Genomic DNA, 72,089 nt, shown 5'->3' with positions numbered 1-72,089 from the left:
AAAGGGCTCTGAAAATGGGTCATTTAGCTCCCCTTAGACTCTAATGGAACTGGATGGAATTCAGCTTTAAAAAAAAATCTTTTGTTCCCAAGATATAAAACAATAACAAGCAAGACATGCAAAAGACATTTATGACTCTCAAATGCTCAAATGGCTCCATCTACCTATTCCTTCCAAAGAAATTGACTCATGGAAGGAAATTAAGAAAACATACTAGAGCATTGGAAGGGATTTTCTAAAGAATCAAATTTGCTTCCAGTTGGAGACGCCTGGTCTGCCATAGTTACAAGCTTTAGTTCTTATTCTCACCTTATCTGAAATATTTTTGCAGTGTTTCTCACTGTTAGAATGATTTGAAGTCTAATTTCAAGCAGTGAATAGAAATGACATTTAGCAAATTAAAAGCAAGCAAAGTCTCTGTGGCAATATTCACACAAATACCTTTTTATCTTTGCATGAGCAAAGCCCTTCTGACTGCCAACAGAATTTAAATCACAACACCTATGCCTGGCTGGCTGGCTTTGCCTTCCCTGAGTGAGTCCAGTCTTGGTAAAGAGTCTCAATCTCTCACTCTTATTTGCATATTGTGTTGTGTTTCTTCAGGTAGAATGCCAGGAGCTCTTTCCTTCTTGAGACCCAGCCTGACAGGTGCACACTAGCTCTTGTGTCGCGCAGATGCATGAGAACTTTAACAATGAAGAGTCCCCACCCTCAACATATTCCTCAGCGAAGAGGAGGGATGATCATTTTTTTAATAGGTTGGGGTGCTCTTTGTTGTAAAAATCATATTGGAGTTCCAAAGATGCTGACTTATAGTAACATTTAGCAGAATATTCCAGGCTAAAAACTATACTTGCTTTTATCTTTTGATCAAAATTAAAGATTCAAAGGTTGAAAGTACAGAAGTAACACAGAAAAGACAAATGGAGTAGTGTTACTTCACTGAGTTTTAACCCTTCAATGCTTATCATTTAACTCTGACACTGCCATTTCGAAGGTGCCAGAGTGGGTAAAGACAATGTCTAAGAGGGGTTGGTGGGGCTTGGAGGGCAATGGGTGTTTTGTCTTTTGAGAGGTGGAAAGCAAGAGCACTCCCAGTTTTGCTGGTTCATATTCCAAATATCTGCAGTGGCTGACTGGGGCAAGGTGAATCCAAGCCAAAACCATGAACTAGGAACTCAATACAGGTCTCCCACATGGGTGGCAGAAACCCAATTACCAAAGCCATCACCACTGCCTTCCAGGATATGAATTAGCAGCAAGCTGGAGCCAGGAGCCAGAAGTAGGTCTCAAACCCACCACTCTGACATGAGCTACAGGTGTTTTACCACTAGGCCAAAGGCCACCACGAGAGGCTGGTGGTTCTAATGACAGGGCAAAGGTTAGGTCATCAGAATCTATTGCCTGATCGGAAACCAATCAGCACCAGATATTAAACTGAATATAAGTAGTCATTTGGTGACAAACTCATCCTAAAGTGGACCAGAGCCACTATAAACCCAGGAGGTCTATTTATTCATTCTTCACTCAAGCTATACCTTAGTCCAAGAAAAATTTCAGGATTACTTAGAAATACACAAACAGACCATAAAACAAAGTAAGTCATGAGCATAGAACAAATAAAAATAAGAAAGTAAAGTCAGTCCACAGGCTATATCAGGAGGAAAATGAAACTATTTAAAAATTTTGTGGAAAGTAAAATTAAAAGATGAGTTTATTGGAGCCAGTGTTGTAGTGCACTGAGTTAAGCTACCACCTATGACACTGGCATCCCATATGGGTGTCACGTCATGTGCTAGTTGCTCCACTCCTGATCCAGTTCCCTGATAATATGCCTGGAAAGCAAAAAAAAAAAAGCAAATGTGTGGGCCCCTGTACCCACATTGGATGAAGCTCTAGGCTCCAGCCAAGCCTGGCCCAACTCTGATCATTATGGCCATTTGGGGAGTAAACCAATGAATGGTATGTGTGTATCCTAAAAAAAAAATTAGTTTATTTGGGTGCCAAAAACTTTCTAAATTCACACATTATTCTCTAATAATGTGCCTCCTCATGATAGTTTTGATGCCCTGCTTGAATAGCCTCTTGAAGATAAAATGAGGGTGCAGGGAAGTGCACATGCACTGCCACCATCCTGGGGTTAAGATGCCAGAGAAGCCAATAGCAGTTAGAGGATTACTCAGAACAAAGGAGGTCCAGTGGATCTGAAATGATGCTCCCCTAAATTCTAGAGAAAGCAAACATCTTGCTCCTCAAACAAAACCCCAAGCCCTAGACTTTCGGCTCCTGAACATGTCCTCCCGTCAGTACCACAGAGCTTCTTTCTCGTATTACTTCCCTGGGTTCACCCCCATCCTCACTGACCCTTGAAGGATCCTTAGACACTACAGTGAACTCTATCTGCATCCTAGACACACTTTGCCTGATCCTAATGCAGTTTGTGAGACCAGTCTTCCAACTATGTTGAGAAAATGTGCTAGCTTTGGATTGGAGGAATGGTTTCCCATAAACACAATGTCACTGCTTCCAAACCACCAGGGAATCTTGGCATAAACTAATCCAAGACAGGCGCAAAATACAAATTCTGTAAGAGCCACAAGGCTGGCATAGCAGCCTAAGCCTCTGCCTGCAATGCTGGGGGTACAAGTTCAAGTGTCCACTGATCCACCTCCTAGCCAGTTCTCTGCTCTTGTGCCTGGGAAAGCAGTGGAAGAAGATCTAAGTACTTGGGTCCTGCAATCACATGGGAGACCAAGAAGTTCCAGGCTCTTGGAGATGGAGCACTTGACAATCCAGCCATAGGCATCTCCAAAAGAAACTTCCATAAGGTTGGATGCTTTTCCCTGCCAAAGAACAAGTGTCAAACATACTCTGATGAAGTATCTTTTCCCAAATCTTACTGCCTTATCTTTCAAAACATCAGCACTTTGTTTGGACTGTATGAACAGATGACTGCCTATTAATAGATGACTATCAGATTTAAAGCAAATATTTAAAATGCAGATTCAAACAAAAGATGGTTGCCTGAAATATACCCACCATCAAAAGATGTTCAAATGTATCATTCTATGAAAAGGGTTGGCAGTAGATATCTCTGAGCAACTTCTTTCCTTCCTTCCAATCTATTACCACATCTCCCTTCCCACTCCCCAACGCAACAGTTTCCAGAAATAAATCTACATGTAAATCAAAGTGTACCTGGAGTGTGGAACTTTAATCAATAACGCAATAAGCATTTGTTAAGGCTTCCTAGGCGCCTACCTATGTTTTCAGTATTTGGAGGTACAAAAGAACCACATGGCGCCTCCCTGGATCCACTTAAAACTTATTTTGCTACATTGAAAATACATCAAAAGTGCCAAAGGAAAAAAAAAAAGTAGAGAGACGGGGCCTCTTCAGGAAACTTTTCCTTTGTGAACCTTTGAAGTTCATGTTAAATATTACAGAAGAGTTCCTGAAACTTAGATCCTTAAAAGGAAGGGAAAAAAAGTGGGTTGGCCTGAGGTTTAAGAGGTTGCAGCAACCACTATGAGGCGTTCTTCAGTGTTTGTGAGTTATTCACTAAAAAATCAGGCTCTGCCTGGCTGACTCCAGGCGCAGAAAGGCTAAACTTTTACCCTGGCTGGGAGGTAAGAGCTTTAGAGACAGGTGCGTGCTTCTGGAGGGCAATTCTGAACCACAGGAACCAGGAGGGAGTGAGGAGAGAGGGTATTAGATACCAGGGATAGGCAAGGCTTGGCTTGGCTTGGCTTGGCTTGGCTTGGCTTGGCTTGGCTTGGCTTGGCTTGGCTTGGCTTGGCTTGGCTTGGCTTGCCTGCTCTGTGCATGAAAGGGGATAGTGCATCTCAGAGAAAGAGCTGCCCAAAGACTCATCAGAGAGGCGACAAAGACTTGGCAGGGAAGCAACAAGAACATTACTTTGAGAAGACAATCACAGCGATCAGAGGCACTAACATAATTTTTAAAGACCAGAATAGTACAATTTCAGCATTCTGATGCAAATAAAATATTCAGAGTTGAAGACCCAGGATGTTTACAGAGTGTACTTAAATATTTTAGTTTTTTCTAAGATTTGTTTTTATTATGAAGTTAGATACACAGAGAAGAAGAGAGCCAGAGAGGAAGATCTTCCATCTGATGATTTACTCCACAAGTGACCACAACAGCCAGAGCTGAGCTGATCCTAAGCCAGGAGCCCAGAGCCTACTATGTGCCTGCCATGTGAGTGTAGGATCGCTAGGTTTTGGGCTGTCCTCAATTGCTTTCCCAGGTCACAAGCAGGGAGCTGGATGGGAAGTGGAAATGCCAGGATTAGAACCAGTGCCCATATGGGATCCCAGCACATGCAAGGCAAGGAATTTAGCTGCTAGGCTATCCTGCCAGGCCCAAATATTTTAGTTTTATTTACTACTAAGTGATTCATTTCAACAGATTACAGGCACCCCTTCCTTTGCACAATTCCAGTATGTACAAATTTCAGTTATCACTATTGGGTTAAATAATATGTCACTCAGCAAAAGGATTCAGATGGCAGCTGCCGCTGCAGGCTAACTAAATAGTCACAAACCACAAACTGCCTCTAACCTTCAGTCCACAAAGCACTATGTAAGAAACAGATGAACATCAAGATCAGAAACCAAGCCGATGAGTCCTTTCAAAATCCACCCATCACTGATCACTGTACACCTGTTACTCACTTCAGGTGCAACAAAAAGGCACCTAACTAGGTTGCCTCCTTGTCCCCAGTGATAGACACATAACATCCTATTGCAAACAGTGAAAGACAGCATTCATGAAAAATGGAAATGAACTTGCAAGTGATTAGAATATTTGAAAGTGACAACACAAAAATAAAAACAAGAACAAGGATTTCATGTAGCCACAGTACAAGCCATATTGACAAAATTCAACAACTACTAAGAATAAAGTAGGGAGCTGGCATTTAACCTAGCAGTTAAGACACCTGCATTCTATATTGAACCACCTAGGTTCAATTCTTTTGACTCCACTTTCTTCTAACACAGATCCTAGAAGGCAGCCATGCTGCATCCTATAATAATTTGGTTCTTTTTTTTTTTAAGATTTTTATTTTTATTATTTTTTTATTGGAAAGGCAGATATACAGAGAGGAGAGACAGAGAGGAAGATCTTCCGTCCAATGATTCACTCCCCAAGTGAGTGCAAAGGGCCGATACTATGCCGATCCGAAGCCAGGAGCCTCTTCCGGGTCTCCCACACGGGTGCAGGGGACCAAAGCTTTGGGCCGTCCTCAACTGCTTTCCCGGGCCACAGGCAGGGAGCTGGAAGGGAAGCGGGGCTGCCGGGATTAGAACCGGCGCCCATATGGGATCCCGGGCGTGCAAGGCGAGGACCTTTAACCACTTGCGCCACGGTGCCGGGCCCAATAATTTGGTTCTTGTTACTCATGTGGGACCCAGACTCCAGCTCAGCCCTGGCCATTGTGGGCAGGGAACCAGCAAGTGAGAATATACACGCTGGCTCACTCATGCACTCTCACTTGTTCTCTCTGTCAAATAAATTAATTAAATAACAAGATAAGTTGCTTCAACATTTTTAGCTTCAATTGCAGAACATAAAACACAGTTGAAATGTTTATTTCTTCTTTGGATTGAAGGCTTCAATATAAAATAATATCACTAAGAGTTGTGTCTGGTTTGGGAACCTCTGACCTGCCCAACTGGCAGCTGCAGCGAGTTAGGCCACCCAGCAATGAGCTTTGAGAACTTTGGGGTGTGGGCTTATAGGGGGTTCTGAGGAATAGCAAAGGTGGGGCAAGCAGAGACCTAAGGGTTAATATTCAGGTGAGGAATTTTCATGGACAAGACCACTGTACTTGCTGGTAAGCAAGGGGCTGAGACTGAGAGGTTTGGAGAGGAAAAATGGGAAGAAATTTAAGAGTCAGAACGAAGTACCAGCACAGGTGGGAGACCTGAGCTGGGGTAGTTAGCATCAACCATCACCAAACGCCACAGCCATGCTAAGGGAGATTACAGCCATGTGCAACCCAGCCCACTGTCCCCCTTCAGGCTCTCATTCTTACCAGAAGAAACCCAACCCCAGCCAGGTCATCCCGTTAGCTCCCCAACCATTGGAGTCACAGCAGAAGACCTATAATTGAACAACTGGACTCCTGTTTAACCCAATAAGTATAAGTATTAAAGTGTTTTCCTTTTAGATGAGTCTTCAGAACAATTCTGGCCCTCAGCGACAAGAAGCCCCACAGCCCAAGTGCCTCTGTGCTTCCAGAATGCCCACTCAAGTTCTGAAGGAGTCAGAGTGAAGCTTGATCATCCAGCACCTCCAACCCACAAGCTCCTCCTCTAGCTTGTTTCCAGCTGCAAATGGTATTTAAACTACCATATGGTTTTCTTTCTTTATGGTTTCTTTGTTTTTCTGGGAAAATCAGATTTACAGAGAGAAGGAGAGGCAGAGAAAAAGATCTTCCATCCACTGGCTCACTCCCCAAGGGGCCACAACGGCCAGAGTTGAGCCAATCCAAAGCCAGGAGCTTCCTCTGGGTCCCCCATGCGTTAAAGGGTTCCAACGCTTTGGGGCATCCTCCACTGCCCTCCCAGGCCACAAGCAAGAAGCTGGATGGGAAGTGGAGCAGCCCATATTGGACCCCAGTGCATGCAAGACATTGGCCACTAGATTATTGCGCCTGGTTGTACCATATGGTTTTCTAACATGTTTTTCCTGTAAAGAAAATTTCCTTGAACTCAGCTGGAGAAACTTCCAGAATTTTAGATAAAGTACTCTCAAAAGCCAAGAACTCTGACTGGGGAACCTCAAGGGCCCAGAATTTGTTGTACAATCCAGTCTAAAGACTGCTCACAGAGCTCATGTTCTAGCACATTAGGCTATACCACCTCTTGTAAAACTGCTCTCCTGTATCCAGCACCAGTTTGAGTCTGGTTATTCTACACTTCAATCCAGCTTCCAACTAATATTCACCTGAGAAAGCGGCAAAAAAAAAAAAAAAAAGAAAAAGAAGAAGAAAAAGTGGCCTGAATACTTTGAGCCCCTACAGCCATGTGGGAGACCAGAATGGAGCTCCTAGCTCCTGGCTTCAGCCTGCCACAGCCCAGGCTGATTAGCTGTTTCAGGCAGTTGAGGAATGAATTAGCATAAGGAAGATTGGTTTCTCTCTCTCTTCTCCCCCCTCCCCCGCCATCATCCCATCAGCTTCCTCCCTCTGCCTTTCAAATAAATATTTCAAAAAGGAAAAAAAAAAGCTGTTCACACCTCCACTGCATCATGATGGGTTACAAAAATGATTACAATAAGCACAGATTAACAATCCTGGACAGAATTTGATACATAACCATGTGAAAAGTGGAGTACAAATCAAGTTGATTTTGTTTTTGACAAACATATGAGCAGAGACTTCTTAATGGGAATATGATTATGTTCCCAAAACACAGTGACATGGGCACCCTTGAATCTAATGGGAGTATATTAATACATCTTCAAAATCTGTAGACGCTTAACAGATAACAAAGAGATCCTGCCAGACTGATTCTAACCTAAATGCTACAAAGAAACAAATATTGCAGGTGCAAGTGTCAGTATGTCCTAACCCACATCAAATTTAAAGCCAAAATGCCTTTTATTTTAGCCAAGTACTGCTCTCCAGTTATAGCAAAAAGGAAGACCTTCTTTATGCTCTTGATGTGCTGTTGCTATCCTGATTCAGGAATGACATCTGAGACCTAAACCGATTAGGAAACAGTACTGGAAGAAAAGGTTTGAGTAGAATAAGTGTCAGCATTCAGACTGACCACACACTCGAACGCACATACATACACGCGCGTCAAAACCTTTTTTCTTAAAACTGTTCAAAGAATACTCCTCATAACATTTGGTTTTGTTCCCAATCATGACTTTATTCTATTTCACACTTACTTACTCTTGATTTGCACAAGAGCAATGTGTCTTGGGTGTCGTCATGGTGACCCAGGGGGTTAAGCTGCCACTTGCAATGGCAGAATCCCATATAAAAGCATAGATTTGAGTCTTAGCTGCTCAGCTTCCCTTTCAACTCCCCTCTAATGCACTTGGGAAAGCCATGGAAGAGGCCCAAATGCTTGGCCCACGTGACATCGTGTAGGAGACTCAAATGGAGTTCAGACTCCTGGTTTTGGCAGCCTGGTCCGGGCCTGGCTGTTGGGCCCATTTGGGGAGTGAACCATCAGACAGAATCACTCACTCACTTGCTCTCCCTCCCTCTTTCTATTTCTGCCTCCCTAAGCTGTCATTTTTAAATAAATAAATCATTTTAAAAGAAAGAGGTCCTCAGTTTATGCTATTGTTATAAGAATTCTGTCTTCTGACTACTTCTACATCTGTGTCCAAATCTGTGAACTTTCCTCACAAACTGTAAATATTTCTTTCATTAACTTCAAATGTGCACATCTAAAATGGAATTTTCCTTTTTCATCCCATCCCATATATTTGTCATCCCACATTTACTCAATTGTTTATTCTTTTGTTCAACAAACAGCAGGAATAAATCTTTAATAGTTTCAGTCCCCCCTTCTTCCTTCCAACTTACATCACCTGGTTTTTATCATTTTGAGAAGCAGAGACCCCCTGATTCCTTCCACACATGCCTCCAACGGCCCCCATCTGAACCAGGAGGAAATCAGTCCATCCAGATCTTCCATGTGAGTGGCAGGAACCCAACTATTCAAGCCATCATGACTGCCTCCCAGGGTCCACATTCATAAGCATCTGGAGTCTAGATTCAAACCAAGCACTCCAATGTGAGATGCAGGTATGCTACTCAGAAATTCAATTGCTTGCCCAAATGCACATCCCAGGCATTCTAACTCAGGTCTACTAAATTCAGCCCTTTTCTTCATTTCCATGAACATTTTAGCCTCCATTCTCATCATCTCTCACCTGCAGCAAACTCCCGTATATTTTCCCTGCCAGTAGTCACTCCCTCTTCTACACAGTTGGTAGAACTGTCTTCCTTAAAAAAGAAAGAAAGTGGGTCATGTCACTCCTTGTTCTTAAAAGCCCTCCTAGTCCACAGCAATGGGCAGGTCTGTGGGCCAGCCACACTGGAATCAGCTGGGGAGCTCATTAAGCTGTGGCTTCCCAAACCCCAGACTACCAGCATGCATTTCCTCCAAGAGAAGACCTCGGAATCCCCGCTGCTAATGAGCTCCCTAGGTGATTCTCATTTCTTCTAAAGTTCAAGAACCAATGGCCTGCAGGAGAGAATTCAAGCTCCTACGGCAAAATATAAGGTCCTTTACCCTCTGGACCCAACCACCCCAAGTCCCTCCTCTCTACCATGTAGCCTAAACACCAGCCATACCTCATTTTTCACACTCACACAGCCAAGCTTTTATGCACTGCTCTGCTGCCTCCTTCTCCATCTAGGAAAATCCTCATCATCCTCTGTGAATCCCTCCCTGACTGCCACACCAGCCCCATCAGAGTTGTCGCCCTTACCTCACCCCTTTGCTGTGGCTCGGCAGCAGCCTCAGAAAAATCATAATTTCTCTTTATGTAGCAGTCTACTATACTACTTAGATAGTCATACAGCCAGCCAGGCCAAAGTCGGGCACTCCTGCTGTTCTCCCATGTGGGTAGCAAAGGTCTAAGCACTTGGGACCACCTTCCATTACTTTCCTAAACAGAGGATCAGAATTGGAGTAGCCAGACTCAAACCAACACCCACATGGGATGCCAGTGACACAAGCAATGGCTTAACCCATTAACCCATAAGGATGTCAGGAGACAGCTCTCATCTGCTGGATCATCTCCCTAAATGTCTGCAATGCTGGGGATGAGCCAAGTCAAAGTCAAGATCATGGAATTCAATCCACGTCTCTCACATGGATAGCACAAACTCAGTAACTTGAGCCATCACTGTTGTCTCCCAGGGTCTGCATTAGCAGGAAGTTGGAATCTGAAGTCAGTGACAGGAATTAGATTCAGGGCCTGGCGTCATAGCATGGCGGTTAAAGTCCTTGCTTTGAACGTACTGAGATCCCATATGGGTGCTGGTTCTAATACCAGTGGCACTGCTTCCTATCCAGCTCCCTGCTTGTAGCCTGGGAAAGCAATTGAGAACAGCCCAAAATCTTGGGACCCTGCACCTGCATGGGAGACCTGGAAGAGGCTCTGGGTTCCTGGCTTCAAATCAGCTCAGCTCTAGCTGTTGCAGCCACTTAGGGAGTGAACCATCGGACAGAAGATCTTCCTCTCTGTCACTCCTCCTCCCTGTTTATCTGCCTTTCCAATAAAAATTTTTAAATCTAAAAAAAAAAAAATTAGATTCACATTCTCCCATGTAGAATGTATATAGCTGAACCACCAGGGCAGTGACTTCCCCCAGAATCTAACAGGCACTTTGCTCAAAGGTAACCAGGACAAAATGTGAAGTCTCTTCTGAAATCTGCGCCAGGCAACTGCATAGCCAGAGTGACCTTTATAACATGCAAGGGCTATACCACTGGCTGTTGTTTTGAACACTCTGAGTGCCTTTCTGCCTTGCTGTGACACTTTCCTATTCCAGCACAGGAAACAGGTGGCAGGGCCAGTTTCAGCATGTGAAAGCAAGCAGTTTTGTTGCAACAATAGGTCAGACCTAAGCCCATTCACATATTCAAAGTCTCTTATGAGTATTCACTACATGATCCATTATTTATCCCGCCAAGAGGGCAGGACACAGCATTGCAAGTGTGAAGGGGTCATGCATGAATCTAATCAGCTTCAGCACATCAGGCAAAATACAGTTGTCCCCCTATACCCTCAGGGGATTAGTTCCAGGATCCTTGTCAGACACCAAAATTCACAGACGAGTCAAAGGGCTTACAACATGCACACATCCTCCTGTACACTTTGCATCATCTGGCATGACTTATCTAACCCAATGTAAATGCTGATTCAGTAGTTGTCAAGAAAAATGTGCATATGAGCTTCAGGTGCAATTTTTTGTCAAATATTTCTAATCTGTGCTAGGTTGAATGCATGGATGTTGAACCCATGGATAAAAAGGGCCACGGTGAATTCACAATTCACACTAAATGGTGGAAAAAAACAGTTCACTGAATGGTGTCTACTGGTCTCTTCCCTACACCTGTAGAGGCCCAGCCATAACAAGAGCCTTCCAGCACCAAATGTGTGTACAGTGAACAAGTTTGTTACAAGCACTCCGCATCATCTCCTAAAAACCCTCCTGCACTAACAGCTCTGCAAGAACTACATCATGACCCCATTTTACAGATAAGGAAAATCATCCCAGTTAAGCCCTTGCCTAGTTGAGAGAGCCAGGGTTTAGATCCAGGAAGTGTGATTTGAGCTCCCATTCTTAGCCTCAAAATAACACTGTCTCCCACGAGGTGGCCCAGGGCCAGCAGAAAGAGATGACAAAATGAGGCACATCCTCCCACACAACAACCTCTGAAGAGCAAGAAATGCTTGTAAATGACCAAGGGGAATAGATCGGCACATCAGAGACAGGAAAGAGACCCCGTGGAAGCTCTGATCATAACTCTGAAGCTCCCACGTGGCTGTTGCTAAACGACATCAGGTGAAATTACAGGATGGTGGAAAACCACCTTCATTTTAATCTAATTTATAATCTGACATTTCTTCCAGAAAACCAAACATTTGGCTTTAAGAATGTACCTATCCACAAGATAGGGGCAACTGCCTATGTCGCCTTAAATCTAAGTAAATGTTCCAATGCTGGGAGAAAAACAGCCAGTAGCTGGTGGGCGCTCTGGGACTGGTTAATGCCAAATTTGTATTAACTATACCAGTATGCCAGAATAGCTTCTTATTTTTTTTTTTAAGGTAAGTGTGAAAGGCAGGAAACGCCCAGTCAGGACATGCTACTCCAGCACCCAGGTTGAGGGGATGCAAATTGCCAGGGAAGGGGTTCTGGGGATGCATTGGAGTGGGAGCCAACTAAAGGCATGTTTGATGGGGAAGGAATCACTTCTGGGATCTTCCATGGACCAGGTCACTGCACCCACAGGTAGGCAAGAGAGCTGAGATGGGGTTGTTTAGAGGAGAGAAGCCCAAGAGCAGGGTCAAGCTAAGGCACCTGCCCACAGGAGACCTGGGCTGAGTTAAATAGCATCACCTGCTACAAAAGCTGGGCCTAGAAGGCCTGCCTGGCTGGACTAGGCCACCGTACCTGTGCACAAATGACAGAGCAGGGAATGAGCCAGGTCAGGCTGGGCTGCAGCACCCAACAAAAATGCAAGAGAACCAGATCTGCGGGCAGATTCTATAGGGGAATTGTGGGTTCACCTCTATGGGACTGCAGCATTTGCTGGTTTAAACAGAGAGCTAAGGGTGGTAACAGGCCGAGCCAAGACAGGGTGTGGGTTATGCCTAGCTGAGTTAGGTTTTAATACTCGCCAAGAGACCTGGTAGGGAAATTCTGGGGACTTCCCTGCTAAGCTGCAGGAGCTGAGGCTGTGGGTGGGCCAGGCTGGGCAAGGCTACAGCACCCACTGGCATTAACAAAAGCCAGAATGGATGTGGCACAAGCTGGGTTAGCTCACAGCACCTGCCAGGTCATATGAAAGCCAGGTCTGGCAGTGGACCAGGTTGGGCAAGGATGTAGTGAAAGCAAGAAAGGAACAACCTTCACCCCTTCCTCCCCTGTGACATTAGGAGAAAAAAAAAACTGAAACATATATAACCTTCCTCATTACCTGAATCTCCCCACCCTAATTAGAGGTCCACATAGGCATGTATCCCTATCAATTATGTAAACAATATTAAAAAGAAAATAAACCAATTTTTTAAATATAAAAAAGAATGTACCTGTCAGTTTCTGAGATGAAACATTCGAAGACTTTCCTGATTTATCTAAACAGATACTCTTAAATACTCTAAGCCCTGAGTGTCAACTCTCTGCACATGACCACACAACACACACACACAGCATGACACACCCACCACACCAACATATGCAGCACATAGTATTACACACAAATAGACCATAACTACACATAGTGTCATCCCTCACATATACCCCAAATCACACCCACCAACTATACACACACAAGATAGCTATGCCACAAAAATGACAGACATACACACAGACTCTGAATAGCAGGCTGGCGTGAAATGCCTTCTCCTGTGGTCTCCCTACACTATGTACAGTGTAATATGCCTTTCATCTTTAATTTGAAGAGCACAGCTCTGAATGGGCAACTGTTTCAAACTTGAGAATAGCTTAATTAAATCAGGATTTTAGCCAATTTTTATCATCAAAAATGCAGTTTATATTAGCCAAAAAAAAAAAAGGCAACAAGCTCCAAAATCCATGCTGTTAAGTTACCTCAATTTTAAAATCTTGACTATGCCATTAGGGGGAAAATGATGTGTATTTTGCAACCTGGCATATTCTTATGTTGAGTTTCTTACTGTGACTCATACTAAAGATGCCTTGTGCAAATGGAAAAGAGAAATAACAGATTGAAAAGTGAGGAGAATTTTAATAATGAGAGGAGCTATTTGAGTTAATCAGGTCCTTCCCAGCTTTCCCTGACTTGGGGCTCCTGTGACTGCCCACTTTGTGCCAAAAAAGCATTCTCACAAGGCTGGGGAAAAGTGCATAGGATACCAGAATGTAAAAAGAGAATATTTTTGCACTTGTCCTAGTCAGAATTTACCTTCTTTATTAGTATTCATTCTGTTTGAAAGGCAAGAAAAGGAAAAAGAGATCTTCTGTCTCCTAGTTCACTCCTCAAATGCCCCTAATAGCCCAGGGCTGGATCAGCCCAAAACCAGAATCTCCCATGTGTATGCCTGGAGCCCAAGAGCCTGAGCCATCATCCCCTGCCTCCCAAGGCATCAAACAGCAAGAAGCTAGATCAGAAATGGAACTGGACTTGAATCCAGGCACTCCAAAATGGGACAAAGGCATCAGAAGTAGTGTCCCAGCTGCTGTGCTAAATGTTCACCTCATCCTTTAAAAACACATGTTTTTTTATTTGAAAGGCCTATTTTACAGAGAGAGAAGGAGAGGCAGAGAGTGGTCTTCAATCTACTGGTTCACTCCCCAAATGGCCGCAACAGCCAGAGCTGAACTGATCCAAAGCCAGGAGCCGGGAACTTCCTCTGGGTCTCCCATGTGGTACACGAGCCCAGATCTTCAAGTCATCCTCCATTGCTTTCCAAGGCCATAAACAGGAAGCTGGATGGGAAATGGAGCATCCAGGGCACAATCTGGTGCCCATTTGGGATGCCAATGCCTCAGGGTACAGGATTAGCTTAATGTGCCACCAAGATGGCCTCATCACATCCTTTTTAAGGTGAAATAATATCCTATTGGGTGAATATACTATGTTCTGCCTATCCATTCTTCTGTTAGTGAACAGAGTAATCTTCCATCTACTGATTCACTCCTCATATGCCTGCAATAGCTGGTGCTGGGCCAGGCTGAAGCTGAAAGACCAAACTTAGATGGGATCTTCTCCATGGGTAACAGGACCTATGTTGTACTTAATCCATCAAATGATGCCTTCCAGAGTACATATTAGCAGGAAGCTAAAACTGGAAGCAAAACAAAGCCCTAGGATCAGGCTCTCTGGTATGGCATTTGAGCAACCCAAGCAGCGGCTTAACTGCTAAGCCGAACACATATCTGTATTTTATCTTTTGTCACTCATCAAAAAGTTAAATGCAGGTTATTAGCCCACAATATAAAATCACAACTTTTTCAAACATCCAACATTTCTTAATTACAGAAATATTTATTGGAGAAAACTAAAAAAACAAGTCAAAAAAGAAACACAACCTTTTTTAAAATGATCATCACTCCACAACTCAGAAATAACCTTGGGGGCATTCTGTTGAGTGCACACAGACTTATTTTTGCAAGCCTAAAGTTTGCTTTTAACAGCAATTTTAAAGACACCATGGTGGGGCCTGGTGCGGTGGCACAGTGGTTAAGGTCCTCACCTTATACGCCTAGGATCCCATATGGGCGCCGGTTCTATCCCTGGCAGCCCTGCTTCCCTTCCAGCTCCCTGCCTGTGGCCCGGGAAAGCAGTCGAGGACAGCCCAAAGCTTTGGGACCCTGCACCCCTGTGGGAGACCCGGAAGAGGCTCCTGGCTTCGGATCGGCATAGCACTGGCCGTTGCACTCACTTGGGGAGTGAATCATCGGATGGATGATCTTCCTCTCTGTGTCTCCTCTCTGTATATGTGCCTTTCCAATAAAAAAAATAATAAAAATAAATCTTAAAAAAAGACACCATGGTGTCAGAAATTATAGGGCTGCTGCACTTCAGCCTTAAAAGGGGATGCAGGTTAGTAATGAGAACGTGAGGCCCTGAGCGGAAGTATTAGACAAATCAAAGGCAACACCACTAAAAGCCAAATCAAACAGAATAACATTGTGTTCACCTATGCCCCAGTACGCTTGGGCAGTTAAGAGACAGGCTCGGAGCCAGGCTACCTGGGCTGTGCTCTTAATGGCTACTTGATTTGGATCCAGTTGTCCAGATTCTTACGTTTCATCTGTAAAAATGAGTTTCATTGACACCATCTATGTATAGATGATCAGGATTAAAGGAAATAATTAATACAATACACAGGGTGTAAGCACTTTCAAATGTTGATCACAATCACCAGCCCTAAGAAAGCAGCTTCACAGCCAGAGATAACAAAGAACAGGTCCTGTTCACATATCCTGTGCTTGCCCTGTACAGCAAAGGGCTCACCCAAGACTCTCCGAACACTCTAAAGCTATTTAACCACATGGAGGGCATCTAACTGGCACAAACCTTCACCCTGGCACGGTAAACATGACAATACTTAGAGAAGTGCTGGCCAGCCCATCTCTGCAAGGGAAGGCTCCTTGCAGTCCTGACAGCATAATTGTGGCAAGTCATGTGACGCCAACACAGCCTAGGTCCCACTAAAGAGGGAACAGCATGATTAGATTTCCAATAGCGAATTATTAACCAGGTACTATATAAAAAACCACTGACTATTGGGTGTTAGCCCAAATATCAGAGCCATTTTCATTTCATATATGCAGGGGTACCTTTAATTTACTCTCAAAATAATGTGTATTTTGGTGTGGGGAAAAGACCAAACAAGACTACTTCTCTTGTTAACTAATATTTTCCCTCCAGTCCCACTAAAGTTACCTTTATTATTAGAAAATTAGTCTAATCGGGAGCCAGCATTGTGGTGCAGCATGTTAAGCCACCTACTGGCTCAAACTGTTGTCTGGGAAAGCAGCAAAGAATAACCCAAGTCCTTGGGCCCCTGCACCCATAAGGGAGACTAGGATGGAATTCCCAGCTTCAACCTGGCCTAGCCCAGATACTTATATCTCTGTCTCTCTCCTTCAAATACATTTTTAAAAAATAAGTAGAGGGCCCAATGAGATCACCTAGTGGCTAAAGTCCTTGTCTTGCACACACCAGGATCCCATATGGGCACCAGTTCACGCCCTGGCTGTTCCACTTCCCATCCATCTCCCTGCTTGTGGCCTGAGAAAACAGTAGAGGACAGCCCAAAGACTTGGGACCCTGAACCTGAATGGGAGACCCAGAAGAAGCTCCTGGGTTCCTGGCTATGGATCGGCTCAGCTCTGGCTGTTGTGGCCACTTGGGGAGTGAACCAGTGGACAAAATATTTTTCTCTCTGTATCTCCTCCTCTCTGCATATCTGCCTTTCCAATAAAAACAAATAAATTTTTAAAATAAATACGTAAATAGAAATATTCTCAGGGGAAAGTTGGACAAATTAGAGCCAAGTGGGCAATGTAATTACCCACAGACAAACATTAGGTTCCTGATTTTAATAAGTATATTATGTAAGATATAAACAGGAGAAGCTAGGTAATGGGTATAAGGAAAAGCTATTATTTTTGCAACACTGTCTAGAATTACTTAAAATAAAAAGTCAAGTAATGGTTGCAATAAGAGTGTTCAGCTTTCAGGAAACATGTTGCCATGCCACCTCTGGCAGGCCACCATGGCCAGGCTTGGAGGCAACATGGAGCCCCATGCTCCTGGCTCCTCTACTCTGGGTGAGCCCAGAGTCCTTGTGCACAGGGTTGGCTGGTCGCTGTTTCCAAGAGACAGCGGAAAGGCATGCAAACGGACCCGAGTTCTCAAGCTACACCTCTCAGGATCACTGGTATTTCAGTGGCCATGAAGTAACATATAAGAGCTAAATCACAAGAACATCAGGAAAAGAGAACTATCCCTCAGCACAGATGATTCTGACATAAGAAGAAACCAAATGGGTGTTTGAGCTGTGGATGTCTACCAAGACCCAGGTGGCCCAGGTTCTGGCTTTCGTAGATGCTACTGCTTAAAATCCTTAAAATTACAATATGGAAATGTCTGTGAACAAAGTAGACACAGTTTGACAAGGGAACAGAGGCCTAGGAAAGAGTCAGGCTCTTAAAATTCTGAAAGTCTCCTGGTTTATGCCCTAGAGTTGCATACTACATGCCCTGCACAAATACAGCAGAGCCCAAGATCCAAAGGCACAATACAGGCTACTCAGTGAGAACTAGTGCAGGCCAAAGACTAACAGCTACAACATCCATTCCAAGGCGTCAAGATCTGTGAGATGCACGCCCCACCTGTCACCAACCTGGAGTGGAAAACACATAAAAAGCAATTAAGGGAATCTTTCTAATGGCATGGGATCCAGAGTAAAAGTGAAAGCAAAGCCTAAGAAGTCAATGGAAAATACTGTTGGGGCTCTTGCCAACCCACAGGAGAGAAATGGATGGAGTTCCAGTTTCTTGGCTTCCACAGCTATTGCTGCCATTCAGTGAACTAGCAGATAGAAGACCTCTCTTCTTCTAACTCTGCCTTTCAAATACATAAATAAATCATCATTTTAAAACTTGGGAGACAGGACCAAATTAACACCCATTCATATTAACCCAGTATGTAAATGGATTAAACTCATCAATCTAACGTCATACATAAGTAGACTGGATTGAAATACAAAACCCATCTATTTGGTGCCTACAGGAGACATATCTCATCAACAAAGATCAGCTGAAACTATCTCATGGATTTTGATTTTTTTTAATTTAGTTTCATCTCTTCAAAACACTTTCTCATTAAATTCTTCACTGACTCATAGACCATACAGTAGCATAATTTTCTTCAACAAGGTTCTTGATTTTCTTTTTCATTTCTTCAGTGTCACATTAGCATGTTTCAATAGCATGTTATTTAGTTTCATGGTGTTTTTAATTTCTTGTTTCCTTCCTGTTGTTGATTGTTTTGTGGCTTTTCATTTAAGGGGATGTGCAGTAGTAACTGTGTCCTGGAGATTATCATATCTAGATGAGAGAATACAAAGCACAATGTATTTCTGCTTCCAGATCAAAGATGGACGCTCAATGAAACTGTTAATTATATGTTGACAATAGGATGCTGAACTTTTTGCCATTGTCCAGGCCCACAATGATGGACATATGACTGTTTATGAAGACCTATACTATAATAATAATTTAGGGGAACTCAATGGGGGGTAAGGAGGTAGGTAAGGGAAATCCCAGGGCGTATGAGACTATATCCTAAAATGATAATAATTTTTTAATGTAAAAAATTTCAGTTAAATAAAAAGAACTTGACAATGAAAAAAAAACCCTTGGGGGGAAAAATTAAGGCAGAGAACAGATTTCTTGTATACCTAAGCAATATCTACTACAAACCTGCCTTGTGTTCCCATTAAAGTCTCCAAAATTAATTCTATGAAATAAGAGTGGCTAAACAACCTACCCAGTGTTCTATTTATTTGCATAAATTCTTGATGAAATATCCATCTCTGGGGTCCGCTCAAAGCCAAGGAAGGAAAAAGGTACCCTTGGCATATTGGCTTTGTCACTCCACAGTCTGGGAGAAGGGAGCTGTGAGGAAGGCTGACCCAGTTGGGCTTGTCTGGGACAAAGTGTTTAGAAAGTGACTAAGTCAGCACTAAGTCAGAAAAGCATCTGGCTGAGAGCCAGGCAGACTGAAGGAGATAGGAGGAGGGAAGGTAGAGGATACCAGACACCCAGCAGGGAGAGAAGCTACAGAGAACCACAAGGAACACAGGGTGGAATCATTCTAGGAGGGGAAAAATTCCAAGAACATTAAAGAAAGAGAACAAAGATGAAGTTGTGGGAAAGAAAATAAAGATACTGAGAACAGAGACCAGCAAGTCAACTTAAAACAGCTATATGTCTCAAGAAAGAATCAGAACAAACAGAAAAGAAGCAACAATCATAGAAAAAGAAAGGGGGTGGGGGAACTAGCCTAAACTGGGAAAGAATTACTTCTTCAGATGGGTATCATGCTTTCGGAATCAGGTAGAATTAATGGCAAAAGACTGGCTCTGAGACCTGCCAGCACGCACATCCTGAACCTGTGTGTAGAAATCACTGCTGAAGAAGCAAAGCAGCAAAAACAAAGATGCTTGCAGAGGATGAACAGCCAGCTAGCCTTTGCTATAAAGCAAAAAGGAAAACTTTTAAGTAGGAAATTGTAACCTGGAATTCTCCACCAACCAAGCTGCATTTACCATAAAAAATGACAGTAACATGCTCAGGTGCGCAAGACTCAGAGCTCACCACCCACACAACCTTCAGAAGAAGAAATCTCCCTCCAGCTGCTGGATAGAAGCCAGAACAGGAAAAGTCAAAACACAGGGCCAGCATTGGAGTGCAGTGGGTTAAGCCACCACCTGCAATGTCAGGATTCCATACTGGCAAGCCAGTTCAGTCCCAGTCACTCCACTTTCAAACAGGCTCCTTGTTATTGTTCCCGGCAAAGTGCTTGAAAATGGCCTGAGCATTTGGGGCCCAAAACTCCTGGACTTGGCCTGGACCACTCCTAACTATTGCAGCAACCTGGAGAGGGAACCAGAAGAAAGAAGAACTCTATTCCTCCCTCACTCTGTATTTCAAATAAATAAGTCTTTTTAAAAATTTCTCTGGAGCCAGTACTGTTGCTTAATAGATTAAGCTACTCCCTGTGATGCCAGCTTACCAAATGGGTGCTGGTTCTTGTTCCAGCTGCTCCACTTCCAATCCAGCCCCCTGCTAATGTGCCTGGGAAAGCAGCAGTGAACAGCCCAGAGCCTTGGGACCTTGTGCCCACGTGGGAGATCTAGATGAAGCTTCTGACTTCAGGCTAGCCCAACCCCAGTCATTGTAACCATTTGAGCCACAATGCACATGGAAGATATTCTCTCTCTCTCTCTCTGCTCTCCAACTCTGATTTTCAAGTAAATAATGAATCTTTTCTTTTAATTTTATCTTTAAAGATGAATTTATTCTTAATTGGAAAGGCATATCTCCTTTTGATAGTGACTCGTATTTCTTTTGCTTGCCTTAATCCTAATCCCTCATCTGCCAAAGCACTGAAAGGAATTCAAATAGTAGTTGTAACATTGCATATCCCTGTTTTTGATCCTAAAGCCTACATTTGTAAGGGGTTTGATTTCTCATTTTCTATTTTTCTATTCAGGGGTACGTGAATTTTGTTAAATGGAGGAAAATGTTCTCTGAGTTTAATGCTCTGGAATGGGCACACGCTGTACCACAATGCCTGCTCCAAGCACTGTTTTTATGTAAGCATTACAAAAGAAGAAGAAATTTAGAAAGAAAGTTCACACTGTCTTCTCAGAGTCTATGGTCTGGAGGGCTTGCCTGACAAACATGATTGTTAACTGTCTGCTACCACAACAAACACGAGACCTTAATAAACACTGACTTTTTTCAGACTAAAAAATAAACAAGAGTGTTGGACTCAAAGTCAACCTTACAGATAGGAAAAGTTACAGGCAAGTGTTGATGGCTTCCCCATGGAAGGATTCTGCCTAGAAACCTGATGGATATCATATTAAGCCAAGTCTTAAGAACTATTAAAGCCCAGGCCAGCTTGTAATATCTAGAGGTACATCCTAACCTATACTAAAATTCCAATTGAAAATACACCCAGCTAGAAAGTAATGCTGTAGAACTACACTGTGCTATGAAACCTTTTTAGCAACTGCTTGATTTTCTAAGTTATGTTGATAGTTTAGGGTGTGAAGTCAACAAGTACTCACTTGGATTAAGGCATGAACTCCAAAATAACCCCAGTTTTAATGAAAATATGTTCAGTGACATAAACAATGGACCAGTTCAGCAGTGACACCAAAATGTTCTTTAACAGATTCTTCCAAAACTGAGAATTATACCACAAAATGGATCTGTTCTCCTGCCCGTAAGTCCATGGGTCTGCTGCAACAGCTCAGTCTCAGTATACAGATTGGTTGGCACAGCTCTGCTCCACATGTCACTCACTCTTGTGAGAACAGCACAATACAGGGAGCAAGAGAGCAAGGCAATGGGGACATACACCTGTTTGAAGTCTCTACACAAATCACATCTGCTAGTATGCCATTGACCAAAGTGCATCTCACGGCCAATCCCCACAGCAGACAGGGGAATGTACCCAACCTCTTGTGATAAAAACCAGGATCACCTGGCAAAGGGAGAAGGACCTAAAAATGTGTAGCATTTTGGACACTGCCTAGGAAAAGGAGGGAAGCCAAGGTTAGGCACCACTGAGCATGTCCCTAGAAGAGAACAAGATGAGGTATAACATTCTGATGAATGAACTTCACTGGTGAAATTTAGGAATGAAAAAAATAAGGTGAATCTACAGGAAGATTCAGAAATGTGAAACTCAAAAGAAAATCTCAAAGACAGGTTTTAATAAAACAGTGCCTGAACCTAGAACCACATATGGGACTGGACTTCCCCCATTGCTGATTCTATGTAAGGAAAGATAACATACCAGGACACACATGAAAGACAGATCAGAAAGAGGAGGAAAAAGAAGGTTGAACAATGTTACAGGCCAAATTCTCCATTAGGCATCTAAGGCTAAGGACATACCAAAACAGATATAGACAACCAGCAAGCATGAAGTAATACCTCATACCTGGTGCAAAGAAGCCAACACTATCTCAGAACAATTGAGACCCCTCAAGTAACACCCTCAGGACATTTTCCCTCCAACCAGGGACCCTTGGAAGAAATCAGAGAGCCATCTCTGTCCCTGGTGCAAGGAGCAGCACAACCTCTCCCACGCCTCCACCCTCCTAACCCCTCCCCCACATCACAGGAGGGCAGGGTCTTTTCCCTTATCCATCTTCCCCTCCCCCCATCCCACCTAGAGACCCTTATGGGTCTGCAATCCCAACTATGTAATAAACATTTTAAAACAACTTAAAAAAAAAAAGAAAGAAAAACACTGCCAGAAACGAAAACTATTCAGACATATTTTTCAAAACTATTCAGACTATATTTTCTCCATTTGAAATGGCACTGCCTTCATGGTCACCCTTAGTCTATTTTCTATAATTCATGACTGATAATCTAAAAGAGCTTGTAAACTCCTTTAGAATCTCAGCAAGAATCTCTTTAGGACAAAGTGGGAATGAGTGGGTTTTGTTGTTATTGTTGTTGTTTTAAAACAAAGGCAGATCACAGACTCCCTGGGATGTGAACCCTCTATACAGGAAGATAAAACTAAAAACAGAAAGAGCTCATCCTCCTGGCTGCTCCCCACATTCCCAAGATGCTCCGTATTCCTGACAACTCTGAAGAGCCTCCCTAAAGACCCCCTCCCACATTTCCTGCAGCCCTGTGAACCACTTCATGCTGCCAGTAAAAATTATATATACATATATGTATACACACACATTTCCACTTAAATGACCCACTGATTTCTGTTCATTTCAACTAAAGAATTCTGTTTGATACAGACCCCTTTCTCACTTTTTGTACCCCAAGACAGAGAAAGAGAATTGAAGCTGCCTTAAAGCAAATCACTGGAAAAGCCACTTCTTAAAAATCTAATATCCAAAATAATTTCACAAAAATGACCGTTGCTATGGCAACATTTCAATGTGAATTCGGTGACTTTATATTAACATTTTATTGTAAACCAAACTGTATTGACTTACTTAGCCTTGATTCCATTTTTATAAAAGATTTATTTGTTTATATTTCTTTTATTTGAAAGGGAGAGCAAGAGAAACAGAGAGCTACCATCTGCCGGTTTGCTCCAAAATGCCCACAACAGCTAGGGCTGTTCCATGAAGCCCGGAACTACATCTGAGTTTTTGCCATGGATATCAGGGCTCCAGTTACTTAAACCATCATTTGCTGTTTCCCAAATACATTAGCAGGAAGTTGGTTGGGAAGCAGTGGAACCAGGACTTCACCCAGCACACCAGTATGGAATATGTCCCAAGCAGTGACTCAACCCACCATGCCGCCAATGCCCCATCCTTGCTCTTGATTCTTTCTGACATAAAGAATGCTTCATCTCAAAAAAAAAAGTTATCAGGTCTCCTTGGACAGGATGGCAGAATAAGCCAGCAAATTTACTTTTCCTTCTAAGATTCTTATAGCAATGACAATCAAAAAATGCTTATCCACCACCAAAGCACCAGAGCCTTTTCCTGCCATCAGATGTCATCCTGGTGCCTCAACATGGCTAATGTGGTTAATATCTGTCCTGTTCACAGATAAATTAAAACAACTAGAACCAAACTCCTCATGAGTTTTTTAAGAGAACTGACAAATTGAATAGAAAGTTCATCAAATAAAAAGGGTATTGAAACCAATGAAGTGCTGAAGACAAAAGCACAGTCAGACAAACCTATATCCTAGAAAATCAAGGCTGGGTCAGGGGAGCTAGAAACAGAACAGTCCAAGGTGCCCATAGAGGGAACACTCTAGGAAAAGCAGTGCCACTTCTCATCATACAGGGTCAGACACCAGAACTTTATCATCTACATCCAAGACAAGCCCAGCCAGAATATGGGACAACACAGGGACCACTGAACCACCTGAAATTCACTCCTATGATTCTGAAATCTACCCACTCATTCATTCAGAGAACGTCATCCCTCCTGGGGGGGGAAAGTAAGAAGGCAAAGAATTTTAAAAAATAGATAACAAATTAGTGAACCTGCATATCCTAGTGTTTTTGATATTTTCACATCCTAACAGAATTTTTATCAGGGACTACAATCCCCAGCAGTGAAGTAATGGAAAAGGAAAGTGATGAAAGAACTGGAAGCAAATGCAGCTAGGCAGTCACAGTTGTAGAACAAGCCACAAACGTACACAGCTAACCACCTGAAATGCAAAATGCATGCTTGTTTATCCACACAGCATGACCCTGTATAAGCGCTGTGGAACCACAAGGGACAAGGAGGAAGTCTTTGGGTGACTCTCTGCAACCTCCACTCTCCTGGTGGTCAAAGTAACCCAGGGCAGTTATCTCCCAGATACCTGTGGGTTGTTACACCGGAGCTCTCCATCCAGATGTAAAGCTTTAAGAGTGTGCCTGCTCTTCCTCAGGTAGGACTGCCCAGTTCTGCATAGAGCTGTCTTGGAAACAAAAGCACAGAAGATGTGCCTAAGCATGCATGGTTAGATCAGCATGTTTTTAAAATATTGGGATACACATTTGTCACAGGGGTTAAGACACTACTTGAGATGCCTGCAACCCACGTTGAAGTGCTTGGGTTCAAATCCCAGATCACTTCTAAGCCCAGATTCCTGCTAATACTCATCCTTGGAGGTGGCAGCAGATGATGGTTCAAATTCTTGAGCTCCTACCACCCATGTGGCAGACCCAGATGAAGTTAGCCTCTGGCTTCAGCCTGGCTCAGCCCCAGCTGTCAAGAACATTTGGGAAACAAACCAGCACATGGAATGCCTCCTACTTCCTTCTCTCTCCCCTTATCTATGCTTTCAAATAGAGAAAAACAAAAAGGTTGTTGTGAGGATTAAAAGAAGGAACTGAAAGAGCTTTATGCAGTACCCGACACATAGTAAGTCCTCAATAATTGATCGTTTTTTGAAAGACAGAAAATGTGGCAGCGAGTCATGATGTCCTGTTACTGTCCCTAGTATTAATTAACATTCACAGTATATTACTAGAGGGAAAAATGCACTGCTCTGAAAATTGATGCTAATTTTTGCTTATGGGCAGCAAATGTTTCCAAATTGCAAATGCCCAAAGGAAACAAATGGAAAACCTAACCCAATTATAAGCTCTTCATTTTCCTGATGGAAAATGTCTTAGAAAATAAATGCACATTACGGTTAGCATTTCTTAAGTAGAATGTGTCTGTTACGATTAATTAAGGCAGCAATTACAGCAGAACAGCTCTTCCATCTTTTCAAATTCCAAAAATTTGAAAGGAAGAAATACTTAAATACAGAAAGAATCTTTTTTTCTAGACAAGAAGTAAACAAGTGTTTTTATGTAAATAGACATATGGAAATGGAAGAACTGCTTTTTGATAAGCAGGAAAGGTTGTTAGAATTGCCTCGTGCAGTCCATGTCAGAAAACTTCTCCTAGGTCAGGCATTTAGCAGAGCAGTTTAGCCAAGGCTTGGAATGCCCATATCCCATGTCAGTACTAGAGTCCTGCTCTCCCGTTTCCCATCAGCCTCCCATTCACGTGTACCTTGGCAGCACCAAAATCCTATGCGGGCACCAATTTGTGCTCCAACGGCTATACTTCCAATCCAGCTCATTGTTAGTGTGCCTGGGAGAGCAGCAGAGGCTATCTGAACTGCATGGGTCCCTGCTCCCATGTAGGAAACCTGAAGGAAGCTCCTGGCTTTGGATCAGCTCAGCTCTGGCCACTGTATCCATTTGGAGAGTAAACAAGTAGATGGAAGATGTCTCATTCTCTGTCTCTCCTTCTATCCCTGTAACTTTGCCTTTCAAATAAAAAAGAAAATTAAAATTTCTTTAAAAATAATTTCACTTTTCTATTTCATTCACTTCTCTTTTCTCAGAGTATAAAGTTATAATTTCTTCTTTAATTTGTATAGTATTAGGCTTGTCAATATTCTTTTCAAAAACACAGTTTCTGGGCAGTTGCAGTCACATTCTTAGAGTCCCTGCTTCACTGCCAAGTGCCAACAAATGACCCCTCATGACAGGGAGCCAGCTGTCACCAGCTGCTAAGGAAGTGAAGACAGCAGGGGCACTGCACAAGACCCAGTGGTTGCCACAGCAGGAGCCAAGGACCCTCAGCATCTCTGGCATCAATGGAATCTGCCTTTGCTGAATCAGACAGACTTTACAAACAGGTAGGGGGACCAGCCTTTGAGTAGCTGGTGCTGTACATGAAGATCCAACGCACAGCTCTCCCTGGAAGAATCCAGTGGCTTCCCACATAAGTCTGTCACATGGTGGAGTGTCCCAGCGCTGCTACTGCCTCAGTGTGCACACCCTGAAGTTCAAGTGGCCCGCAATGCACCATGGCAGACTATCCTGCTCTCCATCCAAAGCCTGCTTGGAAAGTCCAACATCCACGGCCCTTGGACACATGTGCTGCTGAGCTCAGGGAAACTGCACGGCTTTGAGGAAGCACTTGCAAGAATCTACTCAAAGCAGGTCTCCAGCCAACACCCCTGACTCTCCAGCCTCTCCTTGGGGGGGCTTCTTGGTTTTTCCTTAGTGTCTGTCCTTTCCTCAATTTCTGTATTGAACACTGTATTTTGAGCTGTGGTGCTATTTTGGGTTTTTTGTTTTATGTCTCTGAGTTCTTGTAATTTTTATTCAATACTTTGTTTTTCAAAAATTTTTAAATAAAAGTAGTTTCTAAATGTATGTAACCTTTTGATATGTAATTTGTTCCTACTTTATAAATTTCATGATTTTTATCTGTTTCCTCATTTCTCTTAACTACATTCATTATATTTTCTTTTACCAGATTCTTAAGATGAGTTCATCTTCAGACTCTTCTGTATAATGAAAGCATTTTTTTAAAAGAGAGCAAGAAAGAGGGGCCTGGTGCAGTGGCTTAGCAGCTGAAGTCCTTGCTTTAAACACGCCGGGATCCCATATGGGTGCCAGTGCTAATCCCAGCGGCCCCACTTCCCATCCAGCTCCCTGCTTGTGGCCTGGAAGAGCAATCTAGCATGGCCCCAAGCCTTGGGACCCTGCACACCCACGTGGGAGACCTGGAGGAGATTCCTGGCTCCTGGCTGTTGCGGATTAGGCCAAAGCCAGAAGCCATGAACTCTAAGCAGGTCTCCCACATGGGTTGTAAGGGTCAAAGCATTTGGGCCATCTTCCACTTCCTCCCAGGCACATTAGCAGGAAGCTATATCAGAAACAATCAGATATTCAGAAATAACCCAGCACTCCCAAGATTCATGCCAGCATTTTGGCACAATGTTGACCCCAACAGAAGCTTTATAAATCAATGTATTTTACTCTGAAAACAGCTTTTGTGTATCCTATACATTAGTCTATAAAATATCAGACTTGACAATGCTAACAATCTAATTTCAGCACAGACTTTTAACACTCCAGCATAATTCTTTTCTGGCAGAATAATTCTTCATGTCTGAGTGGTTAAGATTTTAAGTACACTAAATTATTCATTTGTAATGTTAATTATGATCAAAGAATATGATGTATACCTTGTTTATTTGTGCCAAATATGAGATCTATTATTTTAAATGGTCCATGAATATACAGGGAGTCAAGGCTCTCTTTGTTCAAAGAACGAATGACTTTCTCTCCTACACCCATACCTTTGGCAACAAGATGGATACAACTGGGAACCATTATGTTTAGTGAAATAAGATAATCTCAAAAGGAAAATATGTTTTCTCCATATGTAACAGCTAATATAGAATGGAGAAAAAAGAGCCCGGTACGTTAGTCCAGTGGCTAAATCTTCCCCTTACATGCACCGGGATCCCACATGGGTGCTGGTTCATATCCCGGCAGCCCCGCTCCCCATCCAGCTCCCTGCTTGTGGTCTGGAAGCACAGTTAAGGACAGCCCAAAGCCTTGGGACTCTGCACCCGAGCAGGAAATCTGGAAGAAACTCCAGGCTCCTGGCTTCGGATCAGCTCAGATCGGGCCTATTGTGGCCACTTGGGGAGTCAATCAGCAAACAGAAGATCTTCCTCCTCTCTGTATATCTGACTTTCCAAGAAAAATAAATAAATCTTTTTTTAAAAATGCAGGAAAAAAATGTGTAGGAATGAAGTGCTCACTTGGGATATGATTGTTGTTGTTAGCCTGTGTTCATATTCCAGTGGAACTGTGGTCTTCCTTTTACTTGTTGAATGTTACAATTAGTGGCAAATTAAGCTTGTGTTTAATATGGATTAAAATTACATCTTTACGGGCCCAGCACGATGGCGCAGTGAATAAGGTCCTCGCCTTGCACACCCGGGATCCCATATGGGCGCCAGTTCTAATCCTGGCGGCCCCACCTCCCTTCCAGCTCCCTGCCTGTGGCCTGGAAGAGCAATCTAGCATGGCCCCAAGCCTTGGGACCCTGCACCCACGTGGGAGACCCCGAAGAGGCTCCTGGCTTTGGATTGGCATAGCATCAGCCGTTGTGCTCACTTGGGGAGTGAATCATCGGACGGAAGATCTTCCTCTCTGTCTCTCCTCTCTGTCTATCCGCCTTTCCAATAAAAATAAAATAAATCCTAAAAAAAATTACATCTTTACAAAAACTGATGAAGAGAGGGGAAACTGGAGGTATATTAAAGGGGAGGAAAGAAAGGAAGGAAGTGTGGTCATCTTCTTGGACTACAATGCACAAAATCTGTTATTTTATATTAATAAAAATATTTAAAAGAATCCGCATCCATGAATATGTGTATATGTGAACTCCCATACACCCACACATGCTTTTATTATATTGTCCAATTTCCATGTCTTTATTTTTGCCTCAAGATGTCTAATTTAATATGCACATACTGAAATCTCATAGCAATTATTTTGTTTATCTCACTAGTCTATAAGAGCTAAAAAGAAGGAAATCACACAATAAATTGAGATGCACGAACTAAAGTAATCTCTTTGTTAAGCATGAAATAAATCAGAAAAACATGAAAGGAATTATTTCAATAGAACCAGCCATAGCTAACTAAAACACAAAAGCATTTTTTTCTGCAGAAAAAAAAAATTCCTTTTTCCATGGATGTCAAATGAAATCCCTTCAGCCCAACCAAGGACTGGATATCAGATGGCTTACTGCCTCCAAGCCTAAAAGTCTCATTTATTTCCCCTGACTCATTTTTAATGGCAGCTTTTGTATGGTTCAAAATGATTGCACAATTAGAAAGACAAAAATTAGGCTTTTCACTCAAGAAACAAAGCCATGATGAATACAGTAATGAGAAATTGAAAAGCAATTCAGAAACACTTTATGCAAACAAAGTCCTACTAGGCTCGCCTAAAAATGTGATTGTGAGTGAAGAACCTGCCTGCATTGTTCTTCTTTAATGATTCTTTTCTCTTTCATAACTCCCATTTGGCTTTTAAATAAAGGCGTAGATAATGTGCAAAACTCAACAAAGTCTCTAGAGAGCGCATACAAGAGGAAACACATCACAGAAGGAGACAGGAGGCCTCGATGACACCTATTCTGTTAGTCACGTCAGCCAAAAGCTTGTAGGTTTTTGTGAACACACGGAAAACCACAGAAAAGAATGTGAATGCAAATACAGCAATAGGTGTTCCTGATTACATAAAATGTTTAATGTCCATACGGGCACAAAACTGATTCAAGGAGTTCACCTGCTCAAATGACTGAGCTGCTGATCTTGACGTTAACTGCCACTCCCAACACCAGTGAAGTTAATTCACCTAAATACATCACCCATCCAATTATTATCCACTTTTTAAAAAATTAGACTTTACTCATCCATATAAAAACTTATTTAAGTGCTTCTCTTTGAAAAATCAACTCCATATCCTTCCTTAAATTATTTTGTAATTGAAAATGGCTTGTCCAAGGATGCTATTCTTGATCCTAAGCCATAACCAGCATCCACAAAAAACGAATACATTCTTGAAACTCTCTCATTGAACCATGGCAGGTGCTGTGGCTCAAGGATGGGAAGTCACCCACTAAGACAGCAATGCCAGTGGAACCACACTGCTGGAAGCTCTGGGTTGCATCCTCCCACCTACTAGACCAACCAATAAGCCTGTGTCTGCCCCTGCAGCATGTCTACGTAGTTGGTGGTGCTGGGATGGTCCCTGTGGGCTGGTGGAATGCTATGCTATGCTATGCTATGCTGTGCTATGCTAAAACCTGGCCTTTGCTCCTGTCAATGTCACAACTGAAGTTAAGTCTGTTGAAATGCACCATGAAGCTTTCAGTGATGCTCTTCCTGGTGACAACGTGGGCTTCAATGTCAAGAATGTGTCAAAGATGCTCATCATGGCAACATTGCTGGTGACAATGGAAGCAGCTGGCTTTACTACTCAGGTGATCATCCTGAACCCTCCAGGACAAATCAGCGCTGGGCACGCACCTGTGCTGGATTACCACACAGCTCATATCACTTGCAAGTTCACTGGGCTAAAGGAAAAGATTGATCATCATTCTGGAGAGAAGCTGGAAAATGGCCTTAAATTCCTGAAATCTGGTGACACTACAATTGTTGACATGGGCCCTGGCAAGCCCATGTGTGTTGAGAGCTTCTCTGACTATCCTCCTTTGGGTCATTTCACTGTCCACGAGGCAGACAGTTGCCATGGGTGTCATCAAAGCAATGTGCAAGAAGGCTGCTGGAGCCGGCAAGATGACCAAGTCGCCCAGAAAGTTCAGAGGGCTAAATGAACATTATCTGTAACACCTGCCACCCCGTCTGAATCAGTAGTGGAAGAATGGTCTCAGAACTGTTTGTCTCAATTGGCCATTTAAGTTTAATAGTAAAAGACTGGTTAATGATAACAATGCATCATAAAACCTTCAGAAGGAAATGAGAATGTTTTGTGGATCATATATTTTTTGTGTGTGGCAGTTTTAAGTTATTAGTTTTTAAAAATCAATACATTTTAATGGAAACAACTTGACCAAAAATCTGTCACTGAAGTTTGAGACCCATTAAAACAAAGTTTAATGAGAAAAAAAAAAATTCTCTCATGATTGTGTGCTTCCCTTAGGAGGGAAAAGAAACCATGAATTCAGAAGAATAAATAGGTTAAGCCTACTCCACAGGGAAACTTCCTTGCAAAAGCAGCCCCTTTGCCACAAACACCATCCTAACTTAGTGACCATCTACAATTGCTCTACCCTCTTCTTCACCCAAATCCTACAGGGTAGGTGGTGGCACAGGAGCTATTTCACAGGTGAGAAAGCTAAGGATCAACAATGTTAAACAACAGGTGTCAATTACCATCTAACGGCTAAGTCTGGGATTCCAACCCAGCAACCCCAAAGCTTCCATGAAGGCAGGCATGGGTTGTGGGCTGCTTCCACTAGCGTGGAGGACGAACAAACACTCGTGGTTGGCCAATGAAGGTAAAAAAAAGGTGCAGACATCTCAATATGAAGCAACATAAACCACGCTAGCCCCCCTAGATAAGAACAAGATTTGGGCAAAGAGAAGTGACCAGGAACACAAGTAGAGAATCTGAAAATGTTCTCCCTCGGGCTTTATTTCTCAGAGAACATTCCAGGAAAGCTTATCAGGCCACACGGCACCAACCAACCACAAACATGAAATGGGTAAAGACACAGGAGCCCACATTTTCACCATCCACTGTATAAAGATGTCTGCTGCGAGCAGCAGGGCCCTCTGGCTCCTGTTTTGGACAACCTGGATGCTCCCCTGGTCCTCGTTCTGAAAGCCTCGTCACACTGATTCTCAGGAAGGCAGTTTCCGTAGAGACCCATCCCTGCCCACAGTCTCCTGTACGTGGCACAGGCAAACACAGCTCTCCTCTGAGCACTCCTGCTTGAGGCCCATTACTTGGCAACACCCTCCTCGTCCCCACTAACACCTAAGGAAATTACTGGGCCCAGCCCAGGAGCACCCAAGCCTACCACTACAGTCCTCATGAAATCGACAAATCGCCAACAGGCACAGTTGCTGCTGTCCAGATCTGGCCCAGCTCCAGCCCCACCATTATCTCTGAGTCTTCCACACACCCCATTCCAGCACCCCTAACCCAGGAGAGGCTGCCGGAAATGCCCATGAGAGCGTGTGGGGCCATCTAGGACCCAGGACTCCAGCTGGTGCCCTCCCTCCAGGTCGGCCCTGCCAGTCTGAGCCTGGATGGGCAGCCTCCTGCCTCCCACACTGCCGTGGGCTCTCACTTGGTTGCTCCGTTGCTCTGGTAGCCCCTACACGGCTTCATGTCCCACCTCGGTGCAGCCTGCCTGGCTCTCTGCGGGCCACAGGGAGGAACTGGCAAGGGCAGTGGGCCAGAGGCCCCTCAGCAGCCAGCACCCACTAGCCCCTGCCTACCCCTCCCACAGGGCACTTTCCCCACACCTGCCAGCACTTTGCATCAGCAGGCTGGTCTCCTTCTCCTTTATTACCACTCCCCTCAGCTGAGGAAGAGACAGAAATTACACCCCTGGGCTGTGCTAGGCTCTTCACTCGATTTTGCTTCCTTCTTAGGATTTCAACCCCACCTTTTTTTTCAAAACGTGGAGTGTGTGTGTGTGCACAATGTATTTTATATATGCAATTTCTCTTGTTTTTTTTTTGAAAGCCTGAGAAACAGAGATCTTCTGTCCCCTGCACACTCCCTCACACACACACACACACACACACACACACACACACACACACACACACACACACACACACACACACACACACACACACACACACACACACACACACACACACACACACACACACACACACCTATCTGCAGCAGCAAGGGCTGGGCCAGGCTGCAGGAACCCGAGCACTTGATTAATCCTGTGCTGCCTCACAGGGTGTGCCCTGACAGAAAGCCGAATCCCAAGCGGAGCAGGACTGCAATCCCAGAGACTCCAATGTGGGATGCTGTTCCCAGAAGCTCTGCCTTAACCAACGGGCCAAATGCCTGCCGCTAGACCCTGATTTTACAGCAAAAACCAAGGAGCTCTGAGATGGGCCGGACAACCTAGCCTGCTAGCCAGGGCTGTGCTGCCCATGTGGGCTCCTTCATGCTGGCAGAGGCACTGAGACAGAATGTGGGATCTCAGCTGGTTCCACTTTGCTCTACACATCTGGTACAATGCAGCCCACCACCCTTTGCAGAGAGAAGGGGACAGCAGCAGGACAGCAGGGATATGGTTGGTAAGGGGGCCTGGGTGAGAAACCACCTTGTACAAGCAGCTGCCCCCCACCAGCCATGATCCACTTGCTCTGCCAGGCCTGCTTGTCCTCAGCTTGCCCCCTCACAGGCGGGCAAGGCTGGGTGAGAAGCCAAGGGTGCAGGTCCAGAAAAGCACACCCCCCAGCATAGCTGCCAGGGGGGACTTGGTGCCTCTCATTTTTCACAGAAAGAAGAAAGTCTCACCTTGAACCTGGCAGCTATTTCTCTTATCAAACGCAGCAGGGGAATGCCTTTTGTCCCCACTGTGCCCACGTGCCCAGGGATGACCCCCAAGTCTCTCCGCCCACCTCCCTTTCCAGAAGGAGCTCCCATCTTCTCCAAACATCATCATGCTGGTGTCCCTCCTTTCACCTTTCACTCGGAAACAAACTCTACCCCTAAGGAACGCCAAGTGTGACAGCTCAGCCTGGCTCCTGGATAGGCATACCCAGAGATTTAAAAAATTAATGAAAAATGGCAGACTCCCTGAAGGTGTGTGGTCGCTTTGAGAGTGCCCCTAGGCAGATGGCCCACCTCAACAAATTCTTCCCCATTGAGACAGCTAAATGATGCCTCCTATTTGGGACGTTTTACACTTAACCTTGGTGGCAGCTGCTCATTTCCCTCAGCTCCAAATCTTTTTTTTTTAATTTTTTATTTATGTATTTAATTTTTTAATTTTATTTTTAATATTGTTTACGTAGTTGAAAGGGATGCACACCCCATGGGCCTCCGATTAGAGTGGGGAGGATCGAGCTATGGAAGAAGGTGCCCACCCCCAAATCTTAAAATGGGCTCAGGATTAGGAGCCTGGGGCGAACGCAGCTCTTGAAAACACTCTCCCACCCACTGCAAGCGGCGCTGTGCACAGGCGGGAAGCGAGAGCCCCCTGCCGGAGGCTACGGCGAATTACACACCGTTTGCGACATCCAGCCCCAGGTGTCTGGGGAAGAGGGGTGGAGAGCTCCCGCACTGCTTTCTAATTTATATGGCTACCTGCTACCCCTTGCATTCTTCACGCTTGAAGTTCTCTCTTTAGTCATAGATTCTGATTATCAGGGAGGTGGGACATCCAGAGAGAAGGGAACGTTTTGTATTTTCACGAGTCCCCATCAGGAAAGGTTGAAAAATCCTTTATGTGGACAGTCATTAAAAAAAATTTTTTTGACCCAGATTTTATGTTTTCACAAAAATTAAGTCAAGAGGCCAGCGCTGTACTGTATCAGGTGAACTGCCCCTGCAGTCCCAGCATCCCATATGGGTATCCATTTGAGTCCCAGCTGTTCTAATCCAACTCCCTGCTAATATGCCTGGGAAAGCAGTGGGAAATGATTCAAGTACTTGGATCCCTGGGAAATCTAGAAGCTCCCACTCCTTGCTTCAGACTGGCCCACCTCTGGACATTTAAGGAACTGTCTCTTCAATTCCTCTCCCTCTCTCGCGCGTCTGCCTCTCTCCACCTTTCCCTTTCACATAAATAAATAAATCTTTTTTGTTTTTAAGTTAACCCCAGCACAATGGCTCCATTGGCTAATCCTCATCTTGCGCGTGCCAGGATCCCATAGGGATGACAGCTTGTGTCCAGGCTGCTCTACTTCCCATCCAGCTCCCTGTTTCTGGCCTGGGAAAGTGGTAGAGGATGATCCAAAACCTTAGGACCCTGCACCCACATAGGAGACCTGGACGACAGTCCTGGCTCCTGGCTTCGGATCAACTCAGCTCTGGCCATTGCAGACACTTGGGGAGTTAATCAGCAGATGGAAGATCTTTCTTTCTGTATCTCCTTCTCTTTGTAAATCTGCCTTTTCAATACAAAATAAAATAAAAATCTTTTTTTTTTAAAGTTAGCCCAAAATGGATCTTAGACCTAAATATAAAGTGTTAAACTATAAAACTTCTGGGCCCAGCACAGTAGCCTCGTGGCTAAATCCTCACCTTGTACGCTCCAAGATCCCATAAGAGCACCAGTTCTTGTCCCAGCTGCTCCACTTCCCATTCAGCTCCCTCCTTGTGGCCTGGCAAAGCAGTCGAAGATGACCCAAAGTCTTGGGACCATGCACCTGTGTATGAGACCTGGAAGAAGCTCCTGGCTTGGGATCAGCTCAGCTCCAGCCTTTGTGGAGTTCACTTGGGGAGTGAACCAGCAGATGGAACATCTTTTCATCTGTTTCTCCTTCTCCGTAAATCTGACTTTCCAAGAAAAATAAATAAATCTTTTTTAAACAACAATAAAACTCCTGGAAATAACACAGAATAAAACCCAGCTGACCATGCGACTGACAATGACAGAAGGACAGCAAAAGCGCAAGCCGGGGGAGAAAAAATGATACATTGGACTGCATCAAAACTAAACATCCTCTCACTGAGGACACTGATTTTCGGTTTTAGGTTTTTTGTTTTGTTTTTAGCATTTTGTGCAAATTTAATTGACATGCAATTTCTACCTAGGAAAGGAATTTTGAACTATAAAATACTACTGTATAGAAAAATAAGCGACAGATTCTTGTCTGAGTTTGATTATTTCATTGTTGTGGTGGGAGGGGATAGTAGACAAGGAGTGTAATTCATAGGTAAGAATATAGGAAGAAAAACGCTGTGAGATGTGCGAGCAACAAAGCCATCTTCCTGTAGCAAAGGGCGCGGCCTCCTGTGGAGCACAGAGAAATGGGATGGTTCAGGTCTTGAGATTTGACCAAACCTGTCCTCGTTACAAACAGCCAAGGCAGCCTCTACAAGCCTTAGGTCCAACCCAACAGTTAATGCATATAGAATTAAATATTTTCATTATTAATTTTTAAAAGAATGGTTAAAGTATATGCACTTAGTATTTGGTTCAAATATTTATAAATACTAAAGCAAGAGAAAAAATAAAGAGGTCTAGAGCACACACAGGATTCAGAGTGCACACATGAGTGTCTAACACATGCACACACAAGGGCCTGGAGCACACACACATACACACACATGAACATGCACAGACACCAGCTAGAGCCTCTACACTAGGAAATCTGTGAATGATTGGTCGGGGTGCTTTGCTTGGCACTGTATGAGAAACCCATAACGTTCACCTAATTCTCAGTCTGTGACTCTTCCAAATGCCAGCAGCCCTGACAGATAATGTTTGTTCCAGTTCTAACACTCTGATACAGCTGGGCTTGGGAGCACAGGATCTGGTTGTCTAAAAGGCGGGAGACTCAGAGGACCCAAAGGGCAGAGAAGAAGATAGGTTCTTAAAATCCAGCATAAACTGATGTTTATCAATGAAAAGAAAACAGTTAATGGCAATTGTAAACTTTTGTTTCATTTTATGTTTAATGTTGTTGACATAATTAAGAGGATTGTATGCCCATGGGGGCCTTTGATTAAGGTGGGAGGATGGCAATATGGAGGAAACTGGGTGGAACAAATACTTCCAATTTTTCTTATTTCTCTTCTGTACCACAGGGGAGGCAAAGGGGAGGAGGTTGCTCCTTGCTGTCAAACTACATCAGCACCCAGGTATGGGGGACAGTGACTTGATATCATTAGAGACCCCAAGGTGGGGAAGAATGTTCCAAGGGTTTTCAGAGTTCTGAGATGTTGTTGGTTGCATTGCTCCAGGGTTGAGAAAATCTTTCCAAGGTCTATTTATTGGTTCACAGACCCACTTTCTGCAAGCACAGCCAGGAGAGTTGTCCAACCTGTTCTGCTTTCCATCCTCTTGACAAGGTACACGTCCTAAGCTGGCCTAGAGGATCTGGCTGTCATGTCCACTGTGTGTATCTGAGCATACTGTCCACTGCACAGGCATCAACAGTTGAGGTAGCTCAGTCCTGATACATGCATTCCCATGTTGTACCACATATATTGTAATTTCCCCTTTGGCCAGGGTTTTAGTCCAGTCATCCAGTTGGGGAGCCCCCAGGAAATCTCACCTTGGATGACCCCAGACCTGACTTTTGTGTGCATAAGTTAGTGCAGGGTCTGGTTCAGTCTGTCACCTACACTAGCCATGCACAAACTAGTAGATGCAGCTACCTGGTCAGTTTGCCCCCAGTCCCATCTCTCATGCCACCTGATAGGTGTTGTGGCGTAGCCCAACCCAGCCCACTGCAGACCTGGCTCATATGTATACCAGAGGGAGCTGCAGTCCAGTCAGAGTAGCTCTCTATTGCCCCCCAGGCCTACCTCTAGTCCCAGTTTTTGCATGTGTTGGCATGTGAAATGGTCTAGCCCAGCCCAGCCCACATCTCATCTGGCTCTTACGCACGCCCTTGGGCACTGTGGCTTAGCTCAGCCTGACCCACCTCTAGACCCCAGCTCACACATATGCTGACAAGTGCTGCCATCTTTTACAGCCTGGCCCATCTCCAGCCTTGGCTGTCATGTTCACCAGCAGGAGCTGCAGCCTAACACAGGAGTGTCCACAGTTCCCCCACCAGGTACGCCCAGCCCCATTTGTGTGTGCCAGGGAAGCTGAAACCCAGCCCAACATGACTTGCATCTAGCCCTGGCACCTGCCAAGGGATGCTGAGGCAAAGCCCAGCTGACCCACACTTGCTCTGACTCTTACATGCACCAGCAGATGCAGTAGTGTAGAAACTAGGTTCTACTATGAGAAGGTTTTGGAGGTGGGAATTGGAGGACAGTGGTTATACTACATCCCATACCAGAGGGCCTGGGATGCAGTCCCATCTCTACCCCGCCTCGCCCCAGAGCCACTTCCTGCTACTGTGCATCCTGGGAGGCAACAGGTGATGGATCAGGTATTTGGGCTCCTGCCACCTGTATGAGAGACAGTTCATGGTTCCTGACTTTGGCCCAGCCCTGGCTATTGAAGGCAACTGGGGAATGAACCAATAGATGGATGATCTCTTTATTCTCTTTGTGTCTCTCCTTCCCTTCCTCCCTATCTTTCAAATAAAAGTAAACTTTAAAGAAAGAAAAAAAGAAGAGTTTGGGGGGAATTGTGTTGTGAAGCGCGTACAGAGCCCTTTCCCTTCTCTGTGCATCACTCAACACCTTCACAGTGAGCCTTCTGCTTTCTGACTATTGTGACTTCACACCAATTATATCTCCCTAAAAAACAATGCCTCTTCCCAAGATACATGCCCAGGAGAAGTGTCTACCTCTGTCATACTCCCAGATGCTCTTAAGATAAGGACAAGAGTCAGTAACACAAGATCCAATTAAGAAAGAGGATGCAGGGCCAGAATTATAGCTCAAGTACCAGCATTCCATATGGGCACCGATTCTAATCCCACTGCTCCACTTCCCAATGAGCTCCATGCTTGCAACCTGGGAAAGCAGTGGAGGATGCTCCAAAGTCTTGAGACCCTGCACCCATGTGGGAGATCCAAAAGAAACTCCTGCCTCCTGGTTTCAGATTGGCTCAGCTCCAGCTATTGCAGCTATTTGGGGAGTGAACCAGAGGATGTAATATCTTTCTCTGTGTCCTTTCTATAATTTGCCTTTCTAAGAAAAACAAACATTTTAAATGAATAAATAAAATAAGATAAAGCGGGCCTGGTGTGGTAGCCTAGAGGTCAAAGTCCTTGCCTTGCACATGCCTGGATCCCATATGGATGCTAGTTCTAATCCCAGTAGTCCACTTCCCATCCAGCTCCCTGCTTATAGCCTGGGAAAGCAGTCAAGGATGACCCAAAGCCTTGGGACTCTGCACCCATGTGGGAGACCTGTAAGAGACTCTTGGCTTTGAATCGGCTCAGCTCCAGTCATTGCAGCCATTTGGGGAGTGAACCAGTAGATGCAATTATCTTTCTCTCTGTCCTCTCTATAAATTTGCCTTTATAATAAAAATAAATAAATATTTTAAAAGATGAAGGAACAGGATTAGAGACACCAGCATGTTTTCAACCCCCACCATGCACTTATCCCAAGATCTTTATGCCCTCTTCACTGAACTCTGGCTCTAGCCAATTTCAGGGTCTACATAAACTCCAAGTCAAATAGTCACTGCTTTCTTTCAAACTTATATTTTCACTACGAATACAGTGAAACATATCTTGGTCTTATTTCTAGAACTCCTTACCTATTTTGTTCTATGGACTCTGAAAACAAGTTACATAAAATGCCAATAAAGCATTGCACTGCGAAAGACAATTAAGAATTTCTTGATCAAATGCTGCCATCTGGTGGCCAAAGATGGCAAGTTCCACCTAGACCACGGAAAACGGGGAGAAAAATTCTAATATCCCTATCACCAAGTTTGTTAACAACAAACATTATGAGAAAAATATTACCATGCTTAGGGTCCCACTCATTCTGCTCTGTAGGAGATATTTCTTCCATAAACAATGTCCTCAGAATGTTTTCATAGGCAGTAAGAATGGCCTGTGTAAGAGGGCTTTCTTTTCTACATGTTTCAAAATGTGTAAGACAGGATTCATTCACTCAGCCAAGCTTTATGAGGATTCTATTATATCCCAGATACTCTGAATTTCACCAGGTATGTGATAGAGAACTAAAAAGCAAAGTGCCATTCCTTAGAGAACCTCATGAGATCAACATCATGACCCTAAGGATGGCTCTGTTGTGGACTGCATGGGGTTCAGCCTCAGGTAAGCTTGGACTAAAAGCTTCCGCTTGTAGGGACCCTGCAACTTGTGGACATAAAGAGGCCTATGGGATATAGATTTAATTAAGTGCGTCTACTAGGACCTCTACAAAACCCTGGTCTCTCACCAAAACCTGGTCAGCTGGAATGACCACGTTTCAGTATTTGACCTGTCTCCTCCCTTCCTGGATCAGAAGTAATGTTGGGGCGCGGAGTCCAGGTAAGTCTGATCAGAGTTGAGGGCATCTGAATCTCTCAGACACGTGGCTGTGGCTGGGAGAACCCATGCCGGGCCAGGCTTCCTGCTGGGGATCCTAGCTCCTGGTCCGCCACTGCCAAATGGTGGATGAATCCTGGGCTTGTGGGCTGCCAGAGTGACAACAGAGCCCAGCGGCGAGCTCTGGGGTCTTGGGGCTCTGAAATTACTACTAGGGACATCCATGGATACACTGTATGTGTAGGTGAGGAATGAATCTTGAGGGACACTTAATGACAGGGCCACTGTACTTACAGGGCTGGAGACAGAACTGACCCAGCAATTGCAACCACCAGCATGTGCATGAGCTGATTGGGGTGACTGACTATGCTGGACTCTGTATTGGCAAGCACATACAAGAATCAGTTCTGGGATCACCTCAGATGGAGTTTCTATGGGAATTCCACCAACTGAATTGCTGATCTCAGAACCCCAACCATGGAGAGAACTGCAGGCTCCATGGTCAGACCATGGAGTGCATGTGTCAGAGCTGGGTGCCCTCAGTGGCTCAGATGGAGCAGTGGACAGCATATCCAGGTGCACATGGAGGATATGGCAGTACATTGGAGTCTGGAGAGGACACCTGGTACCACAACAGAGGATGGAAGACAGAACAAATCAATCAACAACCCCAGCCAAGTGTTGGCAGTGAATATCTAGGCAGGGAGATGCTAAGGTGGACTATATCAACCAGTGGGTTCCAGAAAGATTTCATCGTGCTTGGAGTGGCAGTAATTCGGAACTGTTGAGTTATTGAAAGCTCATGAGCAGGACCCGAAGAACATGCCTCACATCGGGGATCCTGGGATGGAGTCAGGTGGCTGTCCTCCAATCCTGGGTGCAGAGGTGTTTGGAAGACTGGGTGTGGCTTTTCTTCTTGTCACCCCCCTCTTTCCCCCCAGATACAGGAAGGAAAGAAAGAGAATGTGGAAATGTCATTGGAGCAGTAAGCTTCCTTCAGGACTAGGGAGAGAGCTTTCTCTGGTCCTCACTTAGTTCCAACTTTGGATCCCCACCCTATCTTGCAATGACCATCAGGGTCGCTCCGAAGCCCCCCACCCCAAAACACACACACACACACACACACACACACACACACACACACACACAAATTGGAATAGACAGAGAACAATAATGAAAGCTTGGAACAAGACAGGAAACGGTCAGCATGGACTCACACATGCCTTACTAGGTAGGGCACAAAGATTAGTTACTCCTCACTAAGGTATTGAAGATTTCTCTGCACACCCCTCCTAAAACTGTTCTGCACCTCAACTGTTGACATAGGCCTTGCTAGAGTTATAAGCCAGTTTAGACTATCCTAAAATCTGCCAAGTTCAGCAAAATTAAGCTTCAACACTATAAACTGCTGAATGCTAAAATGAAAATAGTCACAAGACAGCTGAATAGTACCCTATAGCCATTTTAAGGTGTATAGCAGCCGGTTCTGTGTACAAACCAAAATTGAAATGTCAATGAAGTAGTCAGAAGATGTGGTTAAAAACTTGCATTTTTTAACATATTTGTTACTCAATACCATGTCAATTAATTCCATAATGTTGTAAATTGATGGTGATGTTATGTTGTGGCTTTTAATTGATCGGGATCATATTCTGCCAGCTCTGCTTTCAGACCAGAGAAACCCCAAGAAACTGTTGAATTTATCTGGACAATAAGATGCTGGACTCTATGCTTGCAATGAAAGAATCTTAACTGAACTTGAACTGTAATACTGCAACAAGGTGGAGAAATCCACCATGGAGAGAGGGCATAGGGAGGGGTTGGGGGAATCCCAGAGCCTATGAGACAGTGTCACATAATGCAATGTAATCAATAAAAAAAATTTTTTAAAGAATGTAGAAATGAAAATCATCAAAAATATTTTTAAAAAGTAACAGCCTCAGCTCTGAGTCCCTAGTCAATACTTGCAGCCTCTAGGATGCTGGCAATGGCAGGACTGCCGTCAGCAGCAGGTTAATAATTCAGCTGTCCTATGGGCTCCCCAGCCACCCATCCTCAGCCCCAGGCCTGACCCTCCTTCAGGAAAGACCAGCAGAGGTTGGTTCCAGGGTGAGCCCAGACATGGAAGCGCTTCATGGTGACCCCAAGTGCTATAAGAGGAACTCCAGTAGCTTCTGGAGAAGCTTTCTGCACCAGGCCCTTGGCTGCTGACTGACTACTGAACATGAACAAATGATCCAGTTTTTCCTCTAATTAACATCCAGCAGCACAAGCGAGGAGCAGGGATGTGGCCTGTGTCAACTTGAACCCTGCAGGAGCCAGAAGTACAGGATTGTTTGTCTTCTTTTCAGTGTTAGACCCCATGACCAACGTGGGAAGGAGGGCACCGTCGGCAGCTCAGGATGATGCGCACCACAGCTGTTCTGCAAACTGCTCCTCTCTGCTCCGTGTAGTTCTGATGATGGCCTCAGCCCCCATGGTCCTCCACATCCACATCTCCATGGTCTCATCACTTCAAATGGCCGGAGTATTCCATCTTCCCAAGAGAAACATTGATGCAAACACAGACAAGGGTTGGCCCAACATAGAATTCTGTGCTTTGGGGCCCGGCGCGGTGGCGCAAGTGGTTAAGTCCTCGCCTTGCAACCCCGGGATCCCATATGGGCGCCGGTTCTAATCCCGGCAGCCCCGCTTCCCTTCCAGCTCCCTGCTTGTGGCCTGGGAAAGCAGTCGAGGACGGCCCAAGGCTTTGGGAACCTGCACCCGCGTGGGAGACCCGGAAGAGGCTCCTGGCTTCGGATCGGCATAGTATCGGCCCGTTGCGCTCACTTGGGGAGTGAATCATCGGACGGAAGATCTTCCTCTCTCTCTCTCCTCTCTCTGTACATCCGCCTTTCCAATGAAAAAATAATAAAAATAAATCTTTAAAAAAAAAGAATTCTGTGCTTTGGTCAGACGGTTGGGGAGAAAGGGTTGCTCTCTGAGACACATGGCGATTCTTCTGGTACCCTCCTGAGAGAGCCAACATGGCAGAATGGAACCGAGAGACAAAGGAACATAAGGGCAGATGAAGATCATTCAGAGCTTGAGACAAGGCTGCAGGCTCTTGTGTGCCTTTGAAAGTCCATCTGCCAAATTCAGAGTAACCTTTAGGACAAAGAAACACCAGACAGACAAGCAGTTGAAGCCTAAAGATTTGAATCTTCTATGTAAGGATGTTCTTAAGCATGACCCAGTTTAAGGTCCTGGTTTTAGATACGAGAAACCAGACTAGAAGGGAACACTGGTTGTTCCCAGAGAGGTTCCGTGTGGCCTCAAAGATAGATGGGGTACAGGTTGGTGGGGCATGACTGGTGGGACACAATTGGAGGGGCACTCAATCCTTACAGCCAGCCTTGAGGGTAGGAGTACAGATTTTCACTGCATTTCCCAGATGAAAACATTCAGGCCACATAAGAGAAATGACTTCCCCAAGTTCACACAGCTAACATGTAGCAGAGCTGAATCTCAAACCTAATTTTTTTCCTACTCTACCTTTGAATGAAGAAAATACTATAAATCAAGAGACAAGTAGGACTGAGCAATTATTCTTTCTTCTTTTTTTAATAATAAATTTAATTTTTGATGGTGTTTACATAGTTAAGAAGGATGCATGTTCATGTGTGGCCCACCAGTTATTGTGGGGAGCCGAGGAATGGAGGAAAGTAGATAAGACATCTGCCCCCAATTTCTTTTTTTTTCTTCCTGTATCTGGGGGAAAGGGCAGAGAAGAGGAGAGGGCCACTCCCAGCAGCCCCACCACATTAGTACCCAGTAATGGGGGATGGCCACCTGATGTCATCCCAGGGTTCCTGATGTGGAACCTGTTCTGAGGGTACTGTTCAAACGGTTCTGATAGTTCCAAGATGCTGTTGATTTTATTGCTCAAAGGTTAAGGAAATCCTTCCAAGGTCCACTAGCTGACACAGTCCACATTACAGTCTCCACTTGCCCACATACTTGTTGTCAAGGCTGTCCAATTTGTTCTGCCCTCCATGGTACTAGAAGTTTTCTGCAGGCCTCAATGAGTTGTGATGTCCTCCACGTGCATCTGGGAATGCTGTCCACTGCACAGGCTTCAACAACCAAGGAGATCCAGTTCTGAAATATGCACTCCACTATCAGACCACAGATCCTGTGACTTTTCCTGTGGTTGGGATTCTGAATCCAGTGGTCCAGTTGGGGGGGGTCCCCAAAGAAACCTCACCAGAAGTGACCCTCAATGTGACTCCTGTGTGTACCAGCTAAAGTGGGGTCTGGCTCAATCCATCACCCACACAAACACTGGTGGTTGCAGTCACATGATCAGTTGTCACCAGTCCCACCTCATATGCAAATCAGTGCATCCTGTGGCCCAGCCTAACCCTACCACTACACACTCAGTCCTCACATACACCAGCGGAAACTGCAGCCTAGTTGAAGTGATCCCCCTAAACCTCCACCAGGCCCACTCCCAGTCAGTTCCACATCCCATTCAGCTCTCTTATACATCAATGGGTCTTAGAGCCTAGATCAGCTCAACTGACCCCATTTTCCAGCCCACACTCATGCCAGCAAGTGCCACTGCCTGTCCATCCAGGTCTGCGCCCAGCCCTGGTTCGCATGCTCACCAGTGGGAGCTGCAGCACATCACAGGAGTGCCCACAGTTTACCTACTAGGCCCACTCCCAACTCTGGATCTTGCACTTTCCAAGTGGTTCTGCAGTCTAGCCTGACAGGACTTGCCCAGTCACATCACCTGTAGCCAATGTTGTGGCAAAGCCCAACCAGCCCACACTAACTGGCTCACACATGCACCAGTGGATATGGTTGGTTAGCCCAGTCTGGCTCTCCTCCTAACCCAGCTCACATGTAGGCCGGCAGGTTTTGTAGCCCTACCCAGCCTGGTCTGCTCTCAGTACCAGCTCTCACACCCACCAACAGGAGCAGTAGCCTAGCAGGGGAGTCCTTGCTTCCCCCTCTACCAGGCTCCCTGACCCTACTGGGCCTTACATGTGCTGGTGGATGCTGCAGCCCAGACTGGCATGTCTCGACTCACCTTGGCATTCACCAGCAGGTGCTGCAGCCTGACTCAGTCTGGTTTGCCCCTAATCCCAACTCATGCTGGTGGGTCCTACAGCCTAGCCCAGCCCAACCATCCCCCAATCCTGGCCCTAACATGAACTAGCTGGTGTTATAATTCAACCCAGCCTGTCTTGCATCCCATTCTGGTTCTCACATCTGCCACTGGGTGTTACGAACTAGCCAAGCCTGGCCCAACCCTAGACCTGGCCCACAGTGTGTACTATAACCTGGCCTGGCCTGGGCTGTGCCCAGCCTTGGTTCTTGCACTCACCTGCAGGGATCACATCCTGACAGAGGAATTCCTCAAGCTCCTCTTTCAGGTCACATCCCAGTAGCAGATCTTGCACACATCATGGGTTCTTGTCCTAGCCTGATTTGATCCACCTCCTACCCTGGCAGGTACAGCAGCCTTGCCCAACCAGCCCACACCCATTCTTGATCTTATTGTTGGATGCTACAGCCTACCCTTGCCTGGTTCAACTCCCAGAACCAGTTCTTGTGTGGTTCAGTGGGTGTCAAGATCAACCAGGCTCACTCCCAGTCAGAGATCTTGCACATGCTGGTAGATGCCCAGCCCAACATAACCCATTACCTAGCTTGGTCTTTTGCCATCAGATGTTGCAGCCTGACCTAACCTGACCTGGCTTGCCACCAGTCCCAACTTTCACTCCGACTAGTGCTGCAACCTAGCCCTGCCCAACCTGTCCCCATCCCTGGCTTTCATACAAACCAGTAGTTGTGAAAACTTAGCCTAGCTTGGCATGGCCCACACCCCCATCCTGGCTCCTACATATGCCAGTGTGCCACAGTTTGACCTAATCATGCCTGATCGATTCTCCCCAGAACCAACCCATACACCAGTCAACAAGTAAAGCAGTCCTGTCCTGCCTGACCAATACCCAGCCCTGACTCACGCGTTTACCAGTGGGATCTATAGCCCACGAGGGAAGTTCCTCAAGTTCCCCTACCAGGCTTACTCCCAGACCCAGATTTCACATGTACTCCTTCACCCAGCACAAGTCTGCCCCACCCCTCAGTGCCAGCCTTTATATGAAATGGTGAATGTTATGGCCCAGCCTGCCCCACACCCAATTCTTGGGTGTACCTGCAGGTGCTGTAGCCCCAGTATTCATGAGTGTTGCTGAGTTACATGGTCATGCCTAGTTCAGCCCATCACCACTCCCTGCCCTTGAGCAAACCTATGGCAGTCCCACTGTGAGCCACAAATTCCCCACAGAATCTGCTCCAAGACCCTATTCTCTTGCATGCTGGTTAGTATCGTGGCCCAGCCTGACATAGTCCACCCCCTGCTCCAAAACTCACTGGATGTACTGTGGTAGAGCTCTGCCAGGCAGGACCCCCAGACATGCCTTTCATGTGTGTCAGTAGATGGTGGTTGATACCTACAATTCCAGTTCAGGTCTCCTACCTGCTTTGTATTAATAAGACTACTGCCTCATCTGCAATGATGGGGCTAGTTTTGGACAAAGTCCTTTTATAAAATGATACAGCATCACCAAAGTGCTTTGCGTGATTTGGATCAATTTTTTCAGGCCAATATTCCCTACACCTTCAAAGGACTTCACACACTGTAGTGCAATGATAAATCAGTGTTAAATAAATAAAGGAAGGTAGTTTTTTTTTGTGATAACAAATATCCCACCCAGGATAATGGGTCACAGGACTCTGTACCTCAGTATCATGTCCTTTTCCTGGTCCAAGTCATCATTCACGTCTCTGTACTAAAAACATGTATTCTTCTCCAACGGCTCAAGTTACCTTGTACCTAGGCAAGTATTACACAACTGGGAGCTAATAGCTGATGCACTTTCTGTGACTAGTTAATGCCAAATTCGTGTTAACTATACTACTCTGCCAGTATAGTTGTTTATTCTTTTTTTTTTTTTCTTGAAGTGGGGAAGGCAGGAAACTCTGGGCTGGAACATGCCACTCCGGCCCCCACGTAGGTAGCAGATTGTCCAGGGAAGGGATCTGGGAAGTTACTGGAGTGGAAGCAGCTGAGGGCATGTTTGACAGGGAAGGAATCACTTCTGGGGTCTTTCACAGATTGGGCCACTGCACTCACAAGTAAGCAAGAGAGCTGAGATGGGGTAGTTTAGAAGGGAGAAAACAGACCAAGGCACTGCCCATATGGGAGACCTGGGCTGGGCTCAATAGCATTACCTACCACCCACTGGAGCTCACAAAAGCTGGGGCTGGGGTGCATGCCTGGCTGGACCATACCATAGTATCCACCCGTTAGTGTTGGGGAGCAGGAAGTGGACCACATCGGGCTTGGCCACAGCACCCTCTGAACACAAGAGAATTGGATCTGGGGACAGATTCTATAGAATTGTGGACTCACATTTGTGGAACTGCAGTACTCACCAGTGATGGTCTGAACCACAGAACTCACCTGACAATAACCCACCTGACACTCATGGGAGTAAGAGCTAGAAGGCCAGGTGGAATCAGGCTGCAGTATCTACCAGCACATGCAAGGGCCAAGACTGAGGGAAGTCCATGCCCAGCAGGGCTGCTGACTGCCCCCGCAACCCCCAGCATGCACAACATATAGGGCTGTGAGTAGGCCTGGTACGGGAACTCTCAACATTTGTGTGGGCCAGGTCTGGGGACAGACAGGGCTGGAGCAGGCCTTAGCACCTGCTGGCATGTGTGAAAGCCAGGACGGGGTATAGGTCATGCCAGGCTGAGCTGGTCTGCAGCATCTACCAAAGAGAGCTGAGACTGCAGGTGGGCAATGCCAAGCTGGGTCAAAGTACCCTCTGATGCTCACAACAGCAAGAATGGATGTGGTGCAAGCCAGGCTACACCACAGCACCTGCCGACTCACATGAGAGCCAGGTCTGGAGGTGGACTAGCCTGTAGCACCTATCAATGAGAGCAAGAATGGATGCAGGCCAATTGGGCTAGGTCACCATACCCACCAATGAGTGCCAGGACTGGGGTCGGTGATATCAGTTTGGGCAGCACCACCCAACAGCACATACAAGATCCACTGCTAGGAGCAGGCCTGGTAGGATAACTTGGGAAACTCTCCTGCTAGGCTCAGCCTCCACTGATGAGCAAAAGTCAAGGCAGGGAGCAGGCTAAACCAGGCTAGGCTACAGTACCTGTTGTCATATGTGTGAGATGGATCTGGGGTGGTCTAGGCTGGAACCACTGGCACAATTAAGAGCCAGGACAGGGTGCAGACCAGGCCAGGATGGAACACAACACTCACCCCAGTTCATGTGAGGACGGGGGTGGGTCAGGCTGCAATAGGCTGTTGTACCTACCAGCAAGAACTGAGACTGGGGGCAGGCTAGGCTGAACCAGGCTGTAGCACTTACTCATGATGCTGAGACTGTGGATGGCCATCTCAGATTGGGCCACAACACTGGCACACACACGACTCAGGGCTGCAAGTGGTCCTGGTAACTGAACTTTGGGGATTCCCTTTCTGGGCTGCTATTTCTACTAATGAGTGTAAGAGTTGGGACTGGGGGTGGGCCACGCTGGTGGTGGGCCAGGATGGGCTGGGCTTCAGCACCTGCTGGCATGCATGAGAGCCAGAACTGGTGTAGGCCAACAGAACTAGGCCACAGCACCAGCTGGCAAGTACTGGGACTGGGTGTGAGTCATGTCAGGCTGGACCGCAGTACTCCATAGCAGGCATCAGAGCTGGGAAGAAGCCTGGGAGGGGAACTGTGGGCACTCTCCTGCTAGGCTGTACCTTCTGCTAATGAGCAGAAGAACCACAATTGCCAGCAGGCCAGTCTGGACAAGGTGGTGGCACCTATCACCAAACATGAGGGATGGTTCTGGGGCAGGTCGGGCTGAGCAAGGTCACGGCACCTGTGGGTGTGCACAAGAGTCAGATGGGATGTGGGCTGGGCTAGGCTGCAGTAGAGGCTAGCATGCATAAAAACAGGGCTAGTAGCAGGCCTGCTAGTTGTTTTGGGGGGTCACCCTAAGCCACAGCACCCACTAGTATGTATGAGGACTGGGTCTGTGGTGAGCTGGAACACAGCATCATCAGTTCAAGCAAGATATGGGGCTGAGGCAGAACTGACCACGCTGTATCCACTTGTGTTGGCAGGTGCAATAACAGATATCACCTGACCCTGTGCTAGCTGGTGCACATAAGTCTGAGGTGACCTTCCGACTAGACAACTGGACTCAGGTTCTAGCCACAGGAAAAATCACAGGATTTTCAAGTCCAACCTTGGAGTGCATGTATCAGGACTGGGCCTCCACATTTGCAGTGAATAAAATGTCCAGATGCACACAGGAACCATGACGGCCAGCTCATCTGGCTAGCAGGGGATACTGAGTGGCTGGTCAGAGGATGGAAAGCAGAACAGTTTAGACAATTTTGGCCAAGCTTTGCAGCATGTTCCTGGGTATGTGGATGCATAACTTTTCAACCAATGAATAGATCTTGGAAAGATTTTCTCAACCCTGGAGCAAAGAAGCCGACAACGTCTCAGGACTATAGAGAGCATTTAAGTAATACACTTGTAAAACTCTTTCCCACATTGAGGTCTCTGGGGCATCATCTAGGGACCATCCCCCATCCCCATGCACTGATGTAGTTTGGCAGCAAGAAGCAGTCCTCTCCCCTTCCTCCCCTGCAGACACAGGAGGAAAAGACTGAAATATGTCCTGCCCACCACCTTCCTCCAAGCCTGACCCTCCCTGCCTTAATCAAAGGCCCACATCTGCATGCATCCCTCTCAACTATGTAAGCAATATTAAAAATATAAAATTTTAAATCTATTCTTCCTGGCTACCGCGTAGCCTGGCTTACCCCAACATTTAGAGGTGGTCACTTCACTCTTTCAAATCCTCCTCCATTCCATCTCACTTATTACACATCCCTGATATTGTCTTTCCTTGGTTATATTTTCTAATAAAATAGTCTATTGTTATTGGAACACTGACATGCAAACCTAAATCACATTGGTAACTATGTGGAAGTTAAGTGCTTATGCGCTGTCTTAAATGCCGTGACTCAGTGCTGCTGACACGTCAGGAAACCCAGTACCTTAGACCAACAGTATAAGCCAGACCCAGCAGGTAGCAGGCAGGACATGCATGCTGCACCAAACTAGGTCCTCAGAGCAGGGTGTACTGCTGGCCCACTCACCCCTAGGAAGATCACCTGGGGTACAGACACCATGCAGCTCATCCACCTAGACAGGTAACTACACCTGCCTCCCCCTAGATATCGTTCCTATTGTAGTCCAGCCCCAGGACTATCTTTTGGGTAAGTGTAGCGTTGAATTGCAGCCACCAGCCCAACTATACACTCCTGGGATGGTCATGCACCAAAGGACTCAGGAAAACATCCTGCAGGTGAATCTGCCCCTAGGCCCTTCTGATAACCCCCGGCCCCTCCTGAACATCCCAGGTGCCTTGTGATGACTTATGGAGACCCTCTGATTCTATGGAAGCACTCCTGTGGCTGCACACGCTCCCTGAGAACATACGCATGCACACAGTTTTCTGGGGAGAGGGTATCATGGCTTTCATTGCATTGTTTTCCATTTTAGCTCATGGTCACAGGACCCAAACAAAGCAACTGGACTAGCCTCTGGTTGCAAAGAAAGAGAGCCACTCGGGGGACCAATTATTGGCTCCCGACACAGCCCCTAAGAGCCTGGCCTAAACAGACTGCTCCCACCAGCACCTGCAGGGAGGAAGGGCTGCTGACAGGCACTCTCCCATACAAAAAGGCCAAGGTGTCCCTGAATTCTCAATTATTCTTGATCTTGCAGAGAGCAGGCAGGCATGCAACTGGCCCAAAGAACCAACTAGAAAATGGCATCTGTGTCCTGGCAGGACCACATCAAGTGTTACTCTACCCACACTCACTGCGACATCCTGCTTGTGTGGTTAAATGTACTCTCTGGATCAAAGCTTTCCCTTTCCCAACTGACAATCTTTACTAAAGGTGTTCTTTCAGGGCCAGTACAATAGTGCATCATGTTAAGCCTCCACCTGCAGCAATAGCATCCCATATGGACGCTGGTTTGAGTTCTAACTGCTCCACTTCCAATCTACCACCCTGCTAGTGGCCTGAGAAGGCAGCAGACAGCCTAACTCCTTGGACCCCTGCACCCATGTGGGAGACCGGGAGGAAGCTCCTGGATCCAGGCTTCAGTTAACCCCAGCCCTGGATGTTGCGACTATCTAGAGAGTGAACCACCAGATAGAAGATCTCTGTCCCCTTCTCTCTGTTGTAACTCTGCCTTTCAGATAAAATAATTTTTAAAATACTCTATGAATCAATGGTGAAAAGTCACTCCTTCAAATATGCCAGCAATCTGATCAAACAACACAGTTTTCCCTTTTATCCTTAGCTCTGGTATTATCCAAAAACCAACCCCATACAACTATTCTATCCAAATTTCTTCTCAAAGAAAGACATGGCTGAACTATCCTGTTGTGCAACAACTGCTTTCTCACAAATTGCAATTCTGTGATTACCACCTTTCATTAGTTGCCAACTGCTTAGGAGAAATGTCTAAATACATGAATATTTTGCTTTTTGACCAAGCAAACCAGCAAGAAGACTTAAGAGCTGAACCATGAAGTTAAGTGTTTCCTTACTAGCCAGAATCCTTTTACCCCGATACCAGAAAACTCCACTCTCATCTAGCCTCACTGCTCACCATGAAGAACTGACAAGAACATTCAGGTAACCTTGGACAGAAAGGAGTGGAAAGAATGGGAGACACGGAACCTCCTCATGAAGAAGGAAGCAAGAACATCACAAAATAGACAAAGTTCAGGGCCTGGCACGGTAGCCTAGGGCTAAAGTCCTCACCTTGAACATACTGGGATCACATATGGGCACTGGTTCATGTCTCAGCAGCCCTACTTCCCTTCCAGCTTCCTGTTTGTGGCCTGGGAAAGCAGTCGAGGATGGCCCAAAGCCTTGGGACCCTGCACTTGCATGGGAGCCCTAGAAGAGGCTCCAGACTCTTGGCTTTGGATTGGCTCAGCTCTGGTCATACGGCCATTTGGGGAGTGAACCAGTAGATGTTCTCTCTCTCTGTCTCTCTCTCTCCCTCCCCATCTGCTTCCAGCCCTCCCTCCTTCCCTCCCTACCTCTTTCTCTCTGTAAATCTGCCTTTCAAATAAAAATAAATCTTTATATATGGATAGCACCACCTTTCTGGGTGAATATGTTGCTCTTTTCCCCATCAGAGCTCACACAGGTCCTAGCAATAGTAGTCACACATGTCCCAGCCACCTTCACATACTCACAGAACATATTCATACTTTAGGTTTCCAATCCTGGAATTATGTCAAATCACCTATGCTGTGACCATGTAAGAACAGAATAGGGGTGAATATGGGTGGTGTTTGGCCTACCAGTTAAGATGCCTGTATCACACATTAGACTTACCTGAGTTTGACTCCCAAATGTGACTCCTGACTCTGGCTTCCTGCTAATGCAGGCCATGGGAGGCAACAGCGCTGGCTCAAGTGATTGGGCTCATGCCACACACATGGTAGTCCCAGTTGAGTTCCTGGCTGCTGGCTGCTGGCTCCTGGCTTTGAAATGGCTCAGCCTTCACCATCATATTTGCAGAGTAAATCAGAAGATGGGGTGGGTAGGTGTGGGTATGTCTGACGCTCAGTAAAATTAGGCCAAACAAAACCAGAATAAACTTTGTAAAAACACTGCATGTTTTAATCCAAGAAATGAATAGTGCACAAGCAACCCAGAGCAGGTGCCCACAGCTCATTCCACACAATCGACCACACTCGCAGCAGAGGCTCAGTCCCTGCAGTTACTTTGCCCAGTGCTTCCCAAGGTGCTCCTTCAGCTGAGGGATGGAAGGCAGCAGCTGCTGGCACTCATGACAGCGCAGAGGTAGCTTCAAGAGCTCCGCTGCGCCATCCTGGACAGTCACTTTGCCAGCCTCTTGTACCATCTCGATCACAGCTGTAGGTGAGGAAGAAAAGTTCAGAGCCCAGCTACTGCAGAGAGCCAATATGAGATAGCACAAAGAGAAGGTGCGTCTCCAATTAATACATGCCAGGTACTTGAAAAGCCAGCTTGAGGCAAAACTTTCCACCAGAAAAATGGGTTTCATCTGATTCTAAGTCTGACTAACCTACCTTTGAGGTAATATACTCCTTCAGGACACATTCTAAGCAATTCACATTACTCTGTTAAGGGCTATCACAGTGGGTACTCCTGGCTGGCACCTGGTAATAGGTGGCTGTAACTGTCAACATCCCAACAACACTGAAGTTTCACAGCAGACAATCAAGCAATGCTTCCACCTACACACACACAGCCTCCCCTGCCCTGTTACTTAACCACTCCTGACCAAAGGCAGCCACCATGCTCCTGTCCCACTTAAAGTAAACCAAATGAATGCTCAGAGCTTTCTCACCCATGATCTCCAATAACTCTCATGACAACGTTAAGTCCCCTGTTGTTACAACAGAATACTTCTGACCCCTGAAAAAAAAATTATCTAGTCCCCTAAGAAAGCTGCTCACAGCACAGTGGTAATTATACTAGAATCCAAAAAATCCAATTTTCTTCCATGGGGATGCCTTTATAAAGAACACAAAGTTGTCCATGGGTTTCAGTTGTTCACAACAGAATCAAATATAAGAACAGTTGAGAAAACTAACAAACATGAAAAGCAAAGAACACTGTTACCTTGTGATTCCAGGAAATATTCTGTATTAAAAGAATTCCAGTGCTTTTTATTTTTCAGGCAAGGAGAATCAAAATCCTGGCTGATCACATGAAGGTGTACATGGCTAGTTGGAAGAAAAAACCAACCTGATCATTAAAGTTAATAAGAGCTATGTCTACCTAAAACAATCTAAGTGTTCACCAACTGATGAATAAATGAAGAAAATGAAGCATATGTAAACAACAGAATACTGTTCAGCCATGTAAAAAGGATGGAATCCTACGACTTGGGACAACATGGATGGAACTAGAGGCCGTTACTTTAATGAAGTCAGTCAGGCACCAACGGTAAATGCCATCGATCTCACTCGCTTGTGGACACTAAGGCAGGTGATCCCACAGCAGTTCAGAGCAGAAAATGGCTACCCAAGGCTGGGAGGAACAGCAGAGGGTGGGATGTGTTGATCAGTGGGTACTGAGTTTCAGTCAGGTAAGAGAAATAAACTTTGTTCTATTGCATAGAAGGGTGACTATAGTTATAGGCAACAATAATGTATTTTATAATTCAAAAAAGCAAGAACAAAGGATTATGATCATTTCTTTTGCCGCAAAGAAATGATCAATGTTTGAGCAGACCAGTAATGCTTACTCTGCTTTGAACATAATACATGCATAAATGTATCAAAACACCAAATGAAACCCCATAAATAGGTACAATTTTATGTGTCAACTTAAAAAATAAATGTAAAAACTATGATTTAACCAAAATAACAAACAGTAAAAGTACAGTACACAAAGTACTGATACCACAACTATTTATTTCAATTTATTCATTTCATTAAAAATATTTAATGTTCAGGCCTGGCACAATGGCCTAGTGGCTAAAGTCCTCACCTTGAACACGCTGGGATCCCATATGGACACTGCTTCTAATCCTGGCAGCTCCACTTCCCAGCCAGCTCCCTGCTTGTGGCCTGGGAAAGCAGTGGAGGACGGCCCAGATCCTTGGCACCCTGCACCCACATGGGAGATCAGGAAGAGGCTCCTGGTTCCCGGCTTCGGATTGGCACAGCACCGGCCATTGCGCTCACTTGGGGAGTGAATCATCGGACAGAAGATCTTCCTCTCTGTCTCTCCTCCTCTCTATATATCTGACTTTGTAATAACAAATAAATAAATATTTAAAAGAATAATTAATGCTCAAAAATTATCTTTTAGGGTCAAGGCACTAGAAATTTAGCACTGAACAAAATGTGAAGAGCATCTGCCCTTACAGAAATTATGTTCTAATGAGGGAAGACAAATAATAAACCAACAAGAACAATTCAAATAGGTAATCATGCTAAGAAAAGTAAAAGTGGGAACAGGACAGCATACGCTGGAGTAGAGGCTGAATCCTTTGCTTGCACTCAGGCAAGGCCTTTCCCAGGCTGAGACTTGGGCAGAGAAAGCAGACAAGACAGCCAGGGTTGGGGTGGAATGCCTGAGGGAGTATGGAGGCCAAGAGCAAGGGTTCTGAAAAGACCCTAGCGCACTCAAGGAACAGAAAGTAACCTGGCTGGAACTGTCAGAGTCAAGGAGCAGAGAACGGCAGCAGCCAAATCAAAAAGAGTCCTTCAGGCTGGTTTGGAGTTTGTATTTCATTTTGATCCCCCTGGGAAGCCATGTCCCACCTACCTCCACTTCCCATCCAGCTCACTGTTTGTGGCCTGGGAAGGAAACAGAGGATGGCCCAAAGTCTTGGGACCCTGCAACCGTGTGGGAGACCTGGAAGAGGCCCCAGACTGCTGGCTTCGGGTCAACTCAGCTTCGGCCATTGTAGTCATTTGGGGAGTGAATCACTGAATGAAAGATCTCTCTCTCTCTCTCTCTCTCCCCCCTTCTCTCTAACTCTGCCTTTCAAATAAAATAAACCTTCAAATAAATAAATCTTTAAATTCAAAAACCAAACAACAACAACAAAAAAAAAACCTACTTAAAGACATTCATCAGTTACAAAGAAAAAAATATTGTGGAATTTTGTGGAAGATTGTGGAATTTTGTAGAAGATTGTGGAAACCTGACAGAAACCACCTTTTAAAAATGGTTAAAAATGGTTAAGGTTAACATCACAAACAATAAGTGATCTCAGTATTAGTAACTTTCAATATGTCCGGGAAAGAAACAATCACTTCTGCGGTATTTTTGGCACTGAAAATAAAAGGGGGGGGGGGGGGCACTGTCTTAATCTAATCAGAAATAATGTCAGAAAACCCAAATTTGGGGGACGTTTGCTACAGCACTTAAGATGTCATTCAGAATGCCCACAACACATATCAAAAATGCCTGGGTTAGAGTCAGTGCCATAGCCTGGCAAGGTAAGCCTCTGCCTACAGTGCAGACATTCCACATGTTCAAGGCAGTTGAAGTCCCAGTTGCTCCACTTCCAATCCAACTCCCTCCATGTGACCCAAGAAAGCAGCAGATGGCAGATCAAGTTCTTGTGCCCCTGCACCCACATGGGAGACCCAAAGGATAATCTTTGACCCCTGGTTCCAGGTTTTGGATCAGCTTAGCTCTGGACATTGAGGCCATCTGAGTAGTAAACTGGTAGATGGGGGATTTCTCTCTCTCTCTCTTTTTCTCCTTCTGTGTAACTTTTTCTTTCAAATAAAAATAAATCTTACCAAAAAAATAGTGCCAAGGTTCTAGTCCCAGTTTTTGGTTGAGTCCAGATTCCTAAAAGTATATACCCAGGAGGGAAGCAGGTAAAGGCTCAAGTGGCCCCCTACAACATGTGCAGAACTGAGTTGAGTTCCTGTTCTCCATTTCAGCTCTGCCCAGTCCTAGCTATTGCATGCATTTGGGGAATGAAATGGTGGATGGGAAATCTGACTGTCTCTCTATCTCTCTCTCTGCCTTTCAAATAAATAAAAAGTTATGGAAATGAAAAAGAGCACAATTCCATTTATATGGAGCTATAAAATCAAGAGAAAAACTATCTCCACTAAAAGAATTTAGATGGGGCCAGCATTGTGGCATAACATGCAAAGCCGCTGATTGGAATACTGGCTTCCCACAGGCATAACAGTTAATGTCCTAGCTGTCCCACTCCTGATCCACCTCTCTGCTACTGTGCCAGAAAAAAACAGGGGCAAATGGCATGAGAACTTGGGGCCCCACCACTCACTTGGGAGACCTGGAAGAAATTCCTGAATCCTGGCTTGGGCTTGGCCCAGCCCTAGCCACTGCAGCCATCTGGGGTGAGAACCAGCAGATGGAAGGCCTCCCACTCTTCCTCTCTCTGCATCTGCATCCTGTATCCCCCTGACACATATTCTGTAACTGCATTTAAAATAAATCTTTCAAAAAAGATCTTCCTCTCTGTCTCTCCTCTCTGTAAATCTGCCACCTTTTCAATAAAAATAAATAAATCTTTAAAAAAAGAAACTAAATACATACAACTTTTATAATAATGTCTTGGTACCATAGTTATTACTTATTAATAATCTATTATTGTGCCTAATTTTAAAGTTGAAATTTATTAGAGGTATGTACATATTTTGTAGAAGAATATATTTCAGCTTCAGTAGTTTCAAGCACTCCTTTCAGAGCCTTGAAACACATCCCTCACAGACTCACAGAGGGAAGACTATACTCCATCCACAGACAGAAGGGGACCACTGGGGGAATGGGAATTATTATTTAACACGAACAGAGTTTCATTTTGAGGAAACGAAAAACATGCTGGAGAAGGATGGCAGTGATGGTTGCACAACAATGTGAAGATACTGAATGCATATTTGACCACAATTTCAAAAATAAGGTAAAAATTCTGGAATCAATCTCATTATTTTACTGTGCAGGTCAAACAAACTATTGAGATCTGCCTTGCATGCATTCTTTGAAAAGAGTCACTATTCCTTCCCAAAGCCTTCCAGGTCTAAGCCAGAGGACTAGACTCCATACCATACTCTGATTTTACCTTCAGTCTTAGTTCTACTACGCTGTCACTAAGGAAGCCTGTGGTGTTTTGTTTCCATCACAGCAACAGTCCTTAAGCATTTCTGTGTGCAGATGCTTTTGAAACTGTGATGAAAGCCACTGGCTGCAGGTCCTCATCTGAGGGGAATACAGCTGCTTCATCTCACTCCTATTTGAGGTCCTAAAAGTTCTGAATTTTGAGAACAAAGGATCCTAAAGAACTTAATTACAGGCAGAGTAGGTTTCCAGGTGGAAACCTAGCTAGAGGTGGGTCTAGCTAGAGGTGAAAGCGCAGCCCATCAGCCTTGGCTCCATTCCAGCCTACTGCCCCAGGGGTCTCAGGGCTGTCAGTACACTCAACAGGCCCAGGCTCCAGCTCTCTGAACAACTGGACAGAAAAAGGAAGCACCAGCGCCACCCAAAACTTACCTCATGCTGGGAATGGCATGGTAACCCAGTCGGAATCGGAGTTTGCTGGACCCTGCAAAATCTGCAATCATCTTTTCCCCCACGGTATGCATATGCTTGAGAAGTTCAAGGTGTTCACTGGTTACAGCCTTCAGACTGGAAATGGAGGTCCATGGTAAGACCAGCCAGTGGTAACGGGCCTTGGGATATTTATCCTTAATCACTACCACCTGCTCATCTTTGTAAACCTAGCAGAGGGACACAAGGAAACACATCTCCTGAGAAGTTTCTGTGTGCCAGGTGCTGCCATACTCATAGATGAGAGCACTGAGACTAAGACAAATCAAGGATCTTGTCACATAGGTATCAGATGATAAATCTAGGATTCTAACCAAGATCTAGAATCAACAGGGGAAGAGATTGGTGCTTTGGCACAGTGAAGAAAGTTGCTGCCTTAAGCACCAACTACCCCATAGTTCAAGTCTAGCTCCCTGCTAACCTGTCTGGGAAAGCAATAGATAATGGCTCAAATCCTTGGGCTCCACCACCCACATGGGAGATCTAGAAGAAGCTTCATGCTCCTGGCTTCAGACCGACCCAGCTCCAGCCATCATGGCCAATTGGGAAGTGAGCCAAAGGGTGGAAGATCCATCTCTCCCTCTAACTCTCTCAAAAAACAAAACAAAAAAAAGCAGCTGTAGGAGAGGCTGGAATTGTGACATAGCATGGAAAGCTACTGCCTATGATGCTGGCTTCTCATATGGGTGCCAGTTGGAGTCCCAGTTGCTCCATTTCTGATTCAACTCCCTGCTAATAGCCAAGGAAAAGCAGCAGAAGATAGTCCAAGTATTTTGGTTCCTGCCACCCATTATGGGAAACACGGATGAAGCTCCTGGCTTCAGCCAGCCCAGCCTTGGCCGTTGTGGCCATCTGGAGAGTATATCAGTGGATAGAAGAACTCTGTCTTTATTTCACTTTCTGTATTAAAAAAAAAAAAATTGTGGGGAGATACCAACAGTGTGACACAACAGATCAATCAATCATTTTGTAACATCAGGATCCCATATCAAAATACAAGTCCCAATCATTCTACTTCCATTCCAGTTCTCTACTAAAGGCCTCTGAGGCTAGAGGTTGGCCTGAGTGCTTGAGTTACCGCCACCCACATGGGAGCCCTGGGTGAAGTTCTGAACCCCTGGCTTCAGCCTGGACCAGACCTGGCCTGGCCAGCATAGCCATTTGGGGGATGAACAAGCAGGTTGAGGATCTCTGTCTTCCTCTCAGTATGTTACTCTGCCTTTCAAATTAATTAATTAATTAAATGAAAAAATCATGGGGGTGTGATTTTTCCAAGTGGCTCAGGCATCAAGCACAATCCTCATCAGAATCACTGGGTTGGACTCCAAGCTCCTGATTCCAGCTTCCTGCCAATGCCATAGGAGGCAGCAGTGATGCTAAGTAACTCAGTCTCTGCCACCACACGGGAGACCCTAATTGAAGTTTCAAACTCCTGGCCTTAGTCTGGCCCAGACTCGGTCACTGAAGGCATACAAGGAGTGAACTAATAGATGGAAGCTCTCTCCTCCTCTGACTTACCCAGGTTCTCTCAAGTAAATAAATTTAATACTAAAAATTAAATGTAAGGCAGAAGGGATAGTCACCTGAATAACTTAGCTTCTCCTCAAATAATTCTAGTTGCTACCTTTTTGCCAATGGAGAAAACACTTGTTCTCACAAAACAGCTGAACAAAACACATCTCATGCCAATGGACTAACACTTTTTAATATAAAATTACGACCCATACCCTGTGATCATTTAAAACATGAGATATGCTTAAATTACAAAATTTGATTCTGACCTGCATTTGGGGATCCTGCATTGAAATCTTCAAGCCTTGACTCCAGTGGCCCAGTGAATCCTAAACAAAAACAGGTCATGTAAATTACCGATAATTAAATCTGACACTAGTTAATACTGTGTGATAGCAAAGTCCAACCAAACCTGGAAATAAGGTCATTTTGAGAATTAAACTACACTCTCTTTACTCAATCTATTGCCTGTTAAGAGTCGTGGAAATATCCACTATCTGCCTAGTTTTGAAGGAGGTGTCTGGATTGAGACCAGAAGAGTCAAGAGTGTGACTCCTGTCCTGTCATTGCCTTCCTCTTATACTCTAGCTACCACCCAGTCAAGTGTTTACCTTGAATATGGCACATAAACTACCTGACCTACACTAGCATCCATTTTAGTCACTCAATGGTAAATATGTTGCTATTATTACCCTATGTTCCTTCAAGTGGTATACCTCAGGAATTCAAGAGAAACACATATAAAGGGACATTTACCCAAGCAATTTCCAAGCCACAAACAAGTGACTCTTTCATCGTGGTGAATAACCCTCATTATGGTTAATAACACTTTACATGTGCCTGAACTTTACAGTATACACAAAACAATTAAGCAGCCATTATATCTCATTTAATCTCCAGGTCACCATCAATCACACTACCCTCACCTTCTTGGTAGATTTATCCTTCACCTTGCTCTTTTTGGGGGGCACAGAGCCATGGCTAGGACTGTTCTCAGATCCGAGCCCTGCGCCAGGATCAGCTTCCTGAGCAGCATCCCTTTCAACAGAATCATTGTTGCCTGATCTCTTTCTCTTCCTGTGTGTTTTTGGTCCAGAGCTCTTTGCCTCTTCCTCAAACTCTACAACATATGGATAACGTTCATTCACCATGCGTAGAACCTGGCCAGGGTACAGCTCCACCTCTTGGTTCTTCCCAATGACGACTGAGTCAATGCTGGTGGGATTGACCCCTACCTAGGGAATAAATAATTACAAAATAATTATAACAGGTGCTGGTGTTGTGGCACAGTGTATTAAGCCACTACCTGCAACACCGGCATCCCATATGAGCACTGGTTTGAATCCCAGCTGCTAGACTCCTAATCCAGCATCCAACAATGTGCCTAGGAAGCAGCAGCAGATGGCCCAGGTACTTGGGCCTGTTACCCATGTGGGAGACATGGCCACTTTGGAGAGCAAACCAGTGGACAGATCATCTCATCCTTTCTCACTTTCTCTCTCTGTAATTTCACCTTTCAAATAAATAAACCTTTTTTAAAAAAAAGGAAAGAATCAAAATAACAATAACACTATTAGTAACATAACATACTACCATGCCAACCTCCCACTGTGTGCCAGGTGCTGTGCTTAACTTCTACCTATGTTACTTGTCACTTCCGTGCATTACAAAAAAGCTCTCACTCACTGACACAGTCACACTAAAGTCAACAATATGGGACAGGCACTGTGGTGCAATGGGTTAAGCCACCACTCAGGACACCCACATCCTCTATTAGAGTGCTGGTTCTAGTCCCACCTACTCTGCTTTGGACCCAGCTTCCGACTCATGCATGCTTTGAGAAACAAATGATAGCTCAAGTGCTTGGCTTCCTGCCAGCCATGTGAGAAACCCAGACAGATCTGGCCTCTCATTTTGGCCCAGCCCAGCTGTGGCTCTTTCAAGCATTTGGGGAATGAAACAATGGATAGAATAGTTTCCTCTTTGAAAGACAAATGAAGGGCCAGTGTGATGGCTCAACTACTAGCTAATCCTCCACCTCCACGCACCAACATCCTATAAAAGTGATGACTCCCTGTCCTGGATGCTCCACTTCCCATCCATCTCCCTGCTTCAGCCTCAGAAAGCAGTAGTGAATGGCCCAAAGCCTTGGGACCCTGAACCCATGTGGGAGACCCAGAAGAAATTCCTGGCTTCAAATCAGCTCAGCTCCAGCCCCACTGCAGCCATTCAGGGAGTGATATAGCGGATGGAAGATCTTTCTCTCTCTGTCTCTCCTTCTCTGTAAATCTGCCTTTCCAATTAAAATAAATAAATCATTTTAAATGATTTTTTAAATTTTCTTTAAAAAAAGAAACAACTGAAAAACAAAGTCAATAGCATAAAAAATCAGCAAGTATAAAGTGGAAGCCATGTTAAAAACACACATACCTGCTTTACCTTCACATATCCCTTTTCACATTCTGCTTTCAACTGCACTGAAAGAGAAAGCAAAAAGTTAAACACCAAGGTAATAAAAACCAACAACTTGCCCTTGCCTTCCCAAAGGACAATGTAGCCTCATTATCTATGAAGTTCAACTGGACTTGGGAGTACATAGAATGTTCAAGAAAAAGGATTGCAGAGACAGAAGAGTCTGAGCTGTGGGAGGCAGCTTTACAGATTTTTTTTTCCTCAAAGGCCTCTGAAGGTCTATTATGCAGATGACTGGGTTCCAAGATCCACCAACTTCTAAAACCTTCAATTCCTCCCATAAAATGTCCAACGCGGGACCCGTGTTCTGACACAGAGAGCTACACATTGTTTGCCACGTCAACACCTCCTTTTGGAGCACCAGATGAAGTTCCAGCTATTTCACTTCTGATCCAGCTCCCTGATAATGTGCCTGGGAAAGCAGTGAGGTGCCCCAGGTCTTCAGTTCCCTGCCACCCACACAAGGAACCATGATGGGGTTCCTGTTCCTGGCTTCAGCCTAGCCCACCATCTGGTTGTTGAAGCCATTTGAGAAGTGAACCAGCAGATGGAAAGAGTATATGTGCTTTCTTTCTCAACATAACAGGCTCACTCAACATAACAGACTCTGCCAACCTGAAAGGGGGGTTCATTTCTCACAAAAGTGCTTGCCTTACACTTAAATCAGGCTTCTATTATCAATTTCCACTCACAGATTTATGTGTCATCCTTGTGCAGGGGCCATGCTTATCTTCTCTGTATCGTACCAATTTTAATATGTGCTATTAAAGTGAGCACTTCTATTATCAATTTTCAAAACTACCAGATGCCTTCAACAAAGAAAGAGGTAAAATACATATTCTGAAAAACAGAAGTTCAACCAACCTTGGGAGGAACAGTGGAAAGCATCGAGGAAGAAGACAACAAAGACAGAACAGACTGAGAACATATGAGCAGAAAGAACATTAAACACAGAGGGGGTTAGTTCTGTGTCTTTTTGTTTCATTTTGCTGTTTAAAAGATTCATTTATTTATGTGAAAGGCAGAATTAAGAGAAGGGAAAAGACAACAAGATCTTTCACCTGCTGGTTCACTCCCCAAATGACTGTAATAGCTGGAGCTGGGCTGGTCCAAAGCCAGGAGCGAGAGCTGCTTCAAAGTCTCCATGTGAGTCCAAGGGCTCAAGGACTTGGGCAAACCTTTCCTGCTTTCCCAGGTGCATTAGCAGGGATTTGGATTGGGAGTGGGGCAACCAAGACTTGAACTGGCACCCATATGGGATGCCAGCCTCGCTTTACCCACCATGCCACACTAGCTCCTGCTTCCATGTCTGCCTGTGGGTTCAAGCATGGTTCTTCCTCTCCTTAGACTAGCTCAGGTAGGATAAACAATAATCTGTGTGTTGCAGGCCCCAACTCTCTGAACTACTCGGGGGTCACACTACAGTGAGGAACACAGTAAGGCCCTTTGCCGAGGACAAGAACTCTCACTTCATTAACCTAAGAGAGATGAGACACCCAGTGCTCTAGCCCTCTGTGTGGGCTATGTAAGGGATGGCACCACCCTGCAGTTTCCAGCTGACTCTGGATTTCTTCCATCTCACTGCCCAGTGAGCAATCTCTCCAGGCCAGGCAGAGTGAAGGACTCAGTTCCACTGTCCCATGATTACAAGTGAAAATGTGGCTGCTCCCAACCCCACCTGACAGGGATGTCACCACATGGGAGGGCAGAATCAGGAATGAAGGGGGCCCTGGTGCTAGCTACAAGGTTAGTCTCTGAGGCTTGTTTTTGGCGATGTGTTTTCTACCAGTGTTACCCAGGAAGTGGGCATCTCTGTTTATCACTCTCTTACAGAAACACACATGGCAGTCTCCATAATGTCATGACTAGTTACCTTGCTGTCGAGAACATTTCTTATCAGTAATCTTGGTCTCTGGGCTGCGTCCAATCACAACTGCTTCCAAATGCGGAAGTCTGATTCGCTGGTGCCGGCTGTCCTGCCTCACCAGCCAGCACACCCGCATCGTCACTCTAGAGACAAAACCAGAGAACCGCTGGGAAAGCTCCACCAACACGAGCCCACACTCAGCAGCGCCACACACGTGATTCACCGGTGGCACATCTTGAGGCAGGTGACTTCTCCTCCCTCTCAATTCCCTCCCCTACAAACCCTTGATAATGACAGGACTCAGGAAGCCTTTGCAAGGCTTAAAATGAGATAATGTGGTTAAGTATTTACCTCCCTGCCTGACTCATGTTACGCAATCAAATGTTGCTACACACTTACTGATACACTCCATGTGCTGGGCACTGGGGTATCTAATGAAGCTCAAAAGGAAATAAAACATTGTCCCTGTCCCTGAGGTCCTGGACAGATTGAGATGACAATCATCACCATGTAACATGATAAACATTATTCACAAGAGAGTACGCAAACATGTAATTACCCAGAAAAAGAACTGACTGATGCACAGGGTATTTACCTGGGCTTGTAATGTATGAGGAGCTGGCCCACTAGGCAACTAGGGACCCAGAAGGAAGGGGTTCCTCAGTTCTTGGTGTCTTTATGTGTGCTGGGTTTCCCTTTCTTAGTTGTTGTAATATGTACTAGTGTTAGAACTACACATTCTGCTCTCATCTGCCAGAGAATTGCCAAATAAATGTACAAATCCACAATTTCTATTGAGTGAACACACCACTTTTGCATAATATACAACTTATGCAAGAGTAGAAGTGCTGGTTTGGGGGGTTTTGTTTCATTTTGGAAAAAAAAAAAAAATCAGTCCGTCAGTCAAAAAGAGAGAGGAAAGAAATTCAAAAAAGGTGAGGCCTGAACAAAGACACAAGTAATGGGAGCAGACAGGAATACAGGCTAGGGGAAACCTGGAGACTCATTTCAGTCCTATCTTCCTTTACTGAATCTTGCCTTTTTCACTTTGTAGATACTGTTATTTTATTTTTTTATTGAAAGTTTGTGGCTTAGTACCATTTTTTCAACAAACTATACTCACCTCATGTCTCTATAACACATTTCAGAGTTTTTAATAATGCCAACTTATCCATTACTGTTACATCGCAGGGGGATCTGTGATCAACAATCTTTGACGTTACTAGTATAACTGCTTTGGGGTGTCAGGAATCCCACTCTATGACTAACTTAGGGGATACATGCCATGAGTTTACATTGCTCCACTGATTTGCTATTCATACCTCCTGAATGCCCCAAATCCATCCCCATCCCCCACCACTACCACCACACTGGTCTCCCTCTCCCCTGGACTCCCTATTCCCAAAGATACAATCCTAAAATTGGATCAGGAAAGATTTCCTCAACCCCCAGTGTAATGAAAACAACAATGTCTCGGAACTATCAAAATCATTCAAGTAACACCCTTGGAGCATTTTTCCTCACATCGGGGTCTCTAAGATGTCATCAAATGATTGCCCCCATCCCTGGCTGCTTATATAGTGTGACAGCAAGGAATGACTCTCTCCCTTCAGACACAGGAGAATAAAAAGGAATGAACTGAGGGCCCAACATGGTAGCCTAGTGGCTAAAGTCCTTGCCTTGCATGCACCAGGATCCCATATGGGTGCCAGTTCTAATCCCAGCTGCTCTGCTTCCCATCCAGCTCCCTGCTTGTGGCCTAGGAAAGCAGTGGAGGACAGCCCAAAGCCTTGGGACCCTGTACCCAAGTGAGAGACCCAGAGGAGGCTCCTGGCTCCTGGCTTCAGATTAGCACAGCTCTGGCTGTTGCAGCTGCTTGGTGAATGAATCAGCGGACAGTCTCTCCTCCTCTCTGTATACCTGACTTTCCAATATAAATAATAAATCTTTTTAAAAAAGAAAAAAACAAATATTTATCTGCCCACGTACCTTTGCACCTCAACCCTACCCACTCTAATCAGAGGACACATTGGTATGCATTCCTCTCAACTATGTAATCAACATCAGTGTTTGCTTCAGCAGCACATATAATAAAACTATGTAATCAACATTAAAAACTTTTAATTAAAAAAAGATCAGTCAATAATAATATAATCACCTCTAAATGTTCAAGTTTAAAAAAAGAATCCCATGTCTCTCACTTGAAATTAAAAGTTAGAAAATATTAAGCATAGAGATGCCAAAAGCTGAGGCAGGCCAAAAGCCAAGTTGTGAATACAAATGAAAATGTTACTCCAAAGAACATATGTATAAGAAAGGGAAACAGGGCCAAAGCTTTGGCTCAACTGGCTAATCCCCACCTCCAAGTGCCACATCCTATATGGGCGCTAGTTCATGTCCTGGCTGCTCCACTCCTGATCCAGCTCCCCACTTATGGCCTGACAAAGCAGTCGAAAATGGCCCAAAGCCTTGGGACCCTGCACCCACGTGGGAGACCAGGAGGAAGCTCTTAGTTTTGGACTGGCTGAGACTTCTTTCCTATCTCTCCTTCTTTTTTGAAGATTTTTTTTATTGGAAAGTTAGATATACAGAGAGGAGGAGAGACAGAGGAAGATCTTCCAACACTGATTCACTCCCCAAGCAGCTGCAACAGCCAGAGCTGTGCCAATCAGAAGCCAAGAGCCATCATCTTCTTCTGGGTCTCCCACGTGGATGCAGGGTCCCAAGGCTTTGGGCTGTCTTCAACTACTTTCCCAGGCCACAATCAGGTAGCTGGATGGGAAGTGGGGCTGCCAGGATTAGAACTGGCACCCATATGGGATTCCAGCAAGTGCAAGGTAAACACTTTCAGCCACTAGGCTACCACGCCAGGCCCCAGACTTGTTTACTTCTCTGGCACCTCTTGGTGTACAACGCCACATATCCTCACACCCACATGGGCAAACCCTACTTACCTCGTTTTCAGCTCTACAAAATCTTTTATTCCAAAGTTGTGTGTATTGTTTAGAAATTCTAAGTATTTTCAAAAGAACTCAAGTAGTTTGATAAAAATTCTGATATTATGCCTTAGTGCTGTCCAACAGAATTTTCCACAATAATGTATATGTCCTAAACTTGCCCAAAAAGACAACTATCATGTGATAAGTGAGCTAGAATGTAGCTAGTTTAACACAGGAACTATACTTTATCTCATCATTTAGATCTTCTAGAAGTTTACTTAAATAACCTCAGGCAGCTAAGGCATACCAGGTAAAGCTGCCAGCTTTAAAGTCCTGGCTGCTCTACTTCTATCCAGCTCCTTGATAATGTGCCTCAGAAATCCAGTGGAAGACAGCCTAATTCTTGGGACCTGGCACCAACAAAGATCCTGAAGAGGCTCCTGGTTCCTGGCTTTGAACCAGGCCACCCCGGCCACTGCAGAAATTTGTGGAGTGAACCAGAGAAAAAATATCCCTTTTTATGTTCTTTCTGTGTAACTCTCTGCTTCATATACATAATAGATCTCTTTTAAAGATTTTTTTACTTTTTATTCAAAATGCAGAGTTACAGAGAAGGAGAGAAAAACCTTTTTGCTGGATCACTCCTCAAAGGACCACAATGGTCAGGCCTGAGCTGATCCAAAGCCAGGAGCTTCCTGCCGGTCTCCCACATGGGTGCAGGGTCCCAAGGTTTTGGGCCATCCTCTGCTGCTTTCTTAGGTTATCAGCAGGGAGTGGAACATCCGGACATGACATGAATTGGCGCCTGTATGGAATACCAGCAATGGCAGTCAGAGGATTAGCCAATTTAGCCATTGTTCAAGCCCCATAAATATTTTTTAAAATAAATACAAGATGAAAAAGAAGAAAATAACTTTGTTTTGTTCAACCCTGTATCTTAATGTTTCATAAACAAATCATGTAAGCAAACTGCCCTGGAAAACATAACAGTAGGTGATGGGATCGAGTGTCAAAAGTAACACAGAGATCTAGTAATGATTTTAAAACGTTTTACCTGTTTTGATGAGCAACCACTGATGACCAAGGTGAAATTTCAGGGAAATGACAGGTCTGAAAGCTAGCCTGCTGAAGGTAATGGCAGATAAAGAAATGAGAGACAAATTTAAAATACTCTTGAGAGCAGATAAGAAGGAAGAGTTACTAAGTGACAGCTAAAAGGAGATGGTTCATCAAAGACTTTTTGCTCTTTCAAAGGGGCAGATAACAAGGAGGAACTGAGAAACTTGTCTTTGTTTATATATGACTGAAACACAGAAAGAGTAAACAAAAAACAAGGTCTCATAAGAAAACGCATAAAAGCTCAGGGGCCCGACATATGGCTCAATAGCTAAATTCTCCCCTTACAAACACAGGGATCCCATATGGGCAACGGTTCGTGATCCAGCTGCCCCACTCCTCATCCAGCTCTTTTGTCATCTGGGAAGGCAGTAGAGGATGACCCAAGGTGTGGGGACTCTGCACCCACATGGGAGACCCAAAAGAAGCTTCCTGCTCCTGGCTTTGGATCGGCTCAGCTCTGACCACTTGTAGCCACCTGGGGAGTGAACCGGTGGATGGAAGATACCTCTCCCTGTCTCAATAAAATCAGCCTTTCCAATAAAAATTTTTAAATCTTTATAAAAAAGTCAAAAGCAAAGATAGTTTCACTTTTATGAGAGAAACTCATCCACTGAGACCAAAGGAAAAAGACGAGTGTCATCTAGGTGATTTTGTAAGAAAGCAAATTACATCTAATAACCTTAATTTTTTCCATAAAAAAAGGTAAGCAACAACGGGAGCCAGCATTGTGGTGCGTGGGGTGTGCCACTGTGTGTGACCCCAGCATCAATAAAAATAAATCTTTTTAAAAATTAATTTCTATCAAAAAGGAAGATTTACAGAGAAAAGGAGAGACAAAGATCTTCCATCTGCTGGCTCACTCTTTAATTGGCCACAACAGCAGGAGTTAGGCCAATCTGAAGCCAGGAGCTAGGAAATTCCTCCAGGTCTCCCACGCAGGTGCAGGGTCCCAAGGCTTTGGGCCATCCCCGACTGATTTCCCAGGCCACAGGCAGGTTGATGCATGAGAAGTGGCACAACCAGGACACAAACCACCATCTATTTGGGATGCTGGCTCTTACAGGCGTAGGATTGGCCATTAAGCCTTCATCCCGGCCTTTTTTTTTTTCCTTCACTTTTTAAAAGATTTATTTGGGGTTGACCAGATGGATCGACTGGCTTATCCCATCAAAACTTGGTTATTTCACTTGTTATCCAGCTCCCTGCTGGTACCCTGGGAGTGCACCACAGGATAACCCAAAGCCTTGGCATCTGGCTCCCATGTGGGAGACTGGGTGGAAGCTTCTGGTTTCTAGCTTCAGATCAGCTCAGCTCCAGCCATTTGGGGAATAAACCAGAAGATGGAAGATGTCTCTCTACCTTTCAAATGATTTTTTTTTAAGTGGTGAACCTCATGGCCTCTGAAGTTGGACTGCCTGCATTGATCTACTCACTGAAAACCTCAGTCAAGTTACTTAACCTCTGAAAGCTTTCAACCCTTCAACTGTTAAAAAAAAAAATACAATCTCTCTTTGTTTGTTACAAGGGCCGATGAGACAGGTGTAAAACTAGGGGTCTGGCATTCAACACTCTGATCACTCTTGGTAGCAGTGAAGCTCCGGTAAGGAAAAAAAAAAAAAAATAAAGAGCGGTGAACGATGCCTAAAGTGTGAAGGTACAGACCTCACCAGGAACGGTCTGACAGATTTCCTAATAGAAGCCCAATTTCCAGAAGGGTCTAGATATTCCTTTCCAACGGAGAGGATCTCTACTGTACTGGAAGGGAAAAGGTTCGCGTCTTGCGGCTCTCCAAGCCCAGTGAGGGGTTGGTCAAGGACCCTCAAACTCCTCGGAGAGATTCCCTGATGGACACACGGCCCTTGCCGATAAGCTGGGACCACTCGCTCATCCATCTTACTGTTCGTGCAAGGCCGTCAGGCCCGCACAGCACCAACACGGCCGAGGCTGGCGGCGGCGGCCACCGCCAACGTCCGTTCAAACGGCCCAAGCACTGAGGGAAGCTACGGGCAGCGGAGGCGAGCGGCCGGGGCAGCGTCCTGAGGGCTCGGCCCTGGCGGGCGGCAGCAGCCCCAGCCGAGCGCCCGCAGCGCCGGCTCTCACACCCCGCCCGGAGAGGAGGCAGGCCGGCCGCTGCCTTACCTCTCGGCGCCGGAGAGGGACGCGATGGCGTTACTCCAACCGTACCTCGCCGCTTCCGGGGCTACCGGCCGGAGCGCGACCCGTGACGTCGCCACGGCCTCTGCTCGGATTGGCTGACGGGCTCGCCCAGTGCCCGGATGGGAGGACGCCCGGCAGCCGTTGGTGCCTCGCGGGCCGGGGCGGTTAGCCGAGTCTCCCTGAGGACCGTTGGCCGTCGGGGCCGCTCGGTGTCCGGGTTGGACGAGTACTTTAGTCCCTCCTGCGGCTCTCTGCGGACGGCCATGCTGCCTCCCGACACTGCAGACCTGCTGCAGCATTGCTGCCTCCTCGTTACAATCTGCCTTCTCCCCTTTCAGGAAAGAAAAAACAAATGGGCAGGGGAAACCTTTTTTTTTTTTTTTTTTTTTTAATGATGCCATCACTAAAATAACTGCTGCTAGACAACCAGGGAGAAGCAGCGAGAGATATACACTGGTTTTTACAATTCCAGGACATTCTCCAAGCTTTGTCATGTGTTGAAATTATTCCAGGGTATTTTGACACAAGTTTGTTTTTGTTTTTGAAAGACAGGAAGATTTTTAAAAAAGAGAGAAGAAGAAGAAGCTATCTTTTACCCGCTGGTTTACAATCCCCCAAATGTCCACAACAGCTTGTTTTAAAACAAGAAACAAACCCGGAGCCCTAAATTGAATCCAGGTCTCCCCTGGCAAGGGTGCACAATCGCTTGATCAATCAACACTGCCTCCCAGGGTGCACATTAACAGGAACTGGTGGGGGTAGCAAACCCCTTGGCATGCAGCTAAGAGGACATGTTAATGGCTGTGGCCAAACACCCACCGTCTGCAGGAAGGCACGGTGCATCAGTTTTGCCACACCACGCTAGGAACCGAGCCTTAAGGAGTTAACATTTCTTCAATTAAGAATGTTGTTTCCTTCCAGAGGAAGGCGGAGATACTAGAGCCATCCAGACAAGGTGGAAGGCTCTTGCAGGAGGAGAATCTTGGTTTTGTAAGCAGAATAAAGACAGGTTGACACTAGAGAGGACACACCCGGAAGTAGGGAAGGGCAGCAAGCATCTGAGTGGCATCCTGGCTCATGGCTCTAAAGTGCAGTTTACAACTTCTAGAGATAAGAAACGGAAACTCTGGCGACCTGACCAATTCTAACCTCTCCTTCTGCTGATCTGCCTTCCGTCTCACACCTGGACCATATCATTACCAATACAATTATTCACCAGACAATGTGTGAAACTTGGCAGGTTTCATAGCCCGTTTACTATTAGGTACAGTCTGTGGTCAATATTTTAAGGGCCAGAAAAGCATGGTCACATGGCACAAAGCCTGACTAAGGACTTCACAGGCACTTAAGACTTTCATAGATTTAATGTTGTGCAACTATCTCCAGAACTTCTTCATCTTGCAAAAACAAACTAGAAGCAAGCATCTGACATAACATTTAAAGTATCCATTAGGACACCTGGGCTCCACATCACCATACCTGGGATTGTTTCCCAGCTGCATCTTCCGGTGCAAACCATGGGAGGCGGCAGTGAAGACTCAAGTGGAGTTTCTGATTCCTGCCCATATCCAGGCCATTGCTGACATTGGAGAAATGAACCAGTGGATGAAAGCTCTCTCATAAATGCATTGTTTAAAAGAATAACCTTGAACCCATCCCTCAGGCCCCAGCAACCACACTTCTATCAGCTGGACCACTTGAGATACTTCATATAAGTGAAATCACACTACTTTTTCTGACTGGCTTACTTCACTTAGTATAATGTCCTCCAGTTTTCTTCATGATGCAGCATAGTTCCTTTTTAAGGCTGAGTGATATTCCATTGATGTATATACCACACTTTATCCATTCATCCATCTTAAACATTTGGGT

At 45.1% G+C, this 72,089-nt stretch overlaps 1 protein-coding gene, 1 non-coding gene and 1 pseudogene across 8 annotated transcripts; 1 reads left to right on the top strand and 2 right to left on the bottom strand.

The window, feature by feature from the left end:
• The first annotated feature begins 30,189 nt into the window (after window positions 1–30,189).
• LOC121144954 lies at window positions 30,190–30,685 on the top strand (annotated as a pseudogene).
• A 22,029-nt stretch (window positions 30,686–52,714) lies between these two features.
• Window positions 52,715–70,282, bottom strand: APTX (aprataxin). Of its 7 annotated transcripts, none has more exons than XM_040962960.1 (9): window positions 70,200–70,282; window positions 67,996–68,066; window positions 64,009–64,145; window positions 62,094–62,140; window positions 60,590–60,898; window positions 59,933–59,992; window positions 58,095–58,321; window positions 53,724–53,827; window positions 52,715–52,991 (listed from the first exon to the last, which is right to left on the bottom strand). In XM_040962960.1, the coding sequence occupies exons 3-9, from the start codon at window positions 64,136–64,138 to the stop codon at window positions 52,837–52,839; spliced, it is 1,032 nt and encodes a 343-aa protein (XP_040818894.1). In that variant the 5' UTR covers window positions 64,139–64,145; window positions 67,996–68,066; window positions 70,200–70,282; the 3' UTR covers window positions 52,715–52,836. The 7 variants fall into 7 exon arrangements, with proteins under 7 accessions (XP_040818894.1, XP_040818900.1, XP_040818895.1 ...); XM_040962966.1 differs by having other exon boundaries at window positions 60,812–60,898; XM_040962961.1 differs by having other exon boundaries at window positions 67,996–68,063.
• On the bottom strand, window positions 62,808–62,910 carry LOC121145201. The gene has a single exon (XR_005881982.1). It is a non-coding gene; the product is annotated as a U6 spliceosomal RNA (small nuclear RNA).
• Window positions 70,283–72,089: the final 1,807 nt, after the last annotated feature.

This window comes from Ochotona curzoniae, unplaced genomic scaffold, assembly GCF_017591425.1.
Source record: "Ochotona curzoniae isolate NIBS_2020 unplaced genomic scaffold, NIBS_Ocur_1.0 scaffold_3208, whole genome shotgun sequence".
In the NCBI taxonomy this organism is placed as follows: domain Eukaryota; kingdom Metazoa; phylum Chordata; class Mammalia; order Lagomorpha; family Ochotonidae; genus Ochotona; species Ochotona curzoniae.
The sequence above is the reverse complement of the archived record's forward strand: the minus strand, read 5'-3'. Positions and strand labels throughout refer to the sequence as shown.

What these genes read in the sequence shown, in the direction of transcription:
- APTX (XM_040962960.1), bottom strand. Translation starts at nt 64,138, where the DNA reads ATGCGGGTGTGCTGGCTGGTGAGGCAGGACAGCCGGCACCAGCGAATC. An exon ending in GATATGTGAAGGTAAAGCAG is followed by an intron (nt 60,899 to 62,093) that starts GTATGTGTGTTT and finishes TTTATTCCCTAG; the next exon opens with GTAGGGGTCAATCCCACCAG. An exon ending in AGGATAAATCTACCAAGAAG is followed by an intron (nt 59,993 to 60,589) that starts GTGAGGGTAGTG and finishes GTTTTTGTTTAG; the next exon opens with GATTCACTGGGCCACTGGAG.